At 38.1% G+C, this 72,089-nt stretch overlaps 1 protein-coding gene across 1 annotated transcript; it reads left to right on the forward strand.

The window, feature by feature from the left end:
* The first annotated feature begins 45,254 nt into the window (after positions 1-45,254).
* Positions 45,255-57,067, forward strand: LOC138427540 (gastric triacylglycerol lipase). Its single transcript, XM_069567051.1, has 9 exons — positions 45,255-45,356; positions 45,573-45,690; positions 46,431-46,629; positions 47,711-47,820; positions 51,185-51,321; positions 53,184-53,330; positions 54,504-54,575; positions 54,993-55,064; positions 56,831-57,067. The coding sequence occupies exons 1-9, from the start codon at positions 45,255-45,257 to the stop codon at positions 57,065-57,067; spliced, it is 1,194 nt and encodes a 397-aa protein (XP_069423152.1).
* The last annotated feature ends 15,022 nt before the right edge of the window (positions 57,068-72,089 follow it).

The following is a 72,089-nucleotide window of genomic DNA, read 5'->3' on the forward strand; positions in this document are numbered from 1 at the left end:
ATGTTTAGGACATTTCCACTGCCAGCTTCTCCACTTTTTAAAGAAAAGATATTTCTTGAACTACTCCTGCCTCACAATTACAATGCTACAAAACTCCCACTTTTCCCTCCTTCCAATTCTAAGGCAATTCTTTTGCACCATAAATCTTGGTCTTATTATATTCCAAAAATTACTTTGTTCTAGACTATCATTGGGAAATTTTTACCACATAAAGGATAAAAACTTTTCCTAGATATCAGTTCTGAATGCAAATGTTAACAATTCTGTTTGAAAATGTATTTTGATACTGTAAAGCAATGAGCATCCTTTATACTCATAATAAATTAGTATTCCACATTTCATTTGTGCTGTAAGACTTTATTAATTTAGATCTTGATGATTTGAAATGTTTAATCTTTTAAAAATATTTACAGACTGAAATTGCTTTGTACATACCATCAAAATAAAATATAAAGCACAGCTTAATGATATGTTTGAGCTTTAACTTGACAAGCATTCATTTATCTCTGTGAAATAATACAGGTTTTTCATCTTTTTATTGTGTTCTTCCTGCGATTCCATGGACTGTAGCCTACCAGGATCCTCTGTCCATGGAATTTTCCAGGCAAGAGTACTGGAGTTGGTTGCCATTTCCTTCTCCAGGGGATCTTCCTGACTCAGGGATCGAACCCAGGTCTCCCACATTGCAAGCAGATGCTTTAGCATCTGATCTACCAGGGAAGCCCAAATAGTATGTTCTGTTCAGTCGCTCAGTTGTGTCCGAATCTTTGCGACCCCATGAATTGCAGCACACCAGGCCTCCCTTGGTGGCCACACCAACTCCCGGAGTTCACTCAGACTCACGTCCATTGAGTCGATGATGCCATCCAGCCATCTCATCCTCGGTCGTCCCCTTCTCCTCCTGCCCCCAACCCCTCCCAGCATCAGAGTCTTTTCCAATGAGTCACCTCTTCACAGGAGACGGCAGTTACTATAGTTCAAACATTATCAAAATGTGTGCTTAACTTCCTTAATGTTTTCCTGAAAAGTATGCTGCTGGGTTGCTGCTGCTAAGTTGCTTCAGTCATGTCCAACTCTGTTCGACCCCCAGATGGCAGCCCACCAGGCTCCGCCGTCGCTGGGATTCTCCAGGCAAGAACACTATGCCTAATTTTTAGTCCTCTGGGAGTATATTTTAGCAGTCATTCATCTAGGAAAACATATTAATAACATTGTGGTAGAAAGAAGACTGGACGTATAAATGAGCGATAGTGAGTCAATAGATTGTATTGTAAAATAAGGGAATTAGATCCAGTAGTTTCTAGTTCTACTTATTTTGTAAGATTTTATAAGTAATAGTTTATTTTATATTTAGTTAAGACTATTTTAAAAGTACATTTTAAGCTTATGACTGGAGAAATCCATTTCTAAATATTCTACATTATAGTCAGGTAAGGTCAAGCTTTAAAAATTTAACTATTTGGCTCTTTTGGGAAGACATGAATGAAAATATATTAAATATCCAACAAACCACTTATTTTTAAAAGATAATGCAACGTTTTATGTTTCAGAAACATGATGTAGATAGACCTAAGGATGGGTTCAAATAATAAAGCATAAGTGTTTTTTATGACAATATCACAAACAGTAAAATTCCATAGATTGTACCATTTGAACCTCACAAAACCTTGTGATATATTCATTAGTATCACTATTTCACAAATAAATGGCTAAAGCACACAGAGCTTCTAGTTTGTGAAAATCATTTAGCTAGTACAATTGAAGGCTTGGGCAATAGTCCATTTCTGCCTGACAATGTTTGTGATTCTATAGATAATTCCTATTAACTTAGTTAATAGGTAAATGCCATTATGGCTTCAAGGAAGAATAAAACAATCAAGCTGCTGCTGCTACTAAGTTGCTTCAGTTGTGCCCAACTCTGGATGACCCCATAGACGGCAGCCCACCAGGTTCCCCCATCCCTGGAATTCTCTAGGCAAGAACAGTGAAATGGGTTGTCATTTCCTTCTCCAACGCATGAAAGTGAAGTCGTTCAGTCGTGTCTGACTCTTAGTGACCCCATGGACTGCAGCCTACCAGGCTCCTCCACCCATGGGATTGTCCAGACAATACTACTGGAGTGGGTTGCCATTGCCTTCTCAGAATAATCAACTTACTAGTCCTCATTTGGCATGTTAACATAAACCTGACTATTTCTCATTTCTCTTTAGCCCATTCTCCCACTATACCATGTGGAGGATATGAAGGTTCCAACTGCAGTGTGGAGTGGTAGACAGGACATTGTGACAATTCCAAAAGATCTTAAGAATTTGGAAGCCAAAGTCTCCAATTTCATTTCCAAAAAGAAGATTCCCCACTACCATCATCTTGATTTTATAATAAGATTAGATGCTTACAATCAGATTTATACTGTAATCTTTGCAATAATAAATGAAGTTCAATAAGGTTAAAAATCACTCCATTTTACACACATTTTCCACCTCTTTGAAGTTTTCTTGATTCTCTATACACAAAGGTTGTCTTGCTTGTCTTTTTGTTTGTTTAAACAATATTTTATTTTTAAGTCAGAATCATTTTGCTATATCATTTGCATTTGTCCAAAGAAATATAAGCACTAATAAAATATTTCATTCATTTTTTCATGCTTTCCATGCCATGGAAATTTTAATATTTTTGACAAGAAGAGAGCTTTTTGAGGAGTAAGCACATTCCTTTCTGGCAATAAAAAATCTTGAGGTATTTATGCAGAAAGAATCCAAGTTGTATGGTATGCATTTGAGCAATATGGTGTCTCGAGAAATGACTGTAAAAATGTCTGCCATACTTTTGGCAAAGAAGCCTAATGGGACCTTATTAATTAGTCCTCTTGGCTGGAGTTCAATGAGACCAGGTCTTCTGTCCCACCATCTACATGGACCAGGAGCTGTGTTGAAGAAAATGATTATATTAGTGTCCTTTAATGTGGAAAAAAGAAAAATATTTAAGGATCATTTATTTATTATGGAAAATGCTCACAAAAGAACCAGTAGTTTCACAGAGAAGTTTGTTAACCAATAATTAACATGAAGTGTCACAAAGCAAACATAAAGTGTCAGAAGCTAATATGACTTCTTTCATTGACTCTCAGTTTCATTCATTTTGAGTTATATATTAATCTAAATGAAACTGTCATTTACATATTATCTTGTAGAACTGAGTCATTTCATATGTGTTGAAAGTCCAAGATTAATATGATACTACCAAAACACTTTGGCCTGATTCATTTGTCAATCTCTTTTTTTTTTTTTTTTAACTTTACAATACTGTATTGGTTTTGCCATACATTGACATGAATCCACCACAGGTGTACATGAGTTCCCAACCCTGAACCCACCCCCTACCCTCCCAATACCATCTCTCTGGGTCATCCCAGGGCACCAGCCCCAAGCATCCTGTATCCTGTATTGAACTTAGACTAGCAATTTATTTCTTACATGATAGTATACATATTTCAATGCCATTCTCCCAAATCATCCCACCCTCTCCCTCTCCCACAGAGTCCAAAAGTCTGTTCTTTACATCTGTATCTCTTTTGCTGTCTCGCATATAGGGTTATCATTACCATCTTTCTAAATTCCATATATATGTGTTAGTATACTGTATTGGTATACTAACCAATACAATTGTATTTCTGGCTTACTTCACTCTGTATAATCGGCTCCAGTTTAATCCACCTCATTAGAACTGATTTAAATGTATTCTTTTAATGGCTGAGTAATACTCCATAATGTATATGTACCACAGCTTTCTTATCCATTCATCTGCTGATGGACATCTAGGCTGCTTCCATGTCCTGGCTATTATAAACAGTGCTGTGATGAACATTGGAGTACACGTGTCTCTTTCAATTCTGGTTCCCTCGGCGCGTATGCCCAGCAGTGGGATTGCTGGGTCTTAAGGCAGTTCTATTTCCAGTTTTTGAAGGAATCTCCACACTGTTCTCCATAGTGGCTGTACTAGTTTGCATTCCCACCAACAGTGTAAGAGGGTTCCATTTTCTCCACATCCTCTCCAGCATTTATTGCTTGTAGACTTTTGGATCACAGCCATTCTGACTGGTGTGAAATGGTACCTCATTGTGGTTTTGATTTGCATTTCTCTGATAATGAGTGATGTTGAGCATCTTTTCATGTGTTTGTTAGCCATCCGTATGTCTTCTTTGGAGAAATATCTATTTAGTTCTTTTGCCCATTTTTTGATTGGGTCGTTTATTTTTCTGGAACTGAGCTGGAGGAGTTGCTTGTATATTTTCGAGATTAGTTGTTTGTCAGTTGCTTCATTTGCTATTATTTTCTCCCATTCTGAAGGCTGTCTTTTCACCCTGCTTATAGTTTCCTTTGTTGGGAAGAATATTTTAATTTTAATTACATCCCATTTGCTTATTTTTGCTTTTATTTCCAGTTTTTTGGGAGGTGGATCATAGAGGATCCTGCTGTGATTTATGTCGGAGAGTGTTTTGCCTATGTTCTCCTCTAAGAGTTTTATAGTTTCTGGTCTTACGTTTAGATCTTTAATCCATTTTGAGTTTATTTTTGTGTATGGTGTTAGAAAGTGTTCTAGTTTCATTCTTTCACAAGTGGTTGACCAGTTTTCCCAGCATCACTTGTTAAAGAGATTGTCTTTAATCCATTGTATATTCTTGCCTCCTTTGTCAAAGATAAGGTGTCCATATGTGTGTGGATTTATCTCTGGGCTTTCTATTTGTTCCATTGATCTATATTTCTGTCTTTGTGCCAGTGCCATACTGTCTTGATGACTGTGGCTTTGTAGTAGAGCCTGAATCAAGCAGGTTGATTCCTCCAGTTCCATTCTTCTTTCTCAAGATTGCTTTGGCTATTCAAGGTTTTTTGTATTTCCATACAAATTGTGAAATTATTTCTTCTAGCTCTGTGAAAAATACCACTGGTAGCTTAATAGGGATTGCATTGAGTCTATAGATTGCTTTGGGTATTATACTCATTTTCACTATATTGATTCTTCCGATCCATGAACATGGTATATTTCTCCATCTATTAGTGTCCTCTTTGATTTCTTTCATCAGTGTTTTATAGTTTTCTATATATAGGTCTTTAGTTTCTTTAGGTAGATATATTCCCAAGTATTTTGTTCTTTTCGTTGCAATGGTGAATGGAATTGTTTCCTTAATTTCTTTTTCTGCTTTCTCATTATTAGTGTATAGGAATGCAAGGGATTTCTGTGTGTTGATTTTATATCCCACAACTTTACTATATTCATTGATTAGTTCTAGTAATTTTCTGGTGGAGTCTTTAGGGTTTTCTATGTAGAGGATCATGTCATCTGCAAACAGTGAGAGTTTTACTTCTTCTTTTCCAATTTGGATTCCTTTTATTTCTTTTTCTGCTCTGATTGCTGTGGCCCAAACTTCCAGAACTATGTTGAACAGTAGCAGTGAAAGTGGGCACCCTTGGCTTGTTCCTGATTTTAGGGGAAATGCTTTCAATTTTTCACCATTGAAGATCATGTTGGCTGTGGGTTTGTCATAGATAGCTTTTATTATGTTGAGGTATCTTCCTTCTATTCCTGCTTTCTGGAGAGTTTTTATCATAAATGGATGTTGAATTTTGTCAAAGGCCTTCTCTGCATCTATTGAGATAATCATATGGCTTTTATTTTTCAATTTGTTAATGTGGTGAGTTACATTGATTGATTTGTGGATATTGAAGAATCTTTGCATCCCTGGGATAAAGCCCACTTGGTCATGGTGTATGATCTTTTTAATGTGTTGCTGGATTCTGATTGCTAGAATTTTGTTAAGGATTTTTGCAACTATGTTCATCAGTGATATCGGCCTATAGTTTTCTTTCCTTGTGGCATCTTTGTCAGGTTTTGGTATTAGGGTGATGGTGGCCTCATAGAATGAGTTTGGAGGTTTACCTTCCTCTGCAAATATCTGGAAGAGTTTGAGGAGGATAGGTATTAGCTCTTCTCGAAATTTTTGGTAGAATTCAGCTGTGAAGCCGCCTGGACCTGGGCTTTTGTTTGCTGGAAGATTTCTGATTACCGTTTCAATTTCTTTGCTTGTGATGAGTCTGTTAAGATTTTCTATTTCTTCCTGGTTCAGTTTTGGAAAGTTGTACTTTTCTAAGAATTTGTCCATTTCTTCCATGTTGTCCATTTTATTGGCATATAATTGCTGATAGTAGTCTCTTATGATCCTTTGTATTTCTGCGTTGTCTGTTGTGATCTCTCCATTTTCATTTCTAATTTTATTGATTCGATTTTTCTCTCTTTGCTTCTTGATGAATCTGGCTAATGGTTTGTCAATTTTATTTATCCTTTCAAAGAACCAGCTTTTGGCTTTGTTGATTTTTGCTCTGGTCTCTTTTGTTTCTTTTGCATTTATTTCTGCCCTAATTTTTACGATTTCTTTCCTTCTACTAACCCTGGGGTTCTCCAATTCTCCCTTTTCTAGTTGCTTTAGGTGTAGAGTTAGGTTATTTATTTGACTTTTTCCTTGTTTCTTGAGGTATGCCTGTATTGCTATGAACTTTCCCCTTAACACTGCTTTTACAGTGTCCCACAGATTTTGGGTTGTTGTGTTTTCATTTTCATTCATTTCTATACATATTTTGATTTCTTTTTTGATTTCTTCTGTGATTTGTTGGTTATTCAGAAGCATGTTGTTCAGCCTCCATATGTTGGAAGTTTTAATAGTTTTTCTCCTATAATTGAGACCTAATCTTAATGTATTGTAGTCAGAAAAGATGCTTGGGATGATTTCAATTTTTTTGAATTTATCAAGGCTAGATTTATGGCCCAGGATGTGATCTATCCTGGAGAAGGTTCAGTGAGCACTTGAGATAAAGTTGAAATTCATTGTTTTAGGGTGAAATGTCCTATAGATATCAATTAGGTCCAACTGGTCTATTGTATCATTTAAAGTTTGTGTTTCTTTGTTAATTTTCTGTTTAGTTGATCTGTCCATAGGTGTGAGTGGGGTATTAAAGTCTCCCACTATTATTGTGTTATTGTTGATTTCCCCTTTCATACTTGTTAGCATTTGTCTTACATATTGTGGTGCTTCTATATTGGGTGCATATATATTTATAATTGTTATATCTTCTTCTTGGATTGATCCTTTGATCATTATGTAGTGTCCTTCTTTGTCTCTTTTCACAGCCTTTGTTTTAAAGTCTATTTTATCTGATATGAGTATAGCTACTCCTGCTTTCTTTTGGTCTCTATTTGCATGGAATATCTTTTTCCAGCCCTTTACTTTCAGTCTGTATCTGTCCCTTGTTTTGAGGTGGGTCTCTTGTAGACAACATATATAGGGGTCTTGTTTCTGTATCCATTCAGCCAGCCTTTGTCTATTGGTTGGGGCATTCAACCCATTTACGTTTAAGGTAATTATTGATAAGTATGATCCCGTTGCCATTTACTTTATTGTTTTGGGTTCGGGTTTATACACCCTTTTTGTGTTTCCTGTCTAGAGAATATCCTTTAGCAATTGTTGGAGAGCTGGTTTGGTGGTGCTGAATTCTGTCAGCTTGTCTGTAAAGCTTTTGATTTCTCCTTCGTATTTGAATGAGATCCTTGCTGAGTACAGTAATCTGGGCTGTAGGTTATTTTCTTTCATCACTTTAAGTATGTCTTGCCATTCCCTCCTGGCCTGAAGAGTTTCTATTGAAAGATCAGCTCTTATCCTTATGGGAATCCCCTTGTGTGTTATTTGTTGTTTTTCCCTTGCTGCTTTTAATATTTGTTCTTTATGTTTGATTTTGTTAATTTGATTAATATGTGTCTTGGGGTGTTTTGCCTTGGGTTTATCCTGTTTGGGACTCTCTGGGTTTCCTGGACTTGGGTGATTATTTCCTTCCCCATTTTAGGGAAGTTTTCAACTATTATCTCCTCAAGGATTTTTTCATGGTCTTTCTTTTTGTCTTCTTCTTCTGGGACTCCTATAATTCGAATGTTGGAGCGTTTCATATTGTCCTGGAGGTCTCTGAGATTGTCCTCATTTCTTTTAATTCGTTTTTCTTTTTTCCTCTCTGATTCATTTATTTCTACCATTCTATCTTCTATTTCACTAATCCTATCTTCTGCCTCCATTATCCTACTATTTGTTGCCTCCAGCGTGTTTCTGATCTCATTTATTGCATTATTCATTATATACTGACTCTTTTCTATTTCTTCTAGGTCCTTGTTAAACCTTTCTTGCACCTTCTCAATCCTTGTCTCCAGACTATTTATCTGTGATTCCATTTTGATTCCAAGATTTTGGATCATTTTCACTATCATTATTTGGAATTCTTTATCAGGTAGATCCCTACTTCTTCCTCTTTTGTTTGGTTTGGTGGGCATTTATCCTGTTCCTTTACCTGCTGGGTATTCCTCTGTCTCTTCATCTTGGTTATATTACTGTGTTTGGGGTGGCCTTTCTATATTCTGAGAATTTGTGGAGTTCTCTTTATTATGGATTTTCCTCACTGTGGATGGGGTTGTATCAGTGGCTTGTCAAGGTTTCTTGGTTAGGGAAGCTTGTGTCGGAGTTCTGGTGGGTGGAGCTGGATTTCTTCTCTCTGGAGTGCAATGAAGTGTCCAGTAATGAGTTTTGAGACATCAATGGTTTTGGAGTAACTTGAGCTGCCTGTATTTTGAAGCTCAGGGATGTGTGCCTGTTTTGCTGGAGAATTTGTGTGGTATGTCTTGCTCTGGAACTTATTGGCCCTTGGGTGGTGCTTGGTTTCAGTGTAGGTATGGAGGCCATTTATCATTCTTAAAGCACTGTCCATTAAGGTAGACAATATGTAGCCGCATGTTGCTATGTAAATGGAAATAAGAAATAATTAAATTAAATTATAATTTCAGTTTCTCAGTCTCCCTAGTTGCATTTCAAGTCCTCAACAGCCATTTGTGGCTACTGGGTACCATATTGGAAAGCACAGATATACACAATTTCTTTATTGCAGAAAGTTCTACCGAAGAGCTCCGGAAAATGAAGAAAAATAAGTCATGGATATTGTAAACAGTAGAGTTATCCTTCAAAGTTTATGAATTTATACACACACACACACCACAAATTAAACAGAAAACGAAGACAGTTTATGACATCAGTTGTGAACTACTGCCAGAAAAGTTAAAGTTGTCGTTGCCACTGACTCTGGTATTGAAAGCCTTTCCAAAATGATAAAGCCTTAATTTTTATATACCTCACAGGAAATACTGATTGTGAAGGTATAATATTGACATTAATGGTATTCCAGAATACAGCTATAGTATACACTGACTGAAGTACGGCAGTTTACGAGGTTGGTAATTTTCCTTCTACTGTAACATATTCCTGGTTACTTCAACTGCAACATGATTTTGAAATCAAACTTCAATTTTAAATACACTAGGGAATATCAGATACATATTTTCATTGCCATAAATATGCTCCAAAGGCACAGATTTTAAAGTGTGTTCAGACTGAGGACCCAACTCCATCCACTCCACTCTAAATATGGCATTCCCTTTAGGAGCTCCTTTACAATTAGGACACAAGTGGTTAGATAAATGAACTGGCCACTAATATTAGTATCAGCCCACTCCAGTGTTCTTGCCTGGAGAATCCCTGGGACAGAGGAGCGTAGTGGGCTGCCGTCTATGGGGTCGCACAGAGTCAGACACAACCGAAGCAACTTAGCAGCAGCAGCAGCAGCAGCACAGCAGCTGTAAAGCAGGAATTACTCTGTTCTTTCCCTTGTTCTGTCTTGATACCCTGGAGGTCTTAGAAATTTTGAGGCAAGGGAGACAGGAAGTGAAATGGGGCAGACACCTATGGTCCTTGACTCCCCATGTCTTCTGCCTGCCTTTTTTCTGTGGAAAACTTTAGTCAAAGAATAGGTTTAATCAGAGAAATGAGAAAAATGCAGAAACAAAGGAAAACAGTCAAAGGAGACTAAATAATAATAATTGTAGTCCTTAACATAGTCAAGGACCTATAGTTCCTTCTCAAAGGCTATAGATAATATTGTGAGCCATATCCTGTGAGCTGTCTTATAGCTACCGAAACTCCCACCAGGTGAAGGAGTTAACTACATGATCAGATTGCAGCCATGGCATAAGCTGCCACGGTTTTGAGAATCTGTCTCCATGAAATAGAAACAAACTGACCCTGGAACTGACGATTGTGCTGTGTGCTGTGCTGTGCTTAGTTGCTCAGTCGTGTCTGACTCTTTGTGATCCCATGGATTATAGTCCAACAGGTTCTTCACAGGAGGGCCTATATGAGCTATCCCATGTTGAAGGTCAGGAACGGCGGCAGGAAGGAGATACCCCTCGACCAAGGTAAGGAGCAGCAGCTGTGCTTTGCTGGAGCAGCTGTGAAGAGATACCCCATGCCCAAGGTAAGAGAAACCCAAGTAAGATGGTAGATGTTGCAAGAGGGCATCAGAGGGCCGACACACTGAAACCATACTCACAGAAAACTAGTCAATCTAATCACACTAGGACCACAGCCTTGTCTAACTCAATGAAACCAAACCATGCCTGCGGGGCAACTCAAGACAGGCGGGTCATGGTGGACAGATCTGACAGAATGTGGTCCACTGGAGAAGGGAATGACAAGCCACTTCAGTATTCCTGCCTTGAGAACCCCATGAACAGTAGGAAAAGGCAAAATGATAGGATACCAAAAGAGGAAGTCCCCAGGTCATTAGGTGCCCAATATGCTACTGGAGATCAGTAGAGAAATAACTCCAGAAAGAATGAAGGGATGTAGCCAAAGCAAAAACAATACCCAATTGTGGATGTGACTGGCGATAGAAGTAAGATCCAATGCTGTAAAGAGCAATATTGCATAGGAACCTGGAATGTCAGGTCCATGAATCAAGGCAAATTGGAAGTGGTCAAACAAGAGATGGCAAGGGTGAACGTCGACATTCTAGGAATCAGCGAACTAAAATGGACTGGAAAGGGTGAATTTAACACAGATGACCATTATATCTACTACTGCGGGCAGGAATCCCTCAGAAGAAATGGAGTAGCCATCATGGTCAACAAAAGAGTCTGAAATGCAGTACTTGGATGCAATCTCAAAAACGACAGAATGATTGATCTCTGTTCATCTCCAAGGCAAACCATTCAATATCACAGTTATCCAAGTCTATGCCCCAGCCAGTAACACTGAAGAAACTGAAGTTGAATGGTTTTATGAAGACCTATAAGACCTTCTAAACTAACACACAAAGAAGATGTCCTTTTCATTATAGGAGACTGAAATGTAAAAGTAGGAAGTCAAGAAACACCCGGAGTAACAGGCAAATTTGGCTTTGGAATGCAGAATGAAGCAGGGCAAAGACTAATAGAATTTTGCCAAGAAAATGCACTGGTCATAGCAAACACCCTCTTCCAACAACACAAGAGAAGACTCTACACACGGACATCACCAGATGGTCAACACCAAAATCAGATTGATTATATTCTTTGCAGCCTAAGATGGAGAAGCTCTATACAGTCAACAAAAACAAGACCAGGAACTGACTGTGGCTCAGACCATGAACTCCTTATGACCAAATTCAGACTCAAACTGAAGAAAATAGGGAAAACCGCTAGACCATTCAGGTATGACTTAAATCAAATCCCTTATGATTATACAGTGGAAGTGAGAAGTAGATTTAAGGGCTTAGATCTGATAGATAGAGTGCCAGATGAACTATGGAATGAGGTTCGTGACATTGTACAGAAGACAGGGATCAAGACCATCCCCACAGAAAAGAAATGCAAAAAAGCAAAATGGCTGTCTCGGAAGGCCTTACAAATAGCTGTAAAAAGAGAGGTGAAAAGCAAAGGAGAAAAGGAAAGATATAAGCATCTGAATGCAGAGTTCCAAAGAATAGCAAGAAGAGATAAGAAAGCCTTCTTCAGCGATCAATGCAAAGAAACAGAGGAAAACAACAGAATGGGAAAGACTAGAGATCTCTTTAAGAAAATTAGAGATACCAAGGGAACATTTCATGCAAAGATGGGCTCGATACAGGACAGAAATGGTATGGACTTAACAGAAGCAGAAGATATTAAGAAGAGGTGGCAAGAATACACACAAGAACTGTACAAAAAAGATCTTAATGACCCAGATAATCATGATGATGTGATCACTAATCTAGAGCCAGACATCTTGGAATGTGAAGTCAAGTGGGCCTTAGAAAGCATCACTATGAACAAAGCTAGTGGAGGTGATGGAATCCCAGTTGAGCTCTTTGAAATCCTGAAAGATGATGCTGTGAAAGTGCTGCACTCAATATGCCAGCAAATTTGGAAAACTCACCAGTGGCCACAGGACTGGAAAACGTCAGTGTTCATTCCAATCCCAAGGAAAGGCAATGCCAAAGTGTGCTCAAACTACTGCACAATTGCACTCATCTCACATGCTAGTAAAGTAATGCTCAAAATTCTCCAAGCTAGGCTTCAGCAATACGTGAACCGTGAATGTTCAAGCTGGTTTTAGAAAAGGCAGAGGAATGAGAGATCAAATTGCCAACATCCGCTGGATCGTGGAAAAAGCAAGAAAATTCCAGAAAACCATATATTTCTGCTTTATTGACTATGCCAAAGCCTTTGACTGTGTGGATCACAATCAACTGTGGACAATTTTGAAAGAGATGGGACTACCAGACCACCTAACCTGCCTCTTGAGAAATCTGTATGCAGGTCAGGAAGCAACAGTTCGAACTGGACATGGAACAACAGACTGGTTCCAAATAGGAAAAGGAGAACGTCCAGGCTGTATATTGTCACCCTGCTTATTTAACTTCTATGCAGAGTACATCATGAGAAACGCTGGACTGGAAGAAACAGAAGCTGGAATTAAGATAGCCGGGAGAAATATCAATGACCTCAGATATGCAGATGACACCACCCTTATGGCAGAAAGTGAAGAGGAACTAAAAAGCCTCTTGATGAAAGTGAAAGAGGAGAGTGAAAAAGTTGGCTAGAGCTCAACATTCAGAAAATGAAGATCATGGTTTCTGGTCCCATCACTTCATGGCAAATAGTTGGGGAAGCAGTGGAAACAGTGGCAGACTTTATTTTTCTGGGCTCCAAAAATCACTGTAGATGGTGACAGCAGCCATGAAATTAAAAGATGCTTACTCCTTGGAAGAGAAGTTATGACCAACCTAGATAGCATATTCAAAAGCAGAGTCATTACTTTGCCGATTAAGTTCCGTCTAGTCAAGGCTTTGGTTTTTCCTGTGGTCACATATGAATGTGAGAGTTGGACTGTGAAGAAGGCTGAGTGCCAAAGAATTGATGCTTTTGAACTGTGGTGTTGGGGAAGACTCTTGAGAGTCCCTTGGACTGCAAGGAGATCCAACCAGTCCATTCTGAAGGAGATCAACCCCGGGATTTCTTTGGAAGGAATGATGCTAAAGCTGAAGCTCCAGTACTTTGGCCACCTCATGCGAAGAGTTGACTCATTGGAGAAGACTCTGATGCTTGGAGCGATTGGGGGCAGGAGGAGAAGGGGACGACAGAGGATGAGATGGCTGGATGGCATCACGGGCTCGATGGACGTGAGTCTGAGTGACCTCCGGGAGTTGGTGATGGACAGGGAGGCCTGGCGTGTTGCGATTCATGGGATCGCAAAGAGTCGGACGCGACTGAGCGACTGAACTGAACTGAGGAATACTGGAGTGGGTCGCCATGCCGTTCTCCAGGGGATCTTCCCAGGGATTGAACTCAGGGATTGGACCCAAGTCTCCTGCATTGCAGGTGGATTATTTACCACCTGAGCCACCGGGGAAGCCCAGAACTGAAGATTAACTGAACCTAAATCAACCAAGATGACGCTGGTGAAATCACCAATGTTCAATTTCAAGATGACTCTCAGAGCTGACTATACTATTTCTGCATGTAGCCCCCCTCCCTCCATCAATAAAGTTCTTCCCTACTGATTGTCAGTGGGGGGATGTCGGCATTTGGACAGACACCTACCCGCTACTCCAGTTGCTGGCATCTGAAATAAAGCAAACTTTCCTTTCCACAAACCTGGCCTGTTTATTGCCTTTTGAGTGACAAGCAACCAGACACAGCTTCTGGTAACAGAAGTATTCTGTGAAATTCCACCTACCCCTCCAAGGTGATAAGTCATTGAAAGAAACAAAAGAGAGATATGTGCATTGCCCCTTCCTCAAGGCCATAAACCAGTACTAAGATAAGGGAGAGAAAAAAACAACTTTGACCTGCTATCTTGTACTCTGCTGTTATTCTTGTTTAGTCGATAAATTGTGTTTTACTCTTTTTGCAACCCAATGGACTGCAGGCCTTGAGGCTCCTCTGTCCATGGTATTCTCCAGGCAAGAATACTGGAGTGGGTTGCCATTTCCTTCTCCAGGGGATCTTCCTAACCCATGGATCCAATCTGCATCTACTGCATTGCAGGTGGATTCTTTACTGCTGAGGTATCAGGGAAATTAAGTTTAAAGGAGACCTCAAATGCACAAAAATTGATGTGAAATTAGATGTGTAAACAAACATGGATTTCTATTCAATGATTTAAATCATAGATAAAATTAATAGAGAAATGGTAGACTGACAGATATTTACAATATCACAATTAGCAAACTAAATAGACCAAAAAAGGGGGGGGGGGTACTCAGCACTGTTGATCAGGGTATACAACCTATTCTGGAACCATCTGACAGCATATAGTAAAACTGAGCAACCGTATGACCTGTGACCCAAAGTTCTCATTCCAGGAAATAGATCTCAAAGACATTTTTACACAATTCTATAAAGGTGAGTTAGGAATGCTGCTGTTCTTAAGAGTGTCAAATTTGAGGAAATGAAATTTTCTGTCCCTGAGGGACAAGACACATACTGTAGAATTCTGTGGGACAATAAGAAACAAAGCACATGTACACAGGGAACATGCTGTGTCCTCAAAGCTCACATGAGAGCTGTGTGCCATATGCAAACACAGAGCCCCGTACCTAGAAGAGCCGCACACTTTGTCTCAGCCTCTGGTGTTGCCATCTTGCAGTTCTTAATAATTTTTCTACAAGGGACCCTGCACTTTTATTCTACACTGTAGCCAGTTCTGATCACAAGTATAGTGTAGAGTAAGAAAGTAGGAAACAGAATGAGATTTTTTATATTGTAAAATGCTGCAGGAGAAGTTTGCATACAATGGTATGTTACAATGACATTTTGGAATAAAATAGAGGTTGAATATGTGGGAGTGAAGATCAGAGACAAAGGTTAAGGCCAAATTATATGAGATAAGAACAAAACAGTAGAGGGCCTTTATATGGATGAATAACTCAGGCACTATAAAAACTTCTCAACTTTTTTTGGATTTCCTTTGAGTGAAGGATGCATGGCAGAAAATATTTTTGGTAAAATATTCAACATAGATTATGTGATACTTGAAAACTTCTTCCGATTTTTTTTTGCTCAAGGATATCTAATTTTCTAGCATAGACTATACATGCATGCTAAGTCGCTTCAGTTGTGTTGCAATCTTTAAGACCCTATGGACTGTAGCCTGCTAAGCTTCTCTGAAGATGGGACTCTGCAGACAAGAATACTGGAGTGGGTCACCCTGCCCTCCTCCAGGGGATCTTTCTGACCTAGATTTCAAACCCACATCTCTTATGTCTCCAGCATTGGCAACTGGGTTCTTTACCACTAGTACCACCTGAGAAGGCCTTGGATCCCAGTTATTTATATACTGCCAAAAGGAAGAGGAACTAAAAAGCCTCTTGATGACAGTGAAAGAGGAGAGTGAAAAAGTTGGCTTAAAGCTCTACATTCAGAAAATGAAGATCATGGCATCCGGTCCCATCACTTCATGGGAAATAGATGGGGAAACAGTGGAAACAGTGTCAGACTTTATTTTGGGGGGGCTCCAAAATCACTGCAGATGGTGACTGCAGCCATGAAATTAAAAGACGCTTACTCCTTGGAAGAAAAGTTATGACCAACCTAGATAGTATATTCAAGAGAAGAGACATTACTTTGCCGACTAAGGTCCGTCTAGTCAAGGCTGTGGTTTTCCCAGTGGTCATGCTTGGATGTGAGAGTTGGACTGTGAAGAAGGCTGAGCACCGAAGAATTGATGTTTTTGAACTGTGGTGTTGGAGAAGACTCTTGAGAGCCCCTTGGAGTGCAAGGAGATCCAACCAGTCCATTCTGGAGATCAGCCCTGGGATTTCTTTGGAAGGAAGGATGCTAAAGCTGAAGGTCCAGTACTTTGGCCACCTCATGCGAAGAGCTGACTCATTGGAAAAGACTCTGATGCTGGGAGGGATTGGGGGGCAGGAGGAGAAGGGGACGACCGAGGATGAGATGGCTGGATGGTATCACTGACTCAAGGGACTTGAGTCTGAGTGACCTCTGGGAGTTGGTGATGGACAGGGAGGCCTGGCGTGCTGCGATTCATGGGGTCGCAAAGAGTTGGACACGACTGAGCTACTGAACTGAACTGAACTGAACTGAACATACCAACTATCTTTACATTTACTTTTGTTTTTCTTTCAGAGACTCAAAAATGCACGTTAGCACAATGTATTGCTTGAAAGTGTATTTACCTGTTAAAAACATAGCGATACAAATATATCTCCAAACAGTGTTAATCAAACTGCTGAAACAGAGTAACACAAGCAAAACCAACTCTACAGCTTTGAATAAAAATCAAGTCCAATTTAATTACCAGTTGACACAATTCAAAGAAACTTGAAGATATTTAAATTAGTCTCCTGCCGCTAAGTTTTGGCTGCCTGACCAAAATACAGGTTCTGAAACAGAGTGTTTGCAGTATCTCCTATGCACTGAGTGGACACAGATATTCCTGAATCAGTGATGAAAATTCAGAAATTATTTCAAGATTATTCTTTGTCTTCTTCAGATTACTTTTAAGTGAGTAAAATGTTAGTTTAGGATCATTTTAGAAGTTTGGTTAGTTTCATTTAGCCAAGTCAGATCCATACCCCTGTAATGATGGAAATGTAGTTCTAAATTTTTGTACAGGATACCTAACACCAAACTTCTGCCCAGTGCAGACACAAGAGTTGCTTATATGGTAGGAAAGAGAATGATTAAAGAGTAGGAAAAAGCCTGTTTTTGTCTTTCTCTAGCTAGAGATCTTCATCGAGACACTGCGTTTTGTAGGCTTCAGTTGAAAGAACTGGATACAACATTTTCTTTGTTTCCTGTCAGTTCTATAAACAATCTACACAACAGGGTAGAGGATATTTAGGAAAGCCAAAACAGCAATTCAAAATGAATAGCCCTACAGGCATTGCAGTTAAATGATGCAGGAATATTATGTATTTTATAGAGATACTTCTATGCTTACAGAGATGCTTATATGAGTCACTATATGATCATTTTAAAAGATATTTTCCATTAAAATATTCATTTCCTCATTGGATAAAAATTCACCTAATAAAGTTGGTTGGGGAGCATCTGTCATGTTAGAAGCCATGATTTATTTGTTTCCATGATTGGAAGATCTTCTGAGATGTTTCACACAGACTATGTTCCAGTGACAACTGCTTGTGGAAGGAACTGAATTCTATCCATATCTCCCAGGACTTGAGGATTCACCTCCCAGAGACTTCAGAGATCAGGTAATAATCATTGATCTATTTGCAATTCTCCTTATTTTAGTGAAAAATGGAAAATATTTTTAAGTACAGAACTTTAAATATTATTATATTTATATTTTCATTCTATCATGTTAAGGAAGACACAGCAGAAGTAAAACATGACCACTCCAGATGGAGAAGAGAGGCCATAGAGTTGGCCAGGCATGTTCTGATGACTTTTTCCTTTCAGAAAGCTGTAGCATTTACCAAGCAGACATTCCTATTTCTGAATCTTGAGCCACCTATCAGAAGTCTATACTTGGGAAAAGCTAATGACAGATAATTTTAAAGATGTGAGAGAACTTATTGAGGAGTTGTGCATGTAGAGGTTTGAAAAAGAGTATTTGGATGATGTTTGCAAAACTGTTTAGCATACTCAGAAAGCCCTTTATTGTCTCATTCCAATAGCCTTGAGCCTGAATATTCTTTCTTATGAGCAGGGTCATCTACAGGGAAATATTGGGTCAAATGATAGGCGGGAGTCACTGTACTAAATGACATGCCTGTTTATGGAACTTAGAGCACGCTTCTAAGAGTTTGTGAAGGACCACATTCTTTTTTTTTTCTTCTGCTGCTTCAATAGAAAAAGCCTTGCTGAGTGAGAAGGGAAAAAATGGGTTACATTAATTTTGGGATTATTTAAGAGTACATGCTCCTCCCATCCTCAAAATTGCAGACCTGCATTCAAGGCTAGAAAGGTGAGTATGAGTCAGTCTGGTGGACTAATACCTCTCTTGATCATCAGCAGTTTGAATATCCTCCACAGGTCCTGGTACAAATCCCCTAAAAAAAAAAAAACAGTGGACAAATGTATGATTTGAAAATACTCTCTTCCATTCAGTAAGCAGATTTTCAGTTTGTTAATTTTTGTGCGTGTGCAGAGCTTTTTGGTTTTATGTAATGCTAATTTTTTTTCTTTCTTTCTTGGTTGTATTTTCAGTGTAAAATTTAGAGAATTATCACCAAGACCAATAACAAGGATCTTATCACCTAAGTTTTCTCCTAGAAGTTTTATGGTTTCAGGGCTGACCTTCAAGTCTTTAGGTATATTTAGAGTTAACTTTTGTGTACAGGGTAAGATAGTTCTCTTGCTTCATTTTTCATATGGGATTGTTCAATTTTTCCTACAGTGTTTACTGAGGAGACCCTTATTTCCCCACTGCATATATTTTTGCCTCTTTGTTCATAAATTAGTTGAACATATATATGAGTTGGTTTATATCTGGTGTCTCTATTCTGTTCCATTGATCTACATGTCTTTCTTTTTTTTTTGGCCAATACCATATTGTTGTGATTACTATGGCCTTGTAAAAAAAGTTTAAAATCAGAAAGTGTTATCCCTCTTTCTTTTTTTCTTCTTTATCATAATTGCTTTGGTTATTATGATCTTTTATGATATCATACAAATTTTGATTACTTGTCCCAGTTCTGTGAAAAACACCATTAGAATTTTAATAGGCAGTCTTCTTTGAGTAATATGAAGATTTTTTTTTTTAGTTTTTTATTTTTTAAATTTTAAAATCTTTAATTCTTACATGCATTCCCAAACATGAAGATTTAACAGTATTAATTCTTCTAATCCACAAGCACAGAATACATTTCCATTTACTGATGTCTCCTTCAATTTCTTTCGTCAATGCCTTACAGTTTTCAGTGAAAGGATCTTTCACCTCTTTGGTTAAATTTATTTCTAGATATTTATTCTTTTTGATGCAATAATAAGTAAGATTGCTTTCTTAATTTCTCTAATAGTCATTAACAGTGTATAAAATGCAACTGATTTTTGTGTATAGGCTTTTTGTTCGGTAAATTTACTAACTTTGTTTACAAGTTCTAACAGATTTCTGAGTAGTCTTAAGGGTTTTCTTATTTCTGCTTTATTGTCTATGCCAAAGCCTTTGACTGTGTGGATCACAAGAAACTGTGGAAAATTCTGAAAGAGATGGGAATACCAGACCACCTGACCTGCCTCTTCAGAAATCTGTATGCAGGTCAGGAAGCAACAGTTCGAACTGGACATGGAACAACAGACTGGTTCCAAATAGGAAAAGGAGTACGTCAAGGCTGTATATTGTCACCCTGCTTATTTAACTTCTATGCAGAGTACATCAGGAGAAACGCTGGGCTGGAAGAAGCACAAGCTGGAATCAAGATTACCAGGAGAAATATCAATCACCTCAGATATGCAGATGGCATCACCCTAATGGCAGAAAATGAAGAGAAACTCAAAAGCCTCTTGATGAAAGTAAAAGAGGAGAGTGAAAACATTGACTTAAAGCTCAACATTCAGAAAACAAAGATCATGGCATCCGGTCCCATCACTTCATGGGAAATAGATGGGGAAACAGGGGAAACAGTGGCTGACTTTATTTTTGGAGGCTTCCAAATCACTGCAGATGGTGATTGCAGCCATGAAATGAAAAGATGCTTACTCCTTGGAAGGAATGTTATGACCAGCCTAGATAGCATATTCAAAAGCAGAGATATTACTTTGCCAACAAAGGTCCGTCAAGTCAAGGCTATGCTTTTTCCAGTGGTCATGTATGGATGAAAGAGTTGGACTGTGAAGAAAGCTGAGTGCCGAAGAGTTGATGCTTTTGAACTGTGATGTTGGAGAAGACTCTTGAGAGTCCCTTGGACTGCAAGGAGATCCAACCAGTCCATTCTGAAGGAGATTAGTCCTGGGTGTTCACTGGAAGGACTGATGCTAAAGCTGAAACTCCAATACTTTGGTCACCTCATGTGAAGAGTTGACTCATTGGAAAAGACCCTGATGCTGGGAGGGATTGGGGGCAGGAGGAGAAGGGGACAACAGAGGATAAGATGGCTCAATGGCATCACCGACTTGATGCACATGAGTTTGGGTGACCTCTGGGATTTGGTGATGGACAGGGAGGCCTGGGGTGCTGCAGTTCATGGGGTCACAGAGCCGGATGCAACTGAGAGACTGAACTGACCTGAACTGAAGGGTTTTCTATATATACTATCATATTATCTTCAAATACAGACTGTTTTACTTTTGCCTCTTGATTTGGATGCCTTTGTCTTTGTTCACTCCATAAAATGACTTTGAGATTCATCTACGTTTCTTCTGTAATAGTAGTGTGCTCATTTTTTTACTGAGTAAGATTTCAATCTATGGATACATACTGCAGTTTGTTTAACACACTCACTTGATTATAGTAACTTTATAGTAACTTGATTGTCTGTCTTGAAATCAAGGAATGCCTTTCCAACTCATTCTTCTGTCTTAAATTTTTTAATATTCCAGTTGTTTTGGTTTTCATATAAGTTTTAACATTAACGTGTCAAATTTTACACTGTAATTATACTGAACATATAGAAAAAATTGAGGAAATTGACATCTTAACAATACTGAGGTGTTACCAACATCAAGATGGTGTAAGTTGTCCTTCCTTTTTGTTCTCCTTTTTATCAACTAAAAATCAATATCCATCATAAACAATAAAAGCTTTCTTGGAGTTGTAGAAACCAGGACCGCATGCAAGGGACCTAGGAAAATTCTAATTCATCAGTGCAGATGGTAATAGGCAGACACACCTCCATCTGGGCTGTGGAACCAGCAAGAGACAGCAAGGCTGCCACAATCCCTCTCAACTGAGATTGGGGAAACCTGGGTGATAATGAATTGGGCAGATACTCACTGATGGGAAAGATTTGGTAAAGATTCAGCCATTCTGAAGGGAGATTCCAACACAACATTTGAGGGGGAAAAAAATGAAGGTTTGGACACTCTGGAGAGGGTAAGAGGAATGTTGCTAGTGTTGCCTCTGTACTAAATTATACACTCAAAATATTCTTAAAAAGTTACAGCTCACGTTAAGTGTTCTTAGCACAATAAAGTAATATTTTAATTAAAATATAAAACTTCATTTTATTCATGTAGGCAAGACCTGGTATAATTCATTTTATAACTGGGTTGTAACAACCATCAAAAATCTTTTTTTAAAAAATTGTTCCTCCCCAGATCACAACAGACAACACAGAAATATAAATGATCATGAGACTATTATCAGCAATTATATGCCAATAAAATGGACAACATGGAAGAAATGGACAAATTCTTAGAAAAGTACAGCTTTCCAAAACTGAACCAGAAAGAAATAGAAAATCTTAACAGATCCATCATAAACATGGAAATTGAAACTGTAATCAGAAATCTTCCAGCAAACAAAAGCCCAGGTCCAGACAGCTTCACAGCTGAATTCTACCAAAAATTTAAAGAGCTGACACCTATCCTACTCAAACTCTTCCAGAAAATTGCAGAGGAAGGTAAACTTCACACTCATTCTATGAGGCTACAATCACTCTAATACCAAAACCTGACAAAGATGCCACAAAAAAAGAAAACTACAGGCCAATATCACTGATGAACATAGATGCAAAAATCCTTAACACAATTCTAGCAATCAGAATCCAACAACACATTAAAAAGATAATACACCATGACCAAGTGTGCTTTATCTCAGGGATGCCAGGATTCTTCAGTATCCACAAATCAATTAATGTAATACACCACATTAACAAATTGAAAAATAAAAACCATATAATTATCTCAATAGATGCAGAGAAAGCCTTTGACAAAATTCAACATCCAATTATGATAAAAACTCTCCAGAAAGCAGGAATAGAAGGAACACACTTCAACATAGTAAAAGCTATGTATGACAAACCCACAGCAAACATTATCTCCATAGTGGCTGTACTAGAAAAATTGAAAGCATTTCCCCTAAAGTCAGGAACAAGACAACGGTGCCCACTTTCAGCACTACTATTCAACATAGTTTTGGAAGTTTTGGTCACAGCATTCAGAGCAGAAAAAGAAATAAAAGGAATCCAAATTGGAAAAGAAGAAATAAAACTTTCAGTGTTTGCAGATGACATGACAAAACCTTAAAAATTCCACCAGAAAATTACTAGAGCCAATCAATGAATATAATAAAGTTGCAGGATATAAAATCAACACACAGAAATCCCTTGCATTCCTGTATACTAATAATGAGAAAATAGAAAGAGAAATTAGGAAACAATCCCATTCACCATTAAAACGAAAAGAATAAAATACTTAGGAATATATCTACCTAAAGAAACTAAAGACCTATATATAGAAAACTATAAAACACTGGTGAAAGAAATCAAAGAGGACATTAATAGATGGAGAAATATACCATGTTCATGGATTGGAAGAATCAGTATAGTGAAAATGAGTATACTACCCAAAGCAATCTATAGATTCAAAGCAATCCTTATCAAGCTACTGGCGGTATTTTTCACAGAGCTAGAAGAAATAATTTCACAATTTGTATGGAAATACAAAAAACCTTGAATAGCCAAAGCAATCCTGAGAAAGAAGAATGAACTGGAGGAATCAACCTGCCTGACTTCAGGCTCTACTACAAAGCCACAGTCATCAAGACAGTATGGTACTGGCACAAAGACAAAAGTATAAATCAATGGAACAAAATAGAAAGCCCAGAGATAAACCCACGCACCTATGGACATCTTATCTTTGACAAAGGAGGCAAGAATATACAATGGATTAAACACAATCTCTTCAACAAGTGGTGCTGGGAAAACTGGTCAACCACTTGTAAAAGTAGGAAACTAGAACATTTTCTATCACCATACACAAAAAATAAACTCAAAATGGGTTAAAGATATAAACATAAGACCAGAAACTATAAAACTCTTAGAGGAGAACATAGGCAAAACACACTCTGACATAAATCACAGCACCATCACAGATTCATGTTGATGTATGGAAAAACCAATACAATATTGTAAAGTAAGAAAATAAGATAAAATCTGAAAAAAATAAAAATATTAGCAAGATCCTCTATGACCCACCTCCCAGAATATTGGAAATAAAAGCAAAAATAAACAAATGGGACCTAATTAAAATTAAAACCTTCTGCACAACAAAGAAACTATAAGCAAGGTGAAAAGACAGTCTTTAGAATGGGAGAAAATAATAGCAAATGAAGCAACTGACAAACAACTAATCTCAAAAATATACAAGCAACTCCTGCAGCTCAATTCCAGAAAAATAAATGACCCAATCAAAAAATGGGCAAAAGAACTAAATAGACATTTCTCCAAAGAAGACATGCATAGGGCTAACAAACACATGAAAAGATGCTCAACATCACTCATTATCAGAGAAATGCAAATCAAAACCACAATGAAGTACCATTTCACACCAGTCAGAATGGCTGCAATCCAAAAGTCTACAAGCAATAAATGCTGGAGACGGTGTGGAGAAAAGGGAACCCTCTTACACTGTTGGTGGGAATGCAAACTAGTATAGCCACTATGGAGAACAGTGTGGAGATTCCTTCAAAAACTGGAAATAGAATTGCCTTATGACCCAGCAATCCCACTGCTGGGCATACACACTGAGGAAACCAGAATTGAAAGAGATACGTGTACCCCAATGTTCATCGCAGAGCTGTTTATAATAGCCAGGACATGGAAGCAACCTAAATGTCCATCAGCAGATGAATGGATAAGAAAGCTGTGGTACATATATACAATGGAGTATTACTGAGCCATTAAAAAGAATACACTTGAATCAGTTCTAATGAGGTGGATGAAACTGGAGCCGATTATACAGAGTGAAGTAAGCTAGAAAGAAAAACACCAATACAGTACACTAACACATATATATGGAATTTAGAAAGATGGTAATGATAAGCCTGTATGCTACAAAGCAAAAGAGACACAGATGTATAGAACAGTCTTTTGGACTCTGTGGGAGAGGGCGAGTGTGGGATGACTTGGGAGAATGGCACTGAAACATGTATAATATCATGTAAGAAACGAATCGCCAGTCTAGGTTCAATGCAGGGTACAGGATACTTGGGGCTGGTGCACTGGGGTGACCCAGAGGGATGGTATGGAGAGGGAGGTGGGAGGGGGTTCAGGATTGCAAACACGATGTACACCCATGGCGGATTCATGTTGATATATGGCAAAACCAATACAATATTGTAAAGTAATTAAATAAAATAAAAATTAAAAAAATAAGTTTAAATGGAGAGGGTGGGATGATTTGGGAGAATGACATTCTAACATGTATACTATCATGTGAATTGAATCGCCAGTCTATGTCTGACGCAGGATGCAGCATGCTTGGGGCTGGTGCATGGGGATGACCCAGAAAGTTGTTATGGGGAGGGAGGTGGGAGGGGGGTTCATGTTTGGGAATGCATGTAAGAATTAAAGATTTTAAAATTTAAAAAATAAAAAACTAAAATTAAAGAAAAATAAAAAAATAAATTTTTAAAAAAGAAAGAAAAAAACCTTCGTATTAAAATATGATATAGTACATGGACAAAAAATAAATAAATAAAAAATTGTTTCTCCCCTGATTTTAAAAATGTATTTATTTTTAGTTAGAGGATAATTTCTTTACAATGTTGTGTTGGTTTCTGCCATACATCAACATGAATCAGCCATAGGCATATATATGTTCCCTCCCTCCTGAACCTCCCTCCCACCCCCTACTACATCCCACCACTCTAGGTTGTCACAAAGCCCTGGTTTGAGTTTCCTGATTCATACTGAAAATTCCCACTGGCTATTTTATATACAGTAGTGTATATGTTTCCATGCTACTCTCTCCATTCATCCCACCCTCTCCTCTCCTTCTTTACATCCATAAGTTTTTTCTCTATATCTGTCTCCATAGCTGCTCTGCAAATAGGTTCATCAGTACCATCTATCTAGATTCCACATATATGGGTTAATATACAATAATTGCTTTTCTTTTTCTGACTTACTTCACTCTGTATGACTTCCCTGGTGGCTCAGATGGTAAAGCATCTGCCTACAATGCAGGAGACCCCGGTTCAATCCCTGGGTCGGGAAGATCTCCTGGAGAAGGAAATGGCAACCCACTCCAGTATTCTTGCCTGGAAAATCCCGCAGACAGAGAAGCCTGGTAGTCTACAGTCCATGGGGTCGCAATAAATCGGACACGACTGAGCAACTTCACTTTCACTTTACCTCTGTATATTAGGCTCTAGCTTCATCCACATCATTAGTACTGACTCGGATGAATTCCTTTTATGGCAGGAATACAGGGAAGAACTGTACAAAAAAGATCTTCAAGACCAAGATAATCACGATGGTGTGATCACTCACCTAGAGCCAGACATCCTGGAATGTGAAATAAACCGGGCCTTAGGAAGCATCACTATGAACAAAGCTAGTGGAGCTGATGGAATTCCAGTGGAGCTATTTCAAATCCTGAAAGATGATGCTGTGAAAGTGCTGTACTCAATATGTCAGCAAATTTGGAAAACTCAGCAGTGGCCACAGGACTGGAAAAGGTCAGTTTTCATTCCAATCCCAAAGAAAGGCAATGACAAAGAATGCTCAAACTACTGCACAATTGCACTCATCTCACACGCTAGCAAAGTAATGCCCAAAATTCTCCAAGCCAGGCTTCAGCAAGACGTGAACCGTGAAATTCCTGATGTTCAAGCTGGTATTAGAAAAGGCAGAGGAACCAGAGATCAAATTGCCAACATCCGCTGGATCGTTGAAAAAGCAAGAGAATTCCAGAAAAACATCTATTTCTGCTTTATTGACTATGCCAAAGCCTTTGACTGTGTGGATCACAACAAACTGTGGAAAATTCTGAAAGAGATGAGAATACTAGATCACCTGACCTGCCTCTTGAGAAACCTATATTCAGGTCAGGAAGCAACAGTTCGAACTGGACATGGAACAACAGACTGGTTCCAAATAGGAAAAGGAGTACGTCAAGGCTTTACATTGTCACCCTGCTTATTTAACTTATATGCAGTGTACATCATCAGAAACGTTGGGCTGGAAGAGGCACAAGCTGGAATCAAGATCGCTGGGAGAAATATCAATCACCTCAGATATGCAGATGACACCACCCTTATGGCAGAAAGTGAAGAGGAACTAAAAAGCCTCTTGATGAAAGTGAAAGAGGAGAGTGAAAAAGTTGGCTTAAAGCTCAACATTCAGAAAACGAAGGTCATGGCATCTGGTCTCATCACTTCATGGGAAATAGATGGGGAAACAGTGGAAATAGTGTCAGACTTTATTTTTGGGGGGCTCCAAAATCACTGCAGATGGTGACTGCAGCCATGAAATTAAAAGACGCTTACTCCTTGGAAGAAAAGTTATGACCAACCTAGATAGTATATTCAAAAGCAGAGACATTACTTTGCCAACTAAGGTCCGTCTAGTCAAGGCTATGGTTTTTCCAGTGGTCATGTATGGATGTGAGAGTTTGGACTGTGAAGAGGGCTGAGCACTGAAGAATTGATGCATTTGAACTGTGGTGTTGGAGAAGACTCTTGAGAGTCCCTTGGACTGCAAGGAGATCCAACCAGTCCATTCTGAAGGAGATCAACCCTGGGATTTCTTTGGAAAGAATGATGCTAAAGCTGAAACTCCAGTACTTTGGCCACCTCATGTGAAGAGTTGACTCATTGGAAAAGACTCTGATGCTGGGAGGGATTGGGGGCAGGAGGAGAAGGGGACAACAGAGGATGAGATGGCTGGATGGCATCATGGACTCAATGGACGTGAGTCTGAGTGAACTCTGGGAGTTGATGATGGACAGGGAGGCCTAGCATGCTGTGATTCATGGGGTCTCAAAGAGTCGGACTCTACTGAGCAACTGAACTGAACTGAACTCATTATCATCAGATAAGCTCACTTTTTCGTAATTTACCAATTGACCCCACTGACAAGACAAAAATGAAAATAAAACTAAAGATTTAATTAAACATTAGATTTTAAAAGATTATGCAATATTTCACATTTCCCAGGAAAATGATATAAATAGACATAATGATAGGTTCAAAATAATGAGATCAATTTTTATGACAATACAATGCAGAGCAAATTTGTATATTATTTGAACCTCAAAACAACCCTATGAAATTTTCCATATATTTATTAATATCACCATTTCATATATAAAGAACCTAAGGTACACAGAATTTCTAGTTTGTGAAAATCATTTGGTTACTATAATTTAAAGACTTGGACAGTAGTCCATTTCTGTCTGAAAATAATTGAGATTCAATGGATAATTGCCATTTTGTTTTCTTGGGAGAAGAAAATAATCAAGTTACTATTTTTAATTTGATATGCTATTAACATAAATCTTACAATTTCTCATTTTCTTTTAGCCCACTCTTCCATTTTATGATATGAAGAACATGAAGGTTCCAACTGCAATGTGGAGTGGTGGACGGAACAATTTGGCCAATCCAATAGATGGTTAGAATTTGGAACCACATATCTCCAAATTCATTTACCATAAGAAGATTCCCTACTATAATCATTTTGATTTAGTAGCCAGATTAGATGCTTATTATGAAGTTTATACTGAAATCATTATGACAATGAATGAAATTTAATGACGTTGAAATTTTCTTCACTTTTACACATATTTTCCATTTTTCCTAAAGCTTCCTTGCTTTTTCATATGCAAAGGATTTTTTGCTAGTCTCTTTTGTTTGCTTTTTAAAATGATCTTTATAATTTTTAAGTCAGAATCAGCTTGATAAACCTTTTGTACCTGTATGAAGTATGAACACTATTAAAATATTTTATTCATCTGTGAATGTGTTCCAAGCTATGGTGATTTTGATATTTTAGACAAGAAGAGAGCTCTCTGAAGCACAAATATGCATCTTCAGTTCAGTTCAGTTCAGTCGCTCAGTCGTGTCCAAGTCTTTGAGACCCCATGAATTGCAGCACGCCAGGCCTCCCTGTCCATCACCAACTCCCGGAGTTCACTCAGACTCACATCCATCGAGGTGGTGATGCCATCCAGCCATCTCATCCTCGGTCGTCCCCTTCTCCTCCTGCCCCCAATCCCTCCCAGCATCAGAGTCTTTTCCAATGAGTCAACTCTTTACATGAGGTGGCCAAAGTACTGGACCTTCAGCTTTAGCATCAGTCCTTCCAAAGAAATCCCAGGGTTGATCTCCTTCAGAATGGACTGGTTGGATCTCCTTGTAGTCCAAGGGACTCTCAAGAGTCTTCTCCAACATCACAGTTCAAAAGCATCAATTCCTTGGTACTCAGCCTTCTTCACAGTCCAACTCTCACATCCATACATGACTACTGGAAAAACCATAGCCTTATCTTACTAGCAATTTTAAAAGTCTTGAAATATTCATGCAGGAAGAAACTAAGTTGTATGAAACTCTTTTTGGTTTGGGTGAGAAAGAAAACATGGTTCCTGGAAAAGGGATCCTAAAGATGCCTTTCATACGTTTTGGCCAAGAAACCAAATGGGAACATTTTTAGTTAGTCCTCTTGGATGTAATTCCACGAAACCAAGTCTTATCCTGTCGCACCAGCTATATGAACCAGGAACTATTTCAAAGAAACTGAATATGTTAGTATTCTCTAGTATGGAAAAGAGGAAATTTTTTAAGCATCATTTTTTATTATGGATAATGCTTGCCCTAGGACAGTAGTTTCAGAGAAAAGTTTGCTAACTGGTAATAGAAAGTGCCAAAAGCCCAGAAGATGTTTTATTTACTCCTGTTTCCATTCTTTTTCAGTCATAAATTGATGTAAAAGAATCTAAGACATTAACATATGATACAGTAGGATTTAGTCATTCCAGATGTATTGATAGCCCAAGATTAACATGACTTACCCAAATACTTCAGCCTCTTTTGTGTATTTGTCAGAGAGCTGTCCAGTAAATTAGATGTCTAACAGCCTCATGTAGTTATTTAACTTTAAATCAAAATTTATTAAATTATATTAAAATTTCAATTTCTCAGTCTCACTAGCTGCATTTCAAGTCCTCAATAGTTATATGTGGCTACTGGGTACCATATTGGAAAGCATGGATAGACAACAATTATTACATAAAGTTCTGTTGAAAAGTCCTACAAAAGGAAGAGAGCAAAACATGGGGATTGCAAACAGTAGAGTTATCAAGGTTTAGAACATTCCACAAAATATCCCACAAAAGAAGCAGAAAAAAAAAAAATAGATGGTTTATAACATCAGTTACAAAGGACTGGAAAACACTGTCACAAACATTCAAGTTGTTGGGCATTGCCACTGACTCAGGTATCAAAAGCCTTTCCAAAATCATAGATAGAGTCTTAATTTTTATTGATCCTCACAGGAAATATGCAGATACCCTCAAAGGACCACACTGTGTGATGCAACTCAATACTAATTGTAAAAGTATCTATCCTACATTATATACTCAATACATAGTAGAATTGTGAACATATCCTGAAGGTACTACCATAATTTAGGGCTTCTTCTTCTCAACAGATATACTCAGGTTTTCACAGGACTGGTGACATAATTCAAGGACATCATGAATTTTGAGCCCATGGAATTTTGATAACGCAAGGCCCCTTTTTGTAAAATTACCAAGTATTTTGATATGATAATAGTAAAGTATTAGATCAAAGATGGGTTCTTTCAACATGGAGCCCTGTGTCATTGTACACCTCCTTGATGTCAACAGTGGGTCTTAAATTACTTAAATGAAAGACTAGCCCATTTTGTTACCTTCTGTAACTCCTCTTCTGCTTTAGTTTTTGTCATTTCCTTTAATGTTGAATTTCACTCAATAGTTTATGTTCAATTTCTATGTTTACCAACCACCTACATTTAAAAAAAAAACAACTTTTTTTTTTTTAATGCGCACCATCTTTAATGCTTCATTAAATTTGTTACAATATTGCTTCTGGGTTTCTTTTTTTTTTATGCTTTGGTTTCTTGACTGCAAGTAGTGTGGGATCTTGGCTACCCCACCAAGGTTCAAACTTGCACACCCTGAATTGGAAGGTGAAGTCTTAAGCAGTTAACTAGGGAAGTCCTCAACAGTCTTTTAATTGAAGTGGTTCCTGTATCATATTACTAAACCTGCTCAGCAAGTTAATCAACAAACTTTTAGTTCTCTTCTCTTACATTTATGGCTATTTGTTATCATTTCCTTTCTACCTCTGTTGCCCTATAACCCAGGTTACAATCTCCTATTCTGGTTCTTTTGTCCTCTGTCTACTTTCGTGTATTCTAATTGCTCATCTCGCTATACTGAGTCCTTGACACTTCCCCACTGTGCTTTGTGTCTAAGTGATTTCATCCTTTGTTCTGATCTTGATGAACTTTCTGTATAGATAATTTTTAATCTCTTGCAATTCTGAACCCTGAGGCTATCTTACTGTGTAAGCTAGTCCACTGACATCTACTCAATAAATATTTGTATATTATTTATCCTTCACTGAATCTATACCTGAAGTATCCACAATATTTTGTAGATTAAATATGGGTTTGTACTCAGTAAATGGCCACAGAAGTATTCCAGAATTGACATTTATTCATGAAAAATCCATTTAGGAATTATATCCTATGCCATAAATTGGCCTTTCACACATTCTTCAAACACTGCTGAGGTCCCAGATCTGAAAGAAAAGTAAGAAGAGAAAGCTCTTTCAAATTTTAAAACTTTTAGAAGCCAAGGGTTTTCAATTAAATGTCACAATCATTTCTCTTTACAAACACTGCTCTAGAAAATTCCTTCAAACATATTTTGTTATACATTTAAGAATTGAATAAATAGAGGAGTATTCTAATAGTTCAGATAATTTTCTCTGATCTACTAAGCATAATATGGCATCCTAAAGATCTATCACTATCTTTGATTTGTTTACATATAATCAGTCTGTGTAATTATTTCTAAATCCCAACTGACACTGTCCTGATTTAAATCATGAAGTTTCTTAATTTAAAACTTAAATCCTGATTTAAATCTTATATTTAAGATTCACTTATGTAAATTTCACATGCAATTATTTAACTTAGTTTACATATACTTCATGTGTAATTACATGTGCAATTATGTGATATACATATGTAACTTTTTAGTGTTTACTTATTAAATGTTTATGTTAATTAAATAAAATATAAATTAGAGATTTATATTTAAATCTTAAACAAAGCCATCAGTCATAGCTAAAGGTTGTTACAAGTCTCAGTCATGTGGGTGAATATGATCTGAACAATGATTACAATGGTAACTGTTGTTGTTCAGTCACTAAGTCATGTCTGATTTTTGTGACCCTCAAGGACTGTAACATGCCAGGCTCCTCTGTCCTGCTCTATCTCCCAGAATTTGCTCAAATTCATGTCTATTGTGTCAATAATGATATCTAATTTTCTTGTCCTCTGATGCCCCCTTCACCTTTTGCCTTCAGTTTTAGCCAGCGTCAGGGTCTTTTCCAGTGAATCATCTCTTCAGATCAGGTGTCCAAAGTATTGGAGCTTCAGCTTTAGCATCAGCCCTTCCAATGAATATTCAGGGTTGATTTCCTTTAGGACTGGTTGGTTTGATCTCCTTGCAGTCCAAGGGACCCTCAAGAGTCTTCTTCAGCATCACAATTTGAAAGCATCAATTCTTCAGAATTCTGTCTTATTTATGGACCAACTCTCACATCTGTGCATGACTACTGGAAAAAACATAGCCTTGACCTTAATTGGCAAAGTGATGTCTCTGCTTCTTAAGAAGCTGTCTAGATTCGTCACAGCTTACCTTCCAAGGAGCAAGCATCTTTTAGTTTCATAGCTGCAGTCACTGTCCACAGTGGTTTTGGAAACCAAGAAAATAAAATCTGTCACTGCTTCCACTTTTCCGTGTTCTATTTGCCATGACGTGATGGGACAAGATGGCATGATCTTAGTTTTTCTCATGTTGAGTTCAGGTCAGCTTTTTCACTTTCCGTTCTTACCCTCATCAAGAGACTCTTTAGTTACTCTTACCTTTCTGCCATTAGAATGGTATCATCTGCCTATCTGAGGTTGTTGATATTTTTCCTGGCAACCCTGATTCCAGCTTGTGATTCATCCAGCTCAGCTGGATGATGTACTCTGCATATAAGTTAAATAAACAGGGTGACAACTGCTAGATTTAAAGTGGATAACCAATAAGGACCTGCTACATAGCACATGGAACTCTGTTCAATGTTATGTGGCAACCTGGATGGGAGGGGTGTTTGGGAGAATGGATACATGTATATGTACGGCTGAGCCCCTTTGATGTTCACCTGAAACTATCACAACTTTGTTAATTGGCTATATCCCAATACAAAATAAAAAGTTCAAACAATAAATAAGCAGGATGACAATATACAGCCTTGTCATACTTCTTTTCCAATTTTGAACCAGTCGGTTGTCCCATGTCCAGTCCTGTTTTTTCTTGGCCCACATACAGGTTTCTCAGGGGACAGGTAAGGTGGTCTGATATTCCCATCTCTTTAAGAATTTTCCACACTTTGTTGTGATTTATACAGTCAAAGGCTTTAATGTAGTCAATGCAGCAGAAGTTTTTTCTAGAACTCCCATGTTTTTGCCATGATCCAACAAATGCTGGCAATTTGATCTCTGGTTCCTCTGCCTGTCCTTCCAAGGATGAAACTGAAGCTCCTTCCACTAATGCATGACTTGACTTCTGATGCTGTGCTTGGGCTCTTTCCCTGCAGACCACCACACTCCCTTGACAGTGGGCCCTTTACTATAGCATACTGCCATAATTTCAGGGCTGCATTTAACTTGTCTCTCAGATTTTATATATATTTTAGGTTTTTTGAAACCGTTAATATACAAAGAAAACATAGTTTGAGTTACTATAACTAATAGGAAGATCTCCTTATGAACCTTGTGAGTCTCAACCTGCTAGACAGAAGTACACTTTAAAATAATCCGGAGCTCTTGATCTCATAATTAGCACAGTATTTTAGGTAACTTAGTTTATGGGACAAAAATTCATCCTTTCAGATATCCTCCCATTTCCATGTTGTCTAAAGCTGGCCTTTGACTGAAGTAGGGGCATTTGATATTTTCTTGTGGTAACTAAGTGGGTCATGACTTTCATTCACTGACCTTCATCTGTACTCTGAACTGAAGATCTCTGAAATGCAATTGGTCCTATCCCAGTGCATTCAGCTGTTCCATGTGGAGAAGGCACAAAGCAAACAAAGTCATGTGTTTATTCATTATGATTTCTATATTGTAGGATTTCTGTAAGACTATATCAATACAACGTAGTTAGTGATACATAGAGATCAATGTTGATTTTACATTATCAAATACAACAAGAGTCCATATTGATAAATATAAATATCAATTTATATCCGATGAAACATGAGATGCCATATGGAACTTATGTGTTCTTTTTTTTCCCCCTTGGGACCATGAAATTCCATTAAAGGAATGAGATTCCTTATGTTAAGAACTGAAAAAAACTTTGGAGAACTCTCTAGCAGTCCAGTGGTTAAGATTCCGTGCTTCCACTGCCAGGAGCAAAGGTTCAGTCTCTGGTCTGGGAATGCACATGTCCTCTTTACAGTTAAAAATAAAATCCCAATGGGATTATGTAGTTTCACCCCTGCCAACAAAGAATGTATGTCAAAATGCATCAGATATGCCAAAATGTTACATAAACTGACATTATCCTCTATTACATTGTCATCAACTACTTTTAGCTAAAGCTGTTGAAAATATTTCCTTTTACTTTTCTCGACCCTGCCCCACAGGTACTTGGAAAACTTTCTTTCAACCTTTTGTATTTTCTGAATCACCTTCTATTTTACTTTCTCCTACCTCTTGTTCCCTCTTTCAACAGCTCCGGAATTCACTTCATGCATTATGCATCTCCATGAATGGCAGCACTGGCAGGAACTCTCATTAGCTATTTACTAGTTGTTTGAACAGTTGTAAAAGCCTTCCAGACATTTCCATGCATTCATGAGTATCCTAACCTTTAGCTCCTAAAGACATTGTTGTCCAAACTACACAGTACAAAGACTCTTCATATTACTGGTAATCTGTTTGTTTATTTTGTATGGTAATAGCTTCTTTAGAAAAATTGCATGTGATCCCATTGAGATACAGGGAGGTTTTTCCCACATACTACAGTTTTGTGTTTTTCCTACTTGGCGTTTTCAGGTAATCTGAAAATCCTGTCTATTGAACTGAAGTATTGAAGTGATTTTTAGTGCACTTGTTTTCTGATACTAGTCAGACTAGATATTAATTGAAACTATGCTGATAGTTTTTAATATCTTTATTCATTTATTTCATCCTATAAGTAAACACGAAGTTTCTGTATCAGCAAGACTATTGTAGTGATAAACACATCAGCTCCTCATGCCTTAATCTGTTCCCCTTCTGAAACTGCAGAATGACTAAGCCTGAGGCACGGAGGATTTCTCTTGTGCCACAGGGAAAGAACCCTAGACTTATGGATCCTGCAGTTTAAACAGGGATAGGAGAGCTGTTTGTTTGTCACTTCACTTTCTGGGAGACAAAAAGAAAGCTGCTCCACTAGGATGTAAATGGCTGGCTCCATGACTCAGAGTTTCATCCCTCTTTGATTGTGAACAACCTCTCTGGAAGAGAAAGTGGACAGTCTCTATCAGAATGAAAGAAATTGATTTCAGGGAAATAAGATTTATTACTCTTTGAACGGGAAAAAATCACTCTAGGCCTAATAGTTTTTAACTTTCAAGGATTGTCCCTTAATTCAGGTTGAACATTTATTTGCTCAGAAAGCCCTGACTAAGTAGAAACATGAAAATATTCACTTCTGCACAGAACCTTGGGCACACTGAGTACACCTGCATACAGGGTCAGACAGCTATAGATACATTAGGTCAGAGATGAGTTAATGACAATCTTTAGATACTACTTTTAAACCTGAGAAGCAGCTTAAACTTCATCTACTGAGCACTATCAAGCCACAAAACTGGTAGTGCAAAGTGCCCAAGTCTAGCATTTTGTAGAAAGACACATGTCATGCCTCACCTTTCTGCTAAGTATCCTTTCTATAATCCAGAATATGGATAGATGAAAGAATGATATGTTAACCTGTCTCCCAAAATAACAGTTTTCTTTCATTGTTTAGTCCTTGACAAGACCTTAAATTATTAATCACCATTATAATATGTTTGTAAATCACACAATTCAAATTATAATGTCTTTAGAGTTCATAGATATATTGATATCCATAACCCAGTAAAATATTTTCTCTGTAGGCTTATCCTTGTAAAAATGAATGAATAAGTTCAATGAACTTCATGGTCATGAAGAATGTGGTCTCTTTATATTGGGAATTTATATGAGAATATAGCATATGTAAATTAGGTCTAGAAAGATCACCATAATAGATATTTGGGAGTTGTGCTGAAATAAACTTCAGAGGATGGTTTAAACCATAATCTTCAAGACCAAGTAAGTGATGCCTCTCTCAGGGCCAATTAAGTCAGATGGTATGAGTAGGTGTTAATTTAGGAAAAACAAGATCAAGACTAGGAATTCTAAAGAAAGGTAAAACTAAGGTTCAGGTTTCATAACACCCACCCTATCTGCTTGAATTACACCTTTGGAATGAGTGTGAAGATCATTTTCTAAGAAGGCTTCTCTCTTATTCTGTCTACCTCTAAATGTAATTGGCATACATTAATTTATACATATTTGAAAGGTACAACTTTATGAGTTTTACTACATGCATACATGCAGAAAACTAACATCCTAATCAAGATGACAAACACTGTCATCACCCCAAAAAGTTCCCTCATGTTTCTTGTTAATTTATCCTTTAATAGTTTTCCATAGCCAGACACTGATCTAATTTTAGTCATCAAAAATCAGTTTTCACTTTCTATAATTTTATGTCAAGTAATACAGTAGATATTATTTTTTGTCTTTTTAAAAATAATATTTGTCATTTATTCAGATTATATTCAGAAGCACAAAGATAACAGAATTTCTTTATTTTCCATTAAAAAATGCAGTCATCATCTAACCCCCCTACCCCAGGTGTCTGGGCAAAGGAAGGTGGTGGGGGCCAGGCCAGTACAGAATAATAAATTTATTCCAATATGGTAACATTTCTCCATTATAGTAGACTGCATGTATTTTAAATTGACACATTTTCTGTTAGCGTGTTCAGTTCTCTCAGCTATACCTTTTCCCCTGCTCTTCTGCAAATTTGAGTGCTTCTATCCAAGCCAACCTGGAGTGATAGTGGAAAGTCATGAAGCTTAAGCTTCAAGACCCTCATTTGCATAAGTCCATTCCAGGGGTCTCTGATTTACTCACAAGGTGATGTATTTTTATGAAATTTGCAGAATCCATGTGTATTAACCACAACTGATGAAGACAATTGGATGTTTCCTGTTTTATTTCCTCTCTGTCGTTGTTCTCCTTCTGTTAGCGAATGTTGGCATGGCCATGGGAAGTTTTGGAATTTGACTATGGACACTTAACTGAAAACTTACATAGTCTAAATATACAATAATGTATTTTTGTAGTTTGCAGTATTTATGTGTAAGTAAATTATGTATAAAAGTCTTTAAAAACTTCTAGGAATAGTGTAGTCAGTGTAGAGAGTGCTTTAGTATTTAAGGATATTTGAAATGTTCTGAAATGTTAAAACACACATATGACAGAACCTTGACAGAGGGCTTTCCAGATATGACAGCAATGGTAAAAAACAACAACAACAACAAAGAAACCTTATGGCATTGCTAATTATAAAGTTGCGAAGTCAAAAGGAGCTTTCCTTAAGCTGATGTTACTCTTTAAGAAATTAATTTTAAATAGATAATTTTTGAGGTATAATTGTTATATAACATTGCAGTATCTTCAGATCTACCACATAGTAATTTGACTTTTGTATATCCTGCAAAATGATTACCCCACAATAAATCTAGTTAGTATCTATCATCACACATAGTTTCATATTTCTTTTCTTTTGATGAGAACATTTTAGATCTACTCTCTTAGCAACTTTCAAATATATAGTATATTAATTAGTGGTCTTTTTAAAATACAGTTCATGAGGTTCTCAAGGCAAGTTTGCCATTCCCTCCTGCAGTGGATTGGCTTAGGATGGATAAAGAAGTATGACAGAGCTGTCTGTTCACCTGTTTATTTAACTTATACACTGAGCACATCATGAGAAATACAGGGCTGGATGAATTACAAGCTGGAATCAAGATAGGTGGGAGAAACATCAACAACCTCAATATGTGGGTGATACTACCCTATTGGCAGAAAACTAAGAGGAACTAAAGAACCTCTTGATGAGAGTGAAGGAAGAGAGTGAAAAAGTAGACTTAAAACTAAATATTAAAAAAACTAAGATCATGGCATCCTGCCCCATTTCTTCATGGCAAATAGAAGGAGGAAAGGTGGAAGTAGTGACAGATTTCCTCTTTTTGGGCTCTAAAATCACTGTGGATGGTGACAGCAGCCATGAAATCAGAAGACTATTGCTTCTTGGCAGGAAAGCTATGATAAACCTAGACAGTGTGTTGAAAAGCAGAGACATCACACTGCTGACAAAGGTATGTATACTCAAGGCTATTATCTTCCCAGTGGTTGTGAATGGTTGTGAAAGCTGGACCATAAAGAAGGTAGAGCACCAAAGAATTTATGCCTTCACACTGTAGTGCTGGAGAAGACTCCTGAGAGTCCCTTGGAGAGCAAGGAGATCAAACCAGTCAATCTTAAAGGAAATCAACCCTGAATACTCATTAGAAGGACTGATGCTGAACCTGAAACTCCAGTATTTGGTCACCTGATGCCAACACCTGACTCATGGAAAATTCCCTGATGCTGGGAAAGATTGAGGGTAGAAGGGAAAGAGGGCATCAGAGGATGAAATGGCTGGATGACATCACCAATGCAATGGACATAAACTTAGGCAAACTTTGGGAGATGGTGAGGAACAAGGAGGCCTGGGGTGCTGCAGCCTATGGGGTCACAAAGAGTCAGACATGACTGGGTGACTGAACAACAGCTAGTGGATATAGTGGTCCAGTCTCATTCTTTTGCATGTGACTGTCCAGTTTTTTCAGCTCCATTTATTGAAGAGAGTCTCTTTTTTTCCACTTACATTGTTGGCTCTCTTGAGATGAATTAACTAACCGTACATGTGCATATCTGTTTCTGGGTTCTCAATTCGCTTCCATTGATCTATGTGTTTGTTCTTATGTAAATATCATACTGTTTTGGCTACTATAGCTTTGAAATATAGTTTGAAATCAGAAACTGAGATGCTTTGTTCTTCTTTCTCAAGATTGCTTTGGCTCTTTGTGGTCTTTCATGTTTTCATACAAATTTTAGGATGTGTGCTCTATTTCTGTAAAAAAAAACAGATAGCTATTGAAATTTTGATAGGACTTGCATTGGACCTGTGGATTACTTTAGGTAAGATGAAAAGTTTATATTTATTCTTTCTGTCATGAGTGCAGAACACCTCTACATTTACTTGTGTCTTCTTCAATATCTTTCATTAATGTCTTACAGTTTTCAGTGTATAAATATTTCACCTCATTATTGTTGTTCAGTTGCTAAGTTGTGTCCAGCTCTTTGTGACCCCAGAACTAGTGCCCACCAGGCTCCTCTGTCCCTGTGGTTCTCCAGGCAAGAAGACAGAGGTGGGTTGCCATTTGCCTCTCCTTGTCTACATTTATTTTAGGTATTTTCTCCTTTTTGATGCAATTGTAAGAGGGATTGGTTTTTCATCTATATTTCTCATAGTTCATTTTTAGTGAACAGAAATGCAATAGACTTCTGTGTGTTGATTTTGTATCCTGAAACTCTACAGAATTTGTTTATTTCAATTTTCCTTGATGGAGTCCTTAGGATTTTCCATATTTAGTATGTCATTTGCCAATAGTGAAAATTTTACTTTTTCCTTTATGATTTGGATCTCTTTTTCTTTTTTTCATTCCACAGAATGACTTGAGACTCATCCATGTTTGCTCACTTTTATTACTGAGTAGAATTCTATTGAATGGATAGAGAAAGAATTTGTTTATGACACTGTCTTGGTGAGAGTACCTTTATGATAACTTAAGTCAAATCAGGAAGAAATACTCCAACATTGGTTTTTTAATTGTATTTTCTTTTAATATTCTAGATTCTTTGCTTTTTATATTAATTTTAGTGTCAGCTTGTTAACTTTGACTAAAAGTTTGATAAAAAATTTTTACTGGAATCTATTGAATATATAGAAAAAATTGAGATAGTGGACATCTTAATAATGCTGAGCTAATATCACCATCAAGGAAATATTAAATGTTCCTCTTTTCTGTTCCCCTGTTTAACAACTAAAAATCAATATCAATCATAAACAAGAAAACCTCTTTGGGAGTTGTAGAATCCAGCACTTCATTACAAGAGACCCAAGAAAAATCTAACCCACCTCTGTATGGGCTGTGGAATCAGCAGAAGCCTTTGAAACTGTTGCTGTTGTTCAGTCACTAACACAACAATTCGCAGCTGCAATTGAGGAAACCTGAGGGATGCTGATGTGTATCGGCACCTAGCGATGAGAAGAACTTTGCAGAAGTCCAGCCATCTGGAAGGGATTTTAGCACATCACTGGGGGAAAAAAATTACAAGTTTTAAAGCCCTGGGGAAGATCCTGGTGTACTAGTGCTGGGCCAGTACTGGACTGTTCACATACAATTTTCTTAAGATGGTAGCGAAGTGAAAGTCACTCAGGTGTGTCCGACTCTTTGCCACTCCACTAACTAGAGAGTCCTGGAATTCTCCAGGCAAGAATACTGGAGTGGGTAGCCTTTCCCTTCTCCAGGGAATCTTCCAAGCCCAGGGATTAAACCCAGGTCTCCTGCATTGCAGGTGGATTCTTTACCAAACGAGCACAAGGGAAGCCCTTAAGATGGTAGTACAGTTCAGTTCAGTCACTCAGTCGTGTCCAACTCTTTGTGATCCTATGAATTGCAGCACGCCAGGCCTCCCTGTCCATTACCAACTCCCGGACTTCACACAAACTCATGTCCATGGAGTCAGTGATGCCATCCAGCCATCTCATCCAGACCCCTCTTCTCATTTCCCCAATCCCTCCCAGCATCAGAGTCTTTACCAATGAGTTAACTCTTCGCACCAGGTAGCCAAAGTATTGGAGTTTCAGCTTTAGCATCAGTCCTTCCAAAGAACACCCAGGACTGATCTCGTTTAGAATGGACTGGTTGGATCTCCTTGCAGTCCAAGGGACTCTCAAGTGTCTTCTACAACACCACAGTTAAAAAGCAGCAATTCTTTGGCACTCAGCTTTCTTCACAGTCCAACTCTCACATCTATACATGACCACTGGAAAAACCATAGCCTTGACTAGACAGACCTTTGTTGTCAACGTAATATCTCTGCTTTTGAATATGCTATCTAGGTTGGTCATAACTTTCCTTCCAAGGAGTAAGTGTCCTTTAATTTCATTGCTGCAATCACCATCTGCAGTGATTTTGGAGCCCCCCAAAATAAAGTCTGACATTCTACCAATGGTTTCCCCATCTATTTGCCATGAAGTGATGGGACCAGATGCCATGATCTTCGTTTTCTGAATATTAAGCTTTAAGCCAACTTTTTCACTCTCCTCTTTCACTTTCATCAAAAGACTTTTTAGCTCCTCTTCAGTTTCTGCCATAAGGGTGGTGTCATCTGCATATCTGAGGTTATTGATATTTCTTCCGGCAATCTTGATTCCAGCTTGTGCTTCTTCCAGCCCAGCATTTCTCATGATGTACTCAACATATAATTTACATAAGCAGGGTGACAATATACAGCCTTGATGTACTCCTTTTCCTATTTGGAACCAGTCTGTTGTTCCATGTCCAGTTCAAACTGTTGCTTCCTGACCTCCATACAAATTTCTCAAGAGGCAGGTCAACTGGTCTGGTATTCCAATCTCCTGAATAATTTTCCACAGTTTCTTGTGATCCACACAGTCAAAGGCTTTGGCATAGTCAATAAAGCAGAAAGAGCTGTTTTTCTGGAACTCGCTTGCTTTTTCAATGATCCAGCAGATGTTGGCAATTTGATCTCTGGTTCCTCTGTCTTTTCTAAAACCAGCTTGAGCATCTGGAAGTTCACAGTTCATGTAATGCTGAAGCCTGGCTTGGAGAATTTTGAGCATTACCTTACTAGTGTGTGAGATGAGTGCAATTGTGCAGCAGTTTGAGCATTCTTTGGCATTGCCTTTCTTTGGGATTGGAATGAAAACTGACCTTTTCCAGTCCTGTGGCCACTGCTGTTTTCCAAATTTGCTGGCATATTGAGTGCAGCACTTTCACAGCATCAGGTTTCAGGATTTGAAATAGCTCCACTGGAATTCCATCACCTCTACTAGCTTTGTTCGTAGTGATGCTTTCTAAGGCCCGCATGACCTCACATTCCAGGATGTCTGGCTCTAAGTGAGTGATCACACCCTCATGATTATCTTGGTTGTGAAGATCTTTTTCGTACAGTAGTTCTCATATTAAATGTTCAAAACACAATAAAATACCATCTCAATACATAAATAGATATAATTTCATTTTGTTCACATGTGCAATATTTGGCATTATTTCTTAATTTAGGCAAAAACAACTATGAAAAGCTTGTGATAATAATTATTTTGCTTTCAAATTTTGAAAATTATTCCAGTGGGACATATTGACTTGTTTTAGTATATATGTGATTCTTTATGAGTTAAAGTGTTCCTACCCAAGTGTGGGAGAAGACTTGATAATTGCTAGGATTAAGAAAACCCAAAGAACAAGGAAGCAGGAGGCAGAATTTCAGCAGGTGATAAATCAAGAAGAATGAATCTCTAAGGATGTTTTTGAACTACATCCTTTTGCGGGTTTACCGCTTATGTAATATTTGACTTGCTGTTTGGCAAATATTGGAGTTCATTGGAAATGCAGTGACTGTACGTTTTTGGGAAAGGTCACCCAAAACATACACATGTACACCTATCTATAACTATATCTATATATAGAGACATATAGTGAGAGAGAGAAGGACAAAGAGAGTTAGGCTTTTCATTTACCTTCGAGAAACTAGAAGGCATTCACTTTGGTGACAGTGAGTATGATTCTCTGGTGTTATAAAGTTTATTTAATATACTTCAAAAGTAATGTGTCTACATGTGAAATTCTACCTTAAAAATATAATTTTCCGTTGAAGTTTTAAACCTTGATTATATGTATATAGTTTTTTTCTAGGAGATTTCTTCTTTTTCTCCTTCTTTGGGGCTTGATGTCAATGATTTGGGAAAAAGAAAGAACAAGCAATGCTCTGAATTTGTAACAGGTACAGGCCATATGTCCACTGGGCTCTATCTCCTCACTGTGCAGTTTCTATCTTGAAATAAAACCTGACTGATTTTCAAATCAACATGGGTAGAATGGTACCCTGTTCACAATCTCTATGAGGAGTAGTAGGAGTTTGGAAAAATATTCAGCTTTTATTAACAATATTTGTGGGGTTTTCTGGAAAAGCTCACTTATTTTAGCAATTCAAATAATATTCAAGGAATGTCTAGTGTTTATAGCTATCAGAAAAGACCAGCTTAGGTTCCTCACAGTCACCAGTCTTGATACCCTATGGACATCTTTCTCTTTGGTTCTCTCCCTCTCATCTCTAATTGTTTCCTTCCCTCTGCCTTCTCTCCTAGGCTACTTCTACCATTAAAACCTGAAAGCTTTGAATTGAGCTCTATACAGCCTTGATCAAGAGAACATACATAAATTAATTTCTTTAGGAAAAAATAACCCTAATAAACCTTGAAGAGATTCATGTGGTAAATGAGATAGAATATTTATTTTAATTTTTGATAGAAAGTAAAATGTAGGTAGCTCTTAAGAATAGTAAGGTCAGTCATTTTTAATTTTATTTTAGCTGTTAGTACATACATGATTTCTAATAAGTGAAAGCCACTCAGTTGTGTCTGATTCTTTGTGACCCCATGGGCTATACAGTCCATGGAATTTTTCAGGCCAGAATACTGGAATGGGTAGCCTTTCCCTTCTCCAGGGGATCTTCCCAACCCAGGGATTGAACCCAGATCTCCTCCATTGCAGGCAGATTCTTTACTAGCAGAGCCACAAGGGAAGCCCACTTATTAGAAACCACTTACTAAGCTAACAAAAAGTTAGGTTTGAAAAGTACTGCTAATAGTGTGATGAATTTTCATTCATTGAGCAGCAAATGCTTATGAAGCCAAGGTCTGAGCAGAATGCTCTATAGCTACCTTGTTACCCAGCCATCCTTTTGTTTGACTAAGTCTAAAGCCTAAATCTACCTATGGGATTTTAAGAGCAGGCAAGCAAGCCCTGAGCTGACCTGAAGTGAAAGGGACTGAGAAATGCATGGATGGTACAGGTAAGAGAGCAAGTAGAAAGAGTTGGTACTACTGAACTATCACTAGGTTGTAAGTTCCTTGAAGGCAAGAACATGTCATTCCTTCATGTTTTCCTTGGGCTAATGTTTTTTGTTTTTTGTTTTTTGTTAAATGATCATGTCAAGTTTAGAGCAGAATACTGCAGCTGTGGAAACCTACAGTCATATTCAGATATGATGTATTTGAACAGAGTGTAGGGGAAAATGTTAAGTCTGAAACTGAAAAAATTACATAGTTGCAAATGGAACACAATGGAGCATTTGCAAGGTGGGGGTGGGAGCAGGGGTATGTTAGTGCAGGCGCCCCTTGGGAAAAGTATTCATTAGGAAAGGGGAAGAGTTGATGGCGATCAACAATAGGAATGGAGAGGAATCAGGATGCCTGAAGGTACAAATAGAGCAGTGGTTATCGATTGTCATATTTATCATGTGAGGTACAGCGGGTGAACAAAAGACGTATTAAGTGGGTCATCTTTGAATCCAGATATTTTAAAACAATAATAAAAAAAATTATCTGTATTGTCAATGTTTGAGTAACATTTGTTCTGCCATTTTGAGGGGATTAAAGCAAGTTTTCACATACAAAACAGACAGACTTCCTTGTTTTATTCACAGTTTCAAGAAAGACAACCATCCTGAGTGTTGGCTTTCTCTCTCTTTTCTGACAGATGGTGTATCATTTTCTTAGGGCTGCTGGAGCAAAGAACCACAAGCAGGTTTCTTAAAATAATGGAAAATTATTATCTTACATTGGTGGAATCTGTAAATCTAAAACCAAGGTGTTTGAAGGGCTAAGCTCCCTCCAGAACATGTAAAGAAATCTTTCAATGTCTCTTCCTAGGTGTTGGTAGTTTGCCAGTAATCTCTTTTGCTCCTTGGCTTCCATTCTTTTTGCCTTCACATGGCCATCTTCTTAGAAGAAGACCATTCATATGGGATTAAGGGTTCACCCTACTCCTGGATGGCCTCATCTTAACTTAAATTTCATCTGTAATAACCCTACTTCCAAATGGAGTAAAATTCAGCGGTTTTGAGGTCTTCAATATATCTATTTTTGGGATGTCAGTGGAAGACCAACTCAAACCATAACAGATGGTAAATAGCAAATATCTACAAGGGTAGGTTGATAAAAGGTCCTTTGGAAACTAGAATCACGTACAAAACTGAATAAATAACCAGAATAGCAGAAGTACTATAAAAATCTTCTAATTGACAAACTAATAAAAAACAGGAGAATGATATGACAGAGAAGGTAATAAGTGAAAAATATGTGAAGAAAAGAGCAAGGCAGGTCAATATCATGACTTCATGTTATATTGTAAGATTTACCACATGATGCAATAAGGTTTTGTTTTCCCTAATAGGTTGAAAATGTGGTGGCTACTTGTAACGGTATGTTTCATCCACATGTCTGGAAATGCATTTTGTTTCCTTGGAAAAATTGCTGAGAACCCTGAAGCCAGTATGAATGTGGTAAGTTATTCATATCACTAATATTTTAAAAACAACACTTCCAAAGATATCGATGCTATTTGCTCCCATTAATTCTTTTAAAATATCTTTTATTTTAAAGCTTGAAATATTTCTTCACACAATGTATGTTAACAATCAATGAGAAGTTTTACAATAGGAATCATAAAAGTGGCCCAGTGAACTCATGAAGCTAATTTTGTTTTTCCCTCCATTCAGAGTCAGATGATTTCCTTCTGGGGCTACCCAAGTGAGATGCATAAAGTTATAACTGCAGATGGCTATATCCTTCAGGTCTATCGGATTCCTCATGGAAAGAATGATGCTAATCATTTAGGTAGGACTGGTTTTTGTTCAGTCACTAAGTTGTGCTCCACTCTTGTGCAACCCCATGGACTGTAGCCTGCCTGGGTCCTCTGTCCATGGAATATCCTGGCAAGAATACTGAAGTGGGCTGCCACTTCCTTCTCCAGGGGATCTTCCCAACCCAGGAACTGAAACCACACCTCCTGTGTTGGCAGGCAGATTCTTTACCACTGAGTCACCAGGGAAGCTTGGGGGGCTGGAATGACGGGAAAAGATGATTGCCTCCAATTGTGAATCAAATACATTCCATTCAAATATATTCTAATTCTAGAACATGAGATTAAGTTACTCACAGGGAAAAAAATCCTTGATCCACCTTGGACTTCTGAGATTAAGCTAAGGGTCTGAGTGACAACAGATTTACACTGGCTTCTATGATGTGAAGCACACTGGCCCACGATTTTAGTTTGTTGTGCTGGGTGGGGACTCAGAGTCCCTGAATAACAAACCCACTTAATTAACATTATGCTGAATTTCTTTAATATAATTTTTCAATAGCTTTTTGAGTTTAACTGGCATACAATAAACTGCACACAATTTAAAGTATACAGGTGCACATATTTTGTCATCTGAGAAAATATCACAATTAAGATAACGATCTGAAAAATATTCACCCCACCAAGCAAACATGTAATTCTAGTCTTCCTAAATTCATGTTTCTCTGAGAATAAGGAGTGAGTTTATAAAGGTTTGAATAATTTTCTTCCTTAGGTCAGAGACCTGTTGTGTTTCTGCAGCATGGTCTTCTTGCCTCAGCTACAAACTGGATTTCCAACCTTCCCAACAACAGCCTGGGCTTCCTCCTGGCAGATGCTGGTTATGACGTGTGGCTGGGGAACAGCAGAGGAAACACTTGGGCCCAGGAGCATTTATACTATTCACCAGACTCCCCTGAATTCTGGGCTTTCAGGTAAAGAGGGAGAATTAAAAACAAATGTTGAGTTAAAAATCATCAGTAGTCACTGCTTCCAATCCAGTCATATCTTAACAAATCCCACTTCAAGTAGGAGGAGAAGGAAGTCCTTTGATTCTAATCTATCTTAGATTTTTAATACACCTCATTCCAAGGGTAGTTTTCCTCCTAACTGTGATCCCAGTGCCCAGTATTATGAGATTCCCTGAATCTGCTTTTCCATAAGGATTGAGCAAAATGAGTAAGCAAGGAAATTTGTTGTCCTTGGCAATTTCTAGAGGAACATCCACATGGATTTAAACCCAGCTGGGGTTCATGGACAACATCTCTCACCAGCAATAATGAAGTGGAGGGGGAGACAATGAAATTCAGACACCATGGAGAGATTATCAAAGATTTTCTCTTACTGGCCTTCTGGTGCCTTATCTCTAGGAATTACTAGCGGGAGTGGAGAACAGAAGAGAAGTTGGTTGATGGAGCTGAGGCACAAAAGTGCTCTAAAAATTCTAGGAACCGAATGGAAGGTCATCTGTCCCAAGTGTAGTGAGGAAGAGGAAGACCAAGAGGCGAGGACACTAGAGATGCCGACAAGCCAGGATCAGGATGGGCAGTGTAGGTCACAATGAGGGCCTTAGAGCTCATTCTAAGTGTAAGGAGAAGCTTCTGGAAAGTTTTAACAGGGGAGGGGCATAGCCTGTTTTCATTTTCAAAAAAATTATTCTGGATGACTTGTAAAGAATAAAATAGAGAAATTATTCATATTTCATGGTAGTGGAACACTAAATACAAGTCATTATTAAATCTGACAGTCAGATTCAGGGATGAAAGTAGTCCCCAACTACAAATACTAGTGTTTCAAATTGGATCAAATGGCAGCTACCATGCTGTGCTTTAGAAATAATGTCAGCTCTTTAAAGAAGTCATTGGCAAAGAGCCCCTGACACTCAAATAGTCTATAAGCAGCAATGTTTAGAGCATCCAGTTTTCTATTTTTCAAAGGAAGCTTTAGCTTAAATAGGTTTGACTTACAGCAGTTACAACAAAGATGTGTATTTAGTTTATTTTGTCTTTTTTACAGCTTTGATGAAATGGCTGAATATGACCTTCCATCTACAATTGATTTCATCTTAAAGAGAACAGGACAGAAGAAGCTACACTATGTTGGCCATTCCCAAGGCACCACCATTGGTAGGTAAAAGCAATTAGCAAGTAGTGTAGTTCGTATAGATCCTTTACCAGTGGTCATGCAGGTATGTTGGTCTTCTTGCTTGCTAATTGCTTTCCATTCATTATATAATGCAATGTCTACAACAGCCCACTGATATAAGGCCATTATTATTCCTATTGTTTATATCAGTTCAGTTCAGTTCAGTCGCTCAGTCATGTCCGACTCTTTGTGACCACATGAATTACAGCACACCAGGCCTCCCTGTCCATCACCAACTCCCTGAGTTCACCCACACCCATGTCCATCGAGTCAGTGATGCCATCCAGCCATCTCATCCTCTGTTGTTCCCTTTTCCCCCTGCCTTCAATCCCTCCCAGCATCAGGGTCTTTTCCAATGAGTCAGCTCTGCATGAGGTGGCCAAAGTATTGGAGCCTCAGCATCAGGACTGGTCTCCTTTAGGATGGACTGGTTGGATCTCCTTGCAGTCCAAGGGACTCTCAAGAGTCTTCTCCAACACCACAGTTCAAAAGCATCAATTCTTTGGCACTCAGCTTTCTTCACAGTCCAACTCTCATATCCATACATGACCACTGGAAAAAGCATAGCCTTGACTAGACGGACCTTTGTTGGCAAAGTAATATCTCTGCTTTTGAATATGCTATCTAGGTTGGTCATAACTTTCCTTTTAAGGAGTAAGTGTCTTTCAAATTCATGGCTGCAATTCACCATCTGCAGTGACTTTGGAGCCCAAAAATAGGCAACCTAAATAGTGGGTGAAGAAATAGTTTGTGTAAGATAACATAGTTATTACAGGTAGGAACCAATGCTCTGAAACTTTGTACCACATGGTCTCTGGTCTCAGTTTATTTCATTCAGTCAACCCTATTTATGGATCTCATATAACATATCCTAAGGATACAGCAAAAAAGTAAATAGTTTAAAATCTATGTCTTTTTACTACTAATACTCTAGCAGGTGGAGGCAGAGAAAATAAGTAAAATATATATGATGCTAGATGATGGTAGCATTTTTCTATGAAGAGAAAAATAAATCAGGGAGTCAGATTTGGGAGCATCAGAGGGGTGCTTATGACTGACTCCTATGCTTTTGTACAGAACATGTTGAACATAGCTTAACCTTTTCTCAATGATACAGGGTTATAAAACTATTGCACTTAGCTGAAATGCAGAAATGTCCTTAAGATTTATTGAGGTAAATAGAACCGCTTGTCCTGACAGAAAATCACTCCAAGCTACTGCTCTTTTGAGTATTTAAATTTTGAACATTTCAATTCTTCTTCCTCACCAGTGGACAGTTTGTCATTGTGTCACCATACTCATAAATTTCAGCAAGTTGTTTCTGCCTTCTAATTGACATCTACCAGTCAATCTGCTGTGTACAAGATGTTTAGTGAAGTGTCCTTGATGGACTGCATCTGCAATGGGATTAAGCTTGTTTTGAGAAGTTACCTGTCTGACCCTTTATGGACCTACTGACCATCACTCAGTGTCAGTGGTGCTGCTACTAATACTCTGGCAGGAGGAGACTGACTCTCCTTGCGAAGGAGTCCTGCTTGCTCTGGGTGACCTGCTGGCTCTCATCTTCAGAGTTAGGAAGCCAGATAAAGAACTCCTTAATCAACACAGTGCTGTTGGAAAGCATGTTCTTCTTCCAGTGGATCAGGCTGCATATTACTGAGTGGCATAAACCTGAAAAGTTTTTCTTTCTTTTTGCTTCATTTAAGTTTTGCACAATCTGAAAAGTTTTGTTTCAAGCTGTTCTTAAGTCTAGTCAACATGTCATTATTAACAGTAAGGAGAGATTGTCCTATGAAATTCAACTGTAAAGAATTTAAGTTAATAACTGTTTAATTGGAACCCAGTCTATTTATATGGTAGGGCTTCCCTGGTGGCTCAGAGGTTAAAGCGTCTGCCTCCATGCGGGAAACCCGGGTTCGATCCCTGGGTCGGGAAGATCCCCTGGAGAAGGAAATGGCAACCCACTCCAGTATTCTTGCCTGGAGAATCCCATGGAGAGAGGAGCTTGGTAGGCTATAGTCCATGGGGTCACAAAGAGTCGGACACAACTGAGTGACTTCACTTTCACTTTATATGGTACTGTTCATGAAAACAATTAAAAGCAGATAAGGGCTGAGAATATTGTATACAAATATTGGAATTATCTCTGCTACTCATTTGTTAAGCATTACTATGTGACTCAGTTCAGTTCAGTTCAGTCGCTCAGTCGTGTCCGACTCTCTGTGACCCCATGCATTGCAGCACGCCAGGCCTCCCTGTTTATCACCAACTCCTGGGGTTCACTCAGACTCACGTCCATCAAGTCAGTGATGCCATCCAGCCATCTCATCACTGATCTCCAGTAGCATATTGGGCACCTGCTGACCTGGGGAGATCCTCTTTTAGTATCCTGTCATTTTGCCTTTCAATACTGTTCATGGGGTTCTCAAGGCAAGAATACTGAAGTGGTTTGCCATTCCCTTCTCCAGTGGACCACTCTGTCAGACCTCTCCACCATGACCCGCCCATCTTGAGTGGCCCCACGGGCATGGCTTAATTCCTGGTAAATATTTTACATGATTCTACTTAATTATTCCTAAACAACCTAAGGAAGTAGTCAGTATTATACCTATTTTTAGATGAGGAAACTAAAACTTTTAGAGTTTAGGTCTCTTTTCCAAGGTCACAAAGCTAATAAACCACAGAACTAAGTTTCAAACTCTCTTTTGACACATTTCAAATTTTTGCTTTAACCTTTCCACTTATATACCTTATTCATGTTAAATGTTAATTATCTCATTGTTATAAGATGAGATTATTTTAAGCTGAACCAAACCTGCTGTCATATAAATTATAACACTTTTATTACCATGTGATTATTCTAAAGTTGGCCTGTTTTCAAAAGTCAGATAAAAGAGTTAAATGCAACGTTTAAAAAGTTCTAACCTCCTGTCCAGGGTTTCCTAGGTAGCTCAGTGGTAAAAAAATCTGCCTGCCAAATGGGAGATGTGAGTTATATCCCTGGGATGGGAAAATCCCATGGAGAAGGAAATGGCAGTCCACTCCAGTATTCTTGCTAGGGAAATCCCATGGACAGAAGAGCCTGGTGGGCCCCAGTACATGGGGTCGCCAGAGTCAGACACAACTTAGCAACTAAACAACAGCAAACCTCATGTCCCCAGAGAGAATCTATGAAAATAAAATATACTAAAATCTGACCATTTTGTTCATTTCAGGTTGTCCCAGATGGCACCCTTAGTAAGTCCAAAGTAATGATGTCCTACTTGTAAAACACACACACACACACACACACACACACACACACTCACATCCCTACCTTTACACATATTCCTTGTTCTCTTTCAGGTTTTGTCGCCTTTTCTACCAATCCCACACTGGCTGAGAAAATCGAAGTCTTCCATGCATTAGCCCCAGTCGCCACAGTGAAGTACACCCAGAGCCTGTTTAACAAACTTGCGCTTATTCCTCACTTCCTCTTCAAGGTATGTGATTCCCTTTACCCAGATCTAAGATATTGAATTGTTTGTGTATTTCAAAGTGATAGAGAACAAACACATGGTGGATGATCGTGTTTATACGCAGGAATGGAAATGAATGTGTTTATGTTACACCTTGAATAGCACTGACCATGTTCGAATCCCCGTTATAGTTTAAGAGATCCCCACTTTTTTAAATTCTCCATTTCTTTGTGTGCTAGCAACACCTGGCAGTGTTTTTGCTCCTTAATGGATGTTTCTCTACCAAGTATCCACACAAGTCTTCAAGGCTGTGTTTCCACCCTCAGCCTGGGGAAGAGGAGCTAAAAGCAACACAAAAGAGTCAAATAAAATACCTCAACTACCTAGTCCATGAAAGGTGGGAAGAGGAAGAACAGGAAAGGAAGGGAAGGGAAAGGAAAAGGAGAGAAAGGGTAAGATAGCAGTGGAGAAGTGAAGCAAGAACTTGGAGACCCCTCATCAAATACCCTCGGCCCCCCAAGTCTTACTCCTAAGAGGTCTTTTCTCTTTAAATGGGGGTTTCGTAGGGCAGTAGAATAGATTTCAATAAACTGTAGATATATATGTAGGCATATATGTTAGGGATTTAATAATCTTTCCTGTATCCAAAGTTTAATCACCAACTTCTCCCACCCACTGTAACCAACAGACACATGCGCACGCACGCACACATACATACACACACACACACACACACACACACACTCCATTAGGAGAACAGTTTGCCTCAGGCTACAAAATTTACTGATGCCATTCTCTTCTATGGTTGTGTGCGTTTCATTTTTTTTTTCACTCAGGTGTGTGCTGTTCATTTTTTTCTCACTAAACTAACACAGGTGTCTAAAACCTAAAAGATTTTTACCTGCAACTATATTTGTAAAACTTTTACTCAAAATGTAAAATTGTGTGATGACCCTGAATATATTTACAGGCTGCCCTGATTCAGAACATGTTTATTTTTCACTTGTACTCAGAATTTCTGACAGGCAGTGGAAAGAGGGGTTTAAAAAAAGATAGTATTAGACTTTAAGTCAAAATCTTGAGCCTTGGATCAGGATTCTAGCTGCAATCCAGTTCTCACTAGACCAAGACCCTGACCCTGACTATTTATTAGTCTTCTGTTGTCCTGTATAAAATGGGGATGACAGAGCACAAACTACCAGTAATAATTAAATAAGTCACATGGATAAAATGTCCAGCAAAGAGAAAATGGTCAATACTTTATAGTAGCTTTGCATGTGTACAATTTTGAAACTTTGTGTGTAATTTTGAAAATATGGAGTCACTAAGTCATATAACTGAAACTAATATTGTAAATCAACTATACTTCAATAAACAATGAATAAAATAAAATGGGGATAACAAAGTGTCAACCTTCCTCAAGAACAATGAGGGTGAGTCCTTTCAATTATTAAGCTACCAAATGCCTCTTTGTCTTTTTAACGTTTTCACGAAAATATGGCTTGAAGTCATCCTTTTCCCTGATGATTTTTGGTCATTTATTGCGGAAACCACACATCTTGAAACTGACTTTTGATATTCTACAATGTTGTTTTTTGATTTAATCCCATAGCTCCTCTTACCCCAACTAGATTGTACAATTTTATGCATTACAATTTTCATTAGCCAGTATAGTTCTCAATGCAACAATAAATACCCAGTATTCATATCTGCCCTGTCCATTCCGCATCTTTATCATTGGGATTCAATGAGAGAAAGTATTTAAACTTCCTAAGACAACATATAGAAATATTGAAATAGACATTTCTGTCAGTAACTAGACAAATTAAGAGGTCTTTTCTGTAGCTTGTTATTTGCAAATCTATAATGATGCTTTTATTTTTCAGATTATATTTGGTAACAAAATGTTCTACCCACACAATTTTTTTGAACAATTTCTTGGTGTTGAAGTATGCTCTCGTGAGACACTGGATGTCCTTTGTAAGAATGCCTTGTTTGCCATTACTGGAGCTGACAATAAGAACTTCAACATGGTTTGTATGCCCTGAAATTTCTGATTATTTTGAGAAACTCTCTTGATTTCTTGTCTTATCATCATGGTACTTTATTAGAACCAGGAGTCACTTCAAAATTCTGTCCAATATGCAGATAAGCCCAAGAGAAATCACAAGCCATGGCTCCTAGTTCTGTTGCCTCCAGGTTCCTTCCATCACCTCGTTGTGCCCTGAAGTAAACAGCTTGTAGAAAAAACAAACACAGAAAACTCGCTGCTCACCTCTGATCACCTGAAAATCACTGTGACTTTAATTTCTGTGAGATGAGGTATTGAACCATGTTGTCAGGTTCCTCTGCAGGAAAAATATGTCTAGATATTGGATGAATATTATTTAAAAAATTGTAATGCTGATAGTCAACCCTATAAACTTTCCAAAACTTCTTTCAGAGCAACTCTTTATGTAAGATCTTGTCCATACTCTTTACCTTCTATTTCATTTGCTTTGCACCAAGTGGATGTTTAAAAACACATACAACATACTGCAGTATTGCAAAGAAGTTAAAAATATGGATTCAGGTTAAAGCATAATTCAGATCCTACCTTTGCAACACACTTGAACACCTTCATTTTGATTCCTTATCCATGAAATGAGTCATTGTGAAGATTAAATGAGCTAACATATGTAAAGTATGTACTGTGCTCAGTCATGTCCGATTCTTTGCAGTCCCATGGACTGTAGCCAACCAGGTTCCTTTGTCCATAGAATCTCCCAGGCAGGAATACTGGAGTGGGTTGCCACTTTGTACCCCAGGGGATCTTCCTGACCCAGGGATTGAACCTGTGTCTTGTGTCTCCTGCCCTGACAGGCAGATTCTTTACCATTAGTGCCACCTGGGAAGCCCCAACATATGTAGATCATAGAACAAAACAATCTAGCTCACAGTATGTCACATATTTCATGTTCTATATTATACATTGACAACTATTCTCACTCAAAATTGTTTAGTTTAGCTATGCATCCTTTAAATTAGCCCATATAATCAGAGCTTGCCAGCCATAAAGTGATGTACAACTCTTTTGCTCATATCCTGCCAGTAATGCTGCTGGTAAAACCTGATATGGATCAGAAAAAATTTAAGTCTTGGGTGTTTTCAAGAAACTGAACGTATATCTAAGTGTGTGTGTGTGCGCTTATGTGCTTGCTTTCTAGAGTCGCTTAGATGTGTATATAGCACATAATCCAGCAGGAACTTCTGTTCAAAACATCCTCCACTGGACACAGGTATCATTTCAAGCTGTTAAAACTTTCTTGTGGGCCTCAACCATCACCAGTTTACCTAAAGCAAAGTCTTAAAATAGTCTGTCAAAGTAAATGTTCCTAGCAGGGAATTTTTCTGGCATGGGACTACCAGGTGAAATTATCAATCCATGTGAATGAAAATCCTATAAAAATAGGTGCTTTGGGTAGCAAGAAATAAATGATTTTCATGACTTGAGTGGCAAGAAAAATTATTTCAAGCAGAGCTGCATTTAAACTTGAATAAATTGTTCTCTAGGATTAATAGTCTTTATTCTTGGAATGAGGAAAATAATAATATTTAAATTAAAAGTAAACTACTTGGAAATGTTGGTATGTTATTATTCACATAGCCAAGTAATTTTTTTAAATTTCTTAGTTTTTAAAATTTTTCTCCATTAGGCTGTTAAGTCTGGGAAATTCCAAGCTTTTGACTGGGGAGCCTCAGTTGAGAACCTAATGCATTATAATCAGGTAAGCATCTTAAGTAGCAGTTATTCACATTTTAAAGACAAAGATATAAAAGGTTAAAGATGAAATTGTGATAACTGTACATGTATTTTCCAAAGTCAAGTTGTTGTCCAGACCTCAGAAGTCTGTCTAATGCCACCAGGGGTAAGTTCTGGAAGTTTCTTACTGCAGTCATGTGGTACTTTGAGGGCAGCTGAATGAGCACAGACACTGGATTGTGAAGGCTCAGGGGAAGAATCGGAAACCAGCAGCACCTCAGAGGCTGCCTTTGTCCTGGGCCCCTAACACTAGTAACCAGAGACTCCATCGCGGGCAGGGAAGCGGGTGAAACACCCACCCCCACCTCCATGCTCCCTGCAACCAAGCCAAACACAACTCAGGATGGTGTCAGCTAACTGGGGAAGTGATGATAATTTAAGATCCAGAAGCTGGTCCTGGAAAACACTTCAAACAGTGGCATATGAGTGAAGAAAAGTGGGTTTATTCTCATGGGCGCTCTCTACAATTTTCCCTTCTGTCCAACATGTAAAGGAGCATAATAAAGTATTAAAATACTATACATATAATACTATATACATATAATAAAACATTTCTTTGTGAATTAGCTATTGCATAAGTATTGTAGTATATAGCTATTTGTATAAGTATATAGCTTGTACTTATATAAGTATATAAGTATATTGTATAAGTATATACTTATATAAGTATATTATAGTATATAGCTATATATTATACTTATATAAGTATAAGTATATTGTAGTATATAGCTATTAGTATAATAGCTATAAGCATAAGTATATAGCTATTACATTAATGTATTGAATCAGAATTCTTGAGAATATCATCTTTAAAAACTAACAAAATTCTCTGTGAACAGTGGGAAAATTAGTAGTGATTTTCTTGTCTGCTTTATGTCTACCATTGGTTTGCTTTATGAATGCCTTTAAAATCTGTGTGAATGGTGCTTTTTGTCAAAATAGGAAACGGGGCTACTGATAGATTTTCTAAGAATTTGAACCTATATTTAGTAAAAATCAGGCAAGTATTTAGAATACAACTCATTTAACCAACTGACTACCTTTCCAATGACTATACTGGGAAGTCAGACAAAGTAAACATAAATGACTCAGGCCATTCTGAGAAGCTTATACCTTTAGAGTGTGTAAATTCTTAAGATTTAATTATGAAATTGGGTCATGCCACTCGTAACAACAAGGATGGACCTTGAAAATATTATGCTAAGTGAAATAAGTTATTCATGCACAGATAAATATTATATGATCTCACTTAAATGTGGAATCTAAAACATGAAAAATCTGGAATTAATAGATAAAGAAAACAGATTGGTGGTTGCTAGAGGCATGGGCAAAATGGATCAAGGTGGTCAAAAGGTATGAACTTCCAGTCATAAAATAAGTAAGACCTAGAGATGCAATTACAGTGTGGAGACTGTAGTTACTAATACTGTACTGTACATTTGAAACTTGCCAAGACAGTAAATCTTAAAAGTTATCTCTTTCTCTCTCTCTAGGGTTAGGGTTAGGGTAAAACTACACATAGAGGTAGATGCTAACTAGATTTTTTTGTTGTCATCATTTCACAATGTATACATGTGTGGAATCATTGCTGTGCACCTACAACAAATATAATGTTATTTATAAATTATATCTCAATTTTTTAAGTGATATCTGATTTACCCACTGAATAAGTATTGAGTTTCAAGTGAATTTACCTATGAAAATTCTGATTCTTTTCCTCTTGTGTTTTAGCCCACACCTCCCATCTACAATTTAACAGCCATGAATGTCCCAATTGCAGTATGGAGTGCTGGCCAAGACCTGTTGGCTGACCCTCAGGATGTTGACCTTTTGATTTCAAAACTCTCTAATCTCATTTACCACAAGGAAATTCCAAATTACAATCACTTGGACTTTATCTGGGCAATGGATGCCCCTCAAGAAGTTTACAATGAAATTATTTCTTTGATGGCAGAAGACAAAAAGTAGTTCTGGATTTAGAGAATTATTAATTTACTTTTTCCAAAATAGTTTCTTCTCACCTACATGATTTCTGTACTGTTATAAATGCAATCCTTCTTTCTGTAATGTTGACTTCCAAAATATATTAGCATCAACAAACTTTCCATTGGTCATTTTTAATTGGAAAAAATGCTTAAAATTATTTTTTCACTTGGAAATGTATCTAGAAACTCTTGAGAGACTGTGAACTAAGGGAGGTGAAACTTCTCTTCCAATCCTCCCATTCAGGTTTCTTCTAAACTCCAGAGTGACAATGAGCCTTGAATCACGAGTGTTGCCAAGAGACAGTCCTGGGGTTGACTACTGATGCCTCTTTGGCACACTTGGAGATTGAGTAGATTGTTTTCTATCATCTGCTGTTGTTAAGCTTAGTCTCTTCACTTGTGCAGTGGGGCTATCACTTGCTCTTTTGACTGTTACACTCCATGAAAAGGCCAAGTAGACTGTAAGTTGCATTGAGGCCAGCTCACTTTCCCTTTCTAGGGAGAAAAGAACACAGGTAGGTTAGGAAGCAACTGGCAACCCCAGTTCAGGAAGTTGGGAGATAAGGGATTTCTTACCCTCAATATTGTTGACATTTTGGGACAGGTTTCATTTTATTGTCCTGGGCATTCTAGGGTACTTAGCACCATCCCTAGGTTCTACTCACCAGATGCCTTGAGTACACACCCTCCCTGAGTTGTGCCTCATATATACATCTTACTTTGCACCATCATATTGTTGCTCACATTCCCCTCCAAAATTTGGTCTAATTTATTTTGGGGTTACAAGTATGCATTCATATTCTGTGTATAACTCACAAGAAGACTAATATATCTGAACTGTGTTGTGATCTAAAACTTATTAGATATGATGCAATTCATATTTTAAAAAATCAAGATAATCTAAAATTAAAAGATGCTAAGCATTACCTAGTTTAATCCCCATCATTTTCCAAATGAGGATATTGATGTTCATAAAGGTTGAGCACTTAAATAAAGGATATATGATTGGCATTGTCAAAGCTGAAATTCACGTATTCTAGTTCAAATACTCTTCTGCACAAAATTGATTACACAGCTCTGTTGCATTTTCAAATTAAATATTTCCAGAGTTATCTGGGAGAAGGCAATGGCACCCCACTCTAGTGCTCTTGCCTGGAAAATCCCATGGACAAAGGAGCCTGGAAGGCTGCAGTCCAAGGGGTCACTAAGAGTCAGACACGACTGAGCGACATCACTTTCACGTTTCACTTGCATGCACTGGAGAAGGAAATGGCAACCCACTCCAGTGTTCTTGCCTGGAGAATCCCAGGGATGCGGAAGCCTGGTGGGCTGCCATCTATGGGGTTGCACAGAGTTGGACCCAACTGAAGTGACTTAGCAGCAGCAGCAGCAGAGTTATCTAAGAGGGGAAATGGAACAAGGTGATGCTTAGGATTTTATAAAGTATTACTCAGATTATTACTCAATAATAATAATTATTGGGTAATTCAATAATAATGAGTTGCTAGTAGGAAATGGCAACACATTCCAGTGTTCTTGCCTGGAGAATCCCAGGGACGAGGGAGCCGGGTGGGCTGCCATCTATGGGGTCACACAGAGTCGGACACGACTGAAGTGACTTAGCAGCAGCAGCAGCAGCAGGCTCTACATAGATATCTAGTAAGGGAAAAATGCCAGTTGAATGGGAGTTTTCTCTGCTAGTGTGAAAGAAGATAGAAGTAGCTAAGTAGATGTTAGAAGGAGGGAGAAGGAATAGAGGTGAGAAAAAAGTAAAGAATGGAAAATATTAGAAGACACAGGAAAGGATTTGTGCTTTCACATGCAAAACTTTTTTGCTTTGCTATGTCTCAGCTGGTCATTTTTGCAGCCCCACTCAAAGAAGTCAGATCACAAGAGCCATGTATAATCTAAACCAAACAGGAAAAATTATTTAAAGCATACAAGGAGGATGCCACTCTAGATTTTCCTTTGAAAATAGCACTTAAGGAAACAAATTAAAATATAGATGAGAACTGTCTGCTTAGGTAATCCACCTTAAGTAGTTTTTAGATGGGTTGCTCATAATAACAGTGTATGCAAAATCTCATCAAAGGTATTAAATTATTGTTGAAATAAACTATAAACAAGTCAACTATATATAACTGGTTGGTAACATAGCAAGGTCTACAGTAAATATGGATCTATATTTCAACCTCAAAGCATTGTGAGGATTTCTGTGTTCATTTTGAACAACTATCTGTTGAATGTCTTCTCTATGCCAGAGAGTTTAGTATAATTAATGCATGATCCATGATAGCACTCAACTAATATGACCCATTACCCATAGGTAATCCAAGTCTATGCCCTAATCAGTAACGCTGAAGAAGCTGAACAATTCTATAAAGACCTACGAGACTTTTTAGAACTAACACCCCAAAAAGATGTCCTTTTCATTATATGGGACTGAATGCAAAAGTAGGAAGTCAAGAAACACATGGAGTAACAGGCAAATTTGGCCTGAGTACAGAATGAAGCAGGGCAAAGGCTAACAGAGTTTTGCTGAGAGAATGCACTGGTCATAGCAAACACCCTCTTCCAACAACACAAGAGAAGACTCTACACATGGACATCACCAAATGGTCAACACCAAAATCAGACTGATTATAGTCTTTGTAGCCAAAGATGGAGAAGGTCTATACAGCTAGCAAAAACAAGACCGGGAGCCGACTGTGGCTCAGATCATGAACTCCTTATTGCCAAATTCAGACTTAAATTGAAGAAAGTGGGGAAAACCACTAGACCATTCAGGTATAACCTAAATCAAATACCTTATGATTATACAGTAGAAATGAGAAATAGATTTAAGGGACTAGATCTGATAGAGTGCCTGATGAACTATGGAATGAGGTTTGTGACACTGTACAGGAGAAAAGGATCAAGATCACCCCCATAGGAAAAAAAAATGCAAAAAAGCAAAATGGCTGTCTGGGGAAGCCTTACAAATAGCTGTGAAAAGTAGAGAAGCAAAAAGCAAAGGAGAAAAAGAAAGATATAAGCATCTGAATGCAGAGTTCCAAAGAAAAGCAAGAAGATATAAGAAAGCCTTTCTCAGCAATCAATGCAAAGAAATAGAGGAAAACAACAGAATGGGAAAGACTAGAGATCTCTTCAAGAAAATTAGAGATACCAAGGGAACATTTCATGCAAAGCTGGGCTTGATAAAGGACAAAAATATTATGGACCTAAAAGAAGCAGAAGATATTAAGAAGAGGTGGCAAGAATACACAGAAGAACTGTACAAAAAAGATCTTCCTATACACTAATAATGAGAAAATAGAAAGAGAAATTAAGAAAATAATTCCATTCACCATTGCATCGAAAAGAATAAAATACTTAGGAATATATCTACCTAAAGAAACTAAAGATCTATATATAGAAAACTATAAAACACTGGTGAAAGAAATCAAAGAGGATACTAATAGATGGAGGAATATTCCATGTTCATGGAAGAATCACTATAGTGAAAATGAATATACTATTAAAAGCAATCTACAGATTCAATGCAATCCCTATCAAGCTACCAACAGTATTTTTCACAGAGCTAGAACAAATAATTTCACAATTTGTATGGAAATACAAAAACCTCGAATAGCCAAAGCAATCTTAAGTAAGAAGAATGGAACTAGAGAAATCAACCTGCCTGACTTCAGGCTCTTCTACACAGCCACAGTCATCGAGACAGCATGGTACTGGCACAAAGACAGAAATATAGATCAATGGAACAAAAGAGAAAGCCCAGAGATAAATCCGTGCACCTATGGACACCTGATCTTCGACAAAGGAGGCAAGAATATACAATGGATTAAAGACAATCTCTTTAACAAGTGGTGCTGGGGAAACTGGTCAACCACTTGTAAAAGAATGAAACTAGATCACTTTCTAACACCACACACAAAAATAAACTCAAAATGGATTAAAGATCCAAAACGTAAGATCAGAAACTATAAAACAGCTAGAGGAGAACATAGGCAAAACACTCTCCGACATAAATCCCAGCAGGATCCCCTATGACTCACCTCCAAGAATATTGGAAATAAAAGCAAAAATAAACAAATTGGACCTAATTAAACTTAAAAGATTCTGTACAACAAAGGAAACTATAAGCAAGGTGAAAAGACAGCCTTCAAAATGGGAGAAAATAATAGCAAATGAAGCAACTGACAAACAACTAATCTCAAAAATATACAAGCAACTCCTGCAGCTCAATTCCTGGGGGGGAAAAAAAAAGACCCAATCAAAAAATAGGCCACAGAACTAAATAGACATTTCTTCAAAGAAGACATATAGATGGCTAACAAACACATGAAAAGATGCTCAACATCACTCATTATCAGTTCAGTTCAGTTCAGTCGCTCAGTCGTGTCCAACTCTTTGCAACCCCATGAATCGCAGCACGCCAGGCCTCCCTGTCCATCACCATCTCCCAGAGATCACTCAGATTCAAGTCCATCGAGTCAGTGATACCATCCAGCCATCTCATCCTCAGTCGTCCCCTTCTCCTCCTGCACCCAATCCCTCCCAGCATCAGAGTCTTTTCCAATGAATCAACTCTTCGCATGAGGTGGCCAAAGTACTGGAGTTTCAGCTTTAGCATCATTCCTTCCAAAGAAATCCCAGGGTTGATCTCCTTCAAAATGGACTTGTTGGATCTCCTTGCAGTCCAAGGGACCCTCAAGAGTCTTCACCAACACCACAGTTCAAAAGCATCAATTCTTCGGTGCTCAGCCTTCTTCACAGTCCAACTCTCACATCCATACATGACTACTGGAAAAACTATAGCCTTCACTAGACGGACCTTAGTTGGCAAAGTAATGTCTCTGGTTTTGAATATGCTATCTAGGTTGGTCATAACTTTTCTTCCATAGAGTAAGCGTCTTTTAATTTCATGGCTGCAGTCACCATCTGCAGTGATTTTGGAGCCCCCCAAAATAAAGTCTGACACTGTTTCTACTGTTTCCCCATCTATTTCCCATGAGGTGATGGGACCAGATGCCATGATCTTCATTTTCTGAATGTTGAGCTTTAAGCCAACTTTTTCACTCTCCTCTTTCACTTTCATCAAGAGGCTTTTTAGTTCCTCTTCACTTTCTGCCATAAGGGTGGTGTCATCTGCATATCTGAGGTTATTGCTATTTCTCCCGGCAATCTTGATTTCAGCTTGTGTTTCTTCCAGTCCAGCATTTCTCATGAGGTACTCTGCATAGAAGTTCAATAAGCAGGGTGGCAATATACAGCCTTGACATACTCCTTTTCCTATTTGGAACCAGTCTGTTGTTCCATGTCCAGTTCTAACTGTTGCTTCCTGACCTGCATACAGATTTCTCAAGAGGGAGGTCAGGTAAATCAAAACCACAATGAGGTACCATTTCAAGCCAGCCAGAATGGCTGCGATCCAAAAGTCTACAAGCAATAAATGCTGGAGACGGTGTGGAGAAAAGGGAACCCTCTCACACTGTTGTTGGGAATGCAAACTAGTACAGCCACTATGGAGAACAGTGTGGGGATTCCTTAAAAAAAAACTGGAAATAAAACTGCCTTATGACCCAGCAATCCCACTGCTGGGCATACACACTGAGGAAACCAGAATTGAAAGAGTCATGTGTACCCCAATGTTCATCGCAGCACTGTTTATAATAGCCAGGACATGGAAGCAACCTAGATGTCCATCAGCAGATGAATGGATAAGAAAGCTGTGGTACATACACACAATAGAGTATTACTCAGACATTAAAAAGAATACATTTGAATCAGTTCTAATGAGGTGGATGAAACTGGAGCCTATTATACAGAGTGAAGTACAGAAAAACACCAATACAGTGTACTAACGCATATATATGGAATAGAAAAATGATAATGATAACCCTGTATGCGAGAAAGCCAAAGAGACACAGATGTATAGAACAGTCTTTTGGACTCTGTGGCAGAGGGCGAGGGTAGGATGATTTGGGAGAACGGCATTGAAACTTGTATAATATCATATGTGAAACGAATCACCAGTCCAGGTTCGATGCATGATACTGGATGCTTGGGGCTGGTGCACTGGGATGACCCAGAGGGATGGTATGGGGAGGGAGGAAGGAGGGGGGTTCAGGATTGGGAACACGTGTATACCTGTGGCAGATTCATGTTGATGTATGGCAAAACCAATACAATATTGTAAAGTAATTAACCTCCAATTAAAATAAATAAATTTATATTTTTAAAAAAATTTTTTTAAAAAGTAAAAAGAGACCAGCCTATTAACAACTAGTTTTGCCCACTGTAGTATGTCTATAAAAACTCTGAAACCACTTTGTTCGGGACTCAAGGCTTGGAGTGTTAACTACTCTGGGACTGCCAGCGTAATAAACCTGAGTTCTCCAGTTCTCCAAGTGTGGTGCTTGGTTTCTCGATTACTGGTTTCTGCAACATATTAACACCCAGTGTAAAAATTGTGGAAAACTTATCTCAAAAAATAGGAATTGAGTCCTAGAGAAGTTCACAAAACATAAGATAGGGAAAACGAGCATTTTGCTAAGTTCTTTACAATGGCATCACAATTCCCACAAAAATATTACAAACTGGACAATATTATAGCAATCTTAGAAAGTAGGATGCTGAGGATAAATTCCTCATGCAAAATCTCACAGAAAATAGTGGAAAGAAAACTTTAACTTAGTTCTGTCTGACTTGAAAACCCAAGTTTGTTTAATATTCCACAGCACCAATTCCACGCTTCAGATCAAGTCCTAACACAAAAAAGTCTTTCATATGATTGCATGCTAAACTACATTTTTACCTCTGTTATGGCTCTTACCACTTTCCTTTGTACAGGATGTATGTTTGATGTATTTTAATCACGTCTGTGTTTATAAAGTCTGTAAATTCAGGGAACCCAGTTTGCTTCTTTGTATATCTTCTTTTATGTGTGGCACAGGCAGACAAATGGGAGCTTCTGTTTAATAATTGAAGCTTATTATTATGTGTGTCTGTAATTAATGCCTTTACTAATTTTGTATAACAAAGAATTGAACAAGATTTTCTCTGTGCGCCTAAACCGTCCATTTCTTTAATATGCCAGATTGCCTTAAAATCACATGTAAATAGCAAACACTTGGAATTGGCTTAATCGTTAAAACACTGTTTCCAAAAATTAATGCAAAACTTACAATTCTCTAAATTTGATCCACTTCATTTCTTATTATTTTTTAAAAGCTTTTCTTTTTGAAGCTTTCACGTGCTAAAATTGAGAATCTAATATGGTTCCCAAATATCTACCATCCAGCATAAACAATTATTATCCAGAGCTGAGTTTGCTGTATATATATCCCACCACACCAGCAATAGATTGTTTTAAAGCAAACTTCTAGACATCATATCATTTCATCTGGAAATAAAGACAATTTAAAAATACAACCACAATATAAACATTGCACCTAGACACCAAGCAGATCAAAAAGTCCTCAGTACTATCAAATATCCAGGTAATGTTCACATTTCCATGATTGTCTCATACATGTGTGTTTTACAATTAGTTTGTTCTAATCAGGACAAAAACACTTCCATATGTTGTATTTGGTTTATCTCAAGACTCTATATATTCCAGTTCTTCCTGTTTTCTCGTTTCTTTCTTGCCATATATTTATTCTTCAGTCCCATATATTATAGCATTTATAGTTTTCAATTCCAGTAATACAGTCTATCCTTGAGGACACTTTATATTAATTTTTTTTAACCAACTGCAATTCTTTTCCTCTAAAACAATAAAGGTATAATAGATTTATAATCCTGTTTTTCTTTTTAATGTTTCTATTTTTTTCCCCTAAACGGCCACATAAGCTCAATCTAGGAAAGGAAAGAAAGGAAAAGTCACCAGTCATGTCAGACTCTTTGCAACCTCATGGACTGTAACCTGCCAGGCTCCTCTGTCCATGAGATTTTCCAGGCAAGAATACTGGAGTGGGCTGCCATTTCGTTCTCCAAAGCTCAATCTAAAGAAGTGATATATTCCTACTAGAATTACACTCCCTAATCCATTTTGATCATCTTTTCCTACCATATAACTACAGTAGTATCAGGATCCCATCTTTAACCTCACACTATTTAACGCTTAGTTTTTTGTTTTGTTTGGTTTGGTTTTTATTTTGTCTAACATAATGAGGCTTTCACAATTTCCACCTCTGGATTTAACCAATAGAAGCTTAATGTCTCAACCAGAATCAAGTTTATTTCTGAATTTCTTTTTCTTTTTAATGTTTATCATGACACAACAGACCTGTGATATTAATAATATCCTTATACAATCATACCTCAGAGATATTGTGGTTTGGTTCCAGACAACTGCAATGAAGCACTATCGTGATTCAGTCACTAAGTCATGTCCAAATCTTTGTGACCCCATGAACTGCAGCATGCCATCACTATCTCCCAGACTTTGCTCAAAATCCTGTCCATCAAGTCAGTGTTATCTAACCATCTTATCCTTTGCCACCCTCTTCTCCTTCTGCTCTCAATCTTCCCCAGCATCAGGGTCTTTTCCAATGAGTTGGTTCTTATTATCAGGTGTTCAAAGTATTGGAGCTTCACCTTCACCATCATTCCTTCCAATGAATATTCAGGGTTGATTTCCCTTAGATTGACTGGTTTGATCTCCTTGTTGTCCAAGAGACTCTTAAGAGTCTTCTCCAGCACCACAATTCAACAGTGTCAGTTCTTCAGAGCTCATCTTTATGAGCTCTGACATCTTTATGGCCCAACTCTCACATACATACAGGACTACCAAAAAAAAGCATAGCTTTGACTAGAGGGACCTTCGTTGGCAAAGTGGTGTCTCTGCTTTTTGATATGCTGTCTAGGTTTGTTATAGCTTTTCTTCCAAGGAGCAAGCATCTTTTCATTTCATAGCTACAATCAGTGTCCACAATGATTTTGAGACCCAAGAAGATAAAATCTGTAACTGTTTCCATTTTTTCCCCCTTCCATTGGACCTAACAGAAGCAGAAGATATTAAGAAGAGGTGGCAAGAATACACAGAAGAACTGTACAAAAAAGATCTTCACGACCCAGATAATCATGATGATGTGATCACTAATCTAGAGCCAGACATCTTGGAATGTGAAGACAAGTGGGCCTTAGAAAGCATCACTATGAACAAAGCTAGTGGAGGTGATGGAATTCCAATTGAGCTGTTTCAAATCCTGAAAGATGATGCTGTGAAAGTGCTGCACTCAATATGCCAGCAAATTTGGAAAACTCAGCAGTGGCCACAGGACTGGAAAATGTCAGTTTTCATTACAACCCCAAAGAAAGGCAATGCCAAAGAATGCTCAAACTACCACAAGATTGCACTTATCTTACATGCTAATAAAGTAATGCTCAAAATTCTCCAAGCCAGACTTCAGCACTATGTGAACCATGAACTCCCTGATGTTCAAGCTGGTTTTAGAAAAGGCAGAGGAACCAGAGATCAAATTGCCAACATCTGCTGGATCATTGAAAAAGCAAGAGAGTTCCAGAAAAACATCTATTTCTGCTTTATTGACTATGCCAAAGCCTTTGACTGTGTGGATCACAAGAAACTGTGGAAAATTCTTCAAGAGATGGGAATACCAGACCACCTGACCTGACTCTTGAGAAATCTGTATGCAGGTCAGGAAGCAACAGTTCGAACTGGACATGGAACAACAGACTGGTTCCAAATAGGAAAAGGAGTACGTCAAGGCTGTATATTGTCACCCTGCTTATTTAACTTCTATACAGAGTACATCATGAGAAATGCTGGACTGGAAGAAACACAAGCTGAAATCAAGATTGCCGGGAGAAATAGCAATAACCTCAGATATGCAGATGACACCACCCTTATGGCAGAAAGTGAAGAGGAACTAAAAAGCCTCTTGATGAAAGTGAAAGAGGAGAGTGGAAAAAGTTGGCTTAAAGCTCAACATTCAGAAAACGAAGATCATGGCATCTGGTCCCATCACCTCATGGGAAATAGATGGGGAAACAGTAGAAACAGTGTCAGACTTTATTTTAGGGGGCTCCAAAATCACTGCAGATGGTGATTGCAGCCATGAAATTAAAAGACGCTTACTCCTTGGAGGAGAAGTTATGACCAACCTAGATAGCATATTCAAAAGCAGAGACATTACTTTGCCGACCAAGGTCCGTCTAGTGAAGGCTATAGTTTTTCCTGTGATCATGTATGGATGTGAGAGTTGGACTGTGAAGAAGGCTGAATGTCGAAGAATTGATGCTTTTGAACTGTGGTGTTGGAGAAGACTCTTGAGGGTCCCTTGGACTGTGAGGAGATCCAACCAATCCATTTTGAAGGAGATCAACCCTGGGATTTATTTGGAAGGAATGATGCTAAAGCTGAAACTCCAGTACTTTGGCCACCTCATGCGAAGAGTTGATTCATTGGAAAAGACTCTGATGCTGGGAGGGATTGGGGGCAGGAGGAGAAGGGGACTACAGTGGATGAGATGGCTGGATGGCACCACAGACTCAATGGACGTGAATCTGAGTGAACTCCGGGAGATGGTGATGGACAGGGAGGCCTGGCGTGCTGCAATTCATGGGGTCGCAAAGAGTTGGACACGACTGAGCGACTGAACTGAACTGATTTGCCCATGAAGGGATGGAACCAAAAGCCATGATGTTGGATTTTGTGTGTGTGTGTGTGTGTGTGTGTGTGTGTTATTCAAATCTCAGACATATTTTATTTCATTGAAATAGTATTCCAAATTAGATTCTGAATACCTATCACGGTAGGTAACCTTTACCTTTTCATCTTTTGCTAGGGTTTTGGTATATTTGGGATGTTGAGCTTCAAGCCAGCTTTTTCACTCTCTTCTTTCATGAACCTCATCAAGAGGCCATTTAGTTCCTCTTCACTTTCTGCAATAAAGTGAACATCACAATAAAGTGAATCAGGTATTTTTTTGTTTAGCACAGCATGTAAAGGTTATGTTTATACTATACTGTAATCTACTACAGTGCAATAAAATAATATCTAAAAATAAATAATAAAGTAATATTAAAAGATACTAAAATAAAATAATATCTTAAGAAGTACATGCTTTAATTTTAAAAATACATTACTGCTTTAAAAAAATGCTAACCATCATCTGACAAAGCAAAATTGCTGCAAACCTTCAATTTGTAAAACAAAACAAACAACAACAAAATTCCACCATATCTGAAAAGTACAGTCAAGCCAAGTACAGTAAAACAAGATATGCCTGTATATGGTTAAAAAAAAAACAATGGACTCAAAATGGAATTAACTGTGCTAAGCCCCTTGTCTGCAAGGACAATTTAATTGCAATTGTAACCTCATGAAGGAATGAGACCTTTAACCAGACAGTCTGGAATTTCCTGGCCAGCATTAATGAAGCAATCCACCTGATAGATCTCTGCCTTCACCCAAAGGAAGTGATCTTGCCTGAAATAATCCTTTCTTCTGTTTATGACTTTCTTATCCCAATTTCTTTCTGCCTTTAAAAACCTTTCCTTTTCTGCTACACTTTGGAACTTCTATTTTCTAGACGAGATGCTGCTCAATTCATGAATTGTTGAATAAAGCCAATTAAATCTTCAAATTTACTTATTTGAATTTGTTTGTTTGTTTTAACAGATTTGGTTAAACACAGACGTGACACCTACAAACCCTTTTGAGCTCTTTGTCTTTCTCACCATTTCTAAGGGCCCTAGATAAGTTCCTCTCATTTCTGAGGTCCAGACTCTTTGTATGGAGTTTCTGATATAATCTACTTTTCAATACAGGGCAGGTCAGCTTAAGCTGGTAAATAGCTCTGATTGGAGCCAAGCCTCTAACTTTTACTTCGGATCACAGTTGTCATTAATCAATGAAAACTCTTAACCTTTGATTTTGTCCCAAGATCCACCTGGGAACTGTTAGTGGCATTTCCCAGTTCCCCTTTAATGTAGAGCCACTAGTTCTCAGTCCCCAGTCCATCTTCTCTGCATTCCAAGGTTCCATGATGGGAGGTGTTGGTGGTGTACCCAGGGCCTTCTCGTGGCCAGGATACAGCAGCATCTCTTGTTAACTGCCTGGATATATTAAAATGCACGTTTGCTTTCTCTTGTATATATAATGGTTACTACCAATGGGAATCTTAAAAGTCAAAAAGTGGTGGGCGTGGAATGAGTATTGCACTTACCACCTATCTAAAGACCCCCCTGTTAGGATATATTGGTCATTGACTGGGTTCAATTAACACTAGGTAGCTCACCAACCTCAAGAAAAGTTTTGTGCGATGGGGTACACTGTAAAACACACCACAATTCCCAAGCCAGTAGCACATACCTTTTAAGTATTAGTTTGGCTCTAACAGCCCCCAAACCTTTGCTAAAATAGATAAATAAATAGGTTTCAGTTCAGCTCAGTTCAGTTCAGTCACTCAGCCCTGTCTGACTTTTTGCAACCCCATGGACTGCAGCATGCCAGGCCTCCCTGTCCATCACCGGCTCCCACAGTTTACCTAAACTCATGTCCATTGAGTTGGTGATGCCATCCAACCGTCTCATCCATAAATATGGGAACTTTGAATTCTCAAGAGTTAAGCAAGCCACCTCCCAGCACACCTATTTTATTTCCAAGAGCTGTGGTCTTAGAAGATACAAATGTCTATGAATGTGACAAAATCCTACTCAAAACAAGTAGATTTAGTCAAGATCACTGTTTTGTGTCCTCAGAACTTAGCTTGGTAACCACCAGGTGGGGAGCCCCCAGATATGGCCAGACAGAAATATAGATTCACCTTAATTGCAGCTAAGATCCTACCGAATCACAGGCAGTCCTCAGGGAAATTACCATGGCCATCATGAGAAGCATTCCAATTAAATAAGATCATCTAAGAAGCATGCTTGAAAATAGGATCCTGAAAGTAAACAAAATGAAATTCTTCAGTATTGAAATTGCTTCCTAAAAAACTTTATTGGAAATGCTAATGAAAATTAAAGACACAAAAATTACACAAAAGACAATAAATGTTGTGATTGCTACTGCTCTCTTCTACCACCTTTTATTTGCGTACTCATTCTAGTCATTCTCTGTCTTGTCTTTCCATTCTAAAGAGACTACAAGACTGTAAACAAAACGTTGCTAAGTTAGTGACCTTATGGTTACCCTTATGTGGTTGTTGTTCAGTCACTAAGCCATGTCCAACTCTTTGTGACCCCATGGACTGCAGGACGCCAGGCTCCCCTGTCCTTCACTATCTCCTGGAGTTTGCTCAAATTCATGTCCATTGATTGGGTTACCCTTATATCTACCCTTAAAGGACAGCTCCTGTATGGAGCCCTCCCAGGGTCAATGGACTCTGAGAGATTTTCTAGTAAATTGCTATGTTATTTCCTTAAACAGCCAAGAGAAAACTAAAATTAATTTTTAAAACCTTTCCAAACTCTGATAGATATCTAAGCTACAGATAGGATCCTGGGAATACTAGAAGAACTGGCAAAGGGTGAGAATTCTTACCAGAGTGAGTTGGCCCAGATCCTTCTATAGTACTAAGGTAGAAGACGGAAAATAATATAGCTTTAGCACCCTTATTGAGGATATCAGTTGAGTTCAAGAAGTTTCTCAGTACTGCAGAAATATTTATTGTTTTTCCCAGCTGAGAACTGGAAAGATATTTAAAAGAATTTTTTAAAAGTTTTTAAGCCTTCTCCCATAAGCTAAAATGAAATCATATTACTATTGCAAAAATATTGCAATTCACTGAAGGCTCAGGTGATGGTTAGCACTTTTTAGCAATGAAAGACTTTAAAATTAGGTATGTACAGTATTGTTTTAGACATAACGCTATTGCACAGTTAACAGACTATAGTATTGTGTAAACGTAACTTTTATATGCACTGGGAAAGCAAATAAAGTCATGTGACTCAGTTTATTGTGATATTCACTTTATTGCAGTGATCTGGAACTGAACCGGAAATATCTCTGAGGTATGCCTGCAAATAAGTCTATAATCAGAAAGCCTTCCTTGACTCTTGAAAGTATTGGGGCTAGATAAAACAATAGCTGCCCAACAAAACCCTTAGGCTCACTGGAAAAGTTGTTCTCATAATACAATAGGAATAATAATATGTGGAGAACTTCTTGTTTAGGGGCTAAGTTGTGTCAAACTCTTTTGTGACCCCATAGATTGTAGCCCACCAGGCTCCTTTGTCCACAGGGTTTCCCAAGAACGAATACTGGAGTGGGTTGCCATTTCCTTCTCCAGGGTATCTTCCAGACCCAGGGATCAAACCTGTGTCTCCGGCATTGGCAGGTGGATTCTTCATCACTGAACCATTTGGGAAGTCCTGTAATATGATAACCCTGAATTATCCTTTAGCTGAGCAAAGGGTTATCTATGCTGTGATCAACACCATGTTCTGTACCTGGATTGATGCCTCTGGGGACATTGAAATTGAGTTACATAAGATCACTGAGCAGCCACCTGGCTTAAAATGATTACTCCCTCAATGGGATCTTTCATTGACTTATTTGATTTTGATTGGTTTGGGTCTCACCAACTATGGCTTCAAAGCACACTCCAGACATTGAGAATTATCCTGCTTTTAATAATCATGGTAATTCTCCTGGTGCCTTGTATTCTCTCAAGGGCTTTAAATGCATGTTCCAGATGCTGCATGTATAAGCTCAAGCATATGATCTCCTAAGACAGGAACATCAAAAATAGAATAAAGGGAATGATCAAATGAACAAGAAGAGTGAACCCGAAATTGTGACCTATGACTGCAACAGAGGCTCAACAGAAACTTCAGTACGTGTCAGTATCACACTGAGAATCAGCAGAAACTGGCCGAGCTCCAGAGCAGTAATTGCCAGCGGCAGTAGTGCCTTACATTTTGACCACATCTCCGAACTAATTTGAGAATCTGATCAAAACTGGGGAAGTGTTTTAGTTTGTTTTGTTTTAATGCTCAAAATGAAGTCACTTGTGCCAAATTCTACG

This window comes from Ovis canadensis, chromosome 22 (assembly GCF_042477335.2).
Source record: "Ovis canadensis isolate MfBH-ARS-UI-01 breed Bighorn chromosome 22, ARS-UI_OviCan_v2, whole genome shotgun sequence".
Lineage (NCBI taxonomy): Eukaryota > Metazoa > Chordata > Mammalia > Artiodactyla > Bovidae > Ovis > Ovis canadensis.

Coding starts and splice junctions, on each gene's coding strand:
- LOC138427540 (XM_069567051.1), top strand. CDS start 45,255: ATGTGGTGGCTACTTGTAACGGTATGTTTCATCCACATGTCTGGAAAT. Junction 54,576..54,992: donor ACATCCTCCACTGGACACAG/GTATCATTTCAA, acceptor TTTCTCCATTAG/GCTGTTAAGTCTGGGAAATT. Junction 55,065..56,830: donor ACCTAATGCATTATAATCAG/GTAAGCATCTTA, acceptor CTTGTGTTTTAG/CCCACACCTCCCATCTACAA.